General features: G+C 39.6%; 2 protein-coding genes across 3 annotated transcripts; one reads left to right on the top strand and one right to left on the bottom strand.

Moving 5' to 3' along the window:
- Window positions 1-3,715: 3,715 nt before the first annotated feature.
- Window positions 3,716-10,013, bottom strand: LOC140857895 (phosphoinositide phospholipase C 2-like). Of its 2 annotated transcripts, none has more exons than XM_073257248.1 (9): window positions 9,476-10,013; window positions 8,864-9,060; window positions 6,824-6,959; window positions 6,499-6,744; window positions 6,184-6,413; window positions 5,763-5,880; window positions 4,596-4,748; window positions 4,404-4,490; window positions 3,716-4,124 (listed from the first exon to the last, which is right to left on the bottom strand). In XM_073257248.1, exons 1-9 carry the CDS (start codon window positions 9,794-9,796, stop codon window positions 3,831-3,833), a joined length of 1,782 nt encoding a protein of 593 aa, XP_073113349.1. In that variant the 5' UTR covers window positions 9,797-10,013; the 3' UTR covers window positions 3,716-3,830. The 2 variants fall into 2 exon arrangements, with proteins under 2 accessions (XP_073113349.1, XP_073113350.1); XM_073257249.1 differs by having other exon boundaries at window positions 6,184-6,410; window positions 9,476-10,012.
- A 24,130-nt stretch (window positions 10,014-34,143) lies between these two features.
- Window positions 34,144-34,461, top strand: LOC140857908 (auxin-responsive protein SAUR72-like). Its single transcript, XM_073257320.1, has one exon. It carries the CDS (start codon window positions 34,144-34,146, stop codon window positions 34,459-34,461), a length of 318 nt encoding a protein of 105 aa, XP_073113421.1.
- Window positions 34,462-72,089: the final 37,628 nt, after the last annotated feature.

Raw genomic sequence — 72,089 nt, 5'->3', positions numbered from 1 at the left:
AGCACTTGGGCCATTCATTTTTAATTCTGTTGGTTGATTAATCATACTTTTATTTATTTTATAAACAGTGATGCTATTTAATAATCATCTTTTTTCATTATTATCTACTAATTAATTGTTATATATAATAGTTGAGCTAGGAGATAAAAAAGGTTCTTATTTTAGGAATCCGGTGGAGATCATAGTAAGCCTCTTCACCATGGTCTGTCCTACCATCCAGTACCGTTCTATATAAGATGTATATATCATACCAGAAAAAAAATTAGTATAAAACTCAATTTTGAACCAATATAAATTTCATACTATCCTGAAATGTATGGAACCTTGTATCGATCTGCATCGAAGTGTATCAATATGCATGGAGATATATCGAGATATGGAATGAGAAAAATGGTTAGACTACTAATTTTGGTATAAAATTTGTGCTGATCATATCTTATTGATAAGGTACATATATGATATCCGGTACCAAAAAAATGTACTAAATTAAAAAAATGTGTATAAAGATTTTTAAATAAACACTCTTTGTTGTTTAAAATATTCTAATTTTAAGAATCGAGCATAAGGTAGCATTGAGGTGCTTTGCTTTTTCTTTGGATCATTGTCATCCACAGCTTATTAACGAGTCAGTAATGGAATGAGAAAATTAAACATAGACAACAAATAACACATCCACACAAGAGTCAATCTTTTGTGACAGCATTATCTTTTAGTTGTACCTCTGACAACATTGGGAAATCATTCTTCATGTTTGTAATTTATCTATTTTGTTGTTGGAATGAAAATGTGTTTGACGGTGCGTAGGTGGTAAATGAAGGGCTCATAGAGAAACTTCCATGTGGGCCAATTAGAGTCAAGCTTTATCCCATACGATAGATTGGCTCGCACATTAGTACATACCCAAAAAGCTAGCAAAGCCTTTATTCTCTCATCTGACAGCCATAGGAGTGGTGGTCGTAAAAAGGAAGATGCCAAACTTGGATACTGGTGCTGGAGAATGTCACCATAAGTGGCTCTTGCTGTTTTGCATATACACAAGTTTGGAATTCCTCTCCAAAAAATGGTGCAGATCTAAAAACATCATGAAGCTTAATTTTGCATAAATTGACTAGTTTTTGTTTGAATGTTCAATTGTAAATGGAGTAAAGACCAAGAGTCAAGATACGCTTTCTTGGCATCCAGCTCCATATTGGTGCCAATCTATCATCATGTTGGTATGTTCGATATAAAAATCGGTTTGGCACATCGGATGTTGATATGCCCTCCATGCCATGTATTTGTACGGAATCAATATGGTATATCTCATACTAGATGTACCGTACTGATTCGTTAGGGTATAATGTATCAGCATCAACAGTTGCAGATGCTCCTAGCATGTATAATAAGGGTATGTATATTGTTTTCTCTGCCTTGCTTCAATCTACAGGCAATCCTACAGAGCATCTAACTTTTCTTATTTTCTTATTTTATGTCCACATTCCCATGGTGAAACAGAATCACTTTCTTTAGCTTGTTATGCATTGGATGATCGGTGAATGAAAGAAAAGAACAATAAGATATGGTAGCAAAAGACTGCATTACACTAGGCATAGTCCTGTAGGACATCATTTGATACTACAAATCCTTCTTTTCTTGATAAATAAAACAATGAAAAGTCTAAGCTTTAGAAAAGCAATTGGAACTAAACAATGTAGAAGGATCATATCAACTTATGCAATGTAAATCATGTCATGGTTACTTTGCTATCTGACTGACAACCTTTTCCTTTTTTGTGGTTGAGATGGTATCTTAATGAAGAACGGACTGTTCCTTCCTACACTTTAATCAACCCTATGAGTCACATTCACATCTTCAAAGTTAATATTCCTTTCAGAAATTCATAAGGATGCTTGGCTCAAGGAGCATAGCATGGTTTAAACCCTTCATAAACAATCCCATGCAAGAAAGCTGCTGAGAACTCAATAGCCTACAATTGATCTTGTTATGGATGCAAAATATGGACAATCCAGTGATTATAATACAAAAAGTTGCATCTGGCCGAAAAATGAGGGCAAGCTTTGGTACGACAATAAATTTATTTTAATATATGGAGGTCATGGATTTGAAACATGAAAGTAGTTAATTTCTCTGTATGCAGAGGTAAAACTACATGCATTTGGCCTTTTTTAGATCCTGTAATAGCGGGACCCTTTCACGCTGGTGGATCCATTTTTCTTAGTGGCATGTTACTCGCAAGTCCTATGGCTGTCACAGATCATTTGACAGGAATTAGACTTTCCTAGTTGCTGTGGACAATGGTGATTATAGGATGGTATGATTTGAATTGCTTCCTGCCATTCCTATATCCTCTTTGAGGTTAAGGAGGAAAGCCCTGTGCATCAGAATTGCAGTTCCTATGAAAAGGATGCTAAACTAACGAACCACTCTCACGGGAAAGCCTCTCAAAGATCAAGGTTGGTGCCATGGCAAGTCATTGCAAGTGATTAGAGAGATTGGTTAGTTGTACGTCGCACTCACCGTGCTATAAAATCTGGGATGCGGACGTGTGTGGATAGCGGGACAGCGCGCGGGGGCGCGACGAGGACATGAATTTAACGAGCGCTTTGTGCAGAAGAACCTCAATCCTTTCTCCATGGAATATCTCCGGATGTAAATGGCATCGGGAAGAAGAAGAGGACCCGCGGTATCATAATTTGCCGAGTTCGATCTTGGATTCATCATGGACTTGCTTTAGGATTCCGGGTACGACTTGCCATTTTTTATGTTGACAAGATTTGTCTGCCTCACTTCATCACAAAAAATAAAAAAAATAAAATAAAAAGGGGTCTCCCTCACTTATGTTGGTAGCATTGATAATGATGATAATTAGGATAGGATGAAATCACCTGTGTTGCTGTTACACATAAAAAAAAAAAAAAGAAGAAATAATCGAATGATGTCATCCTAGATCCATGGTAGCCTCCATCCATCTAATAATTTCTTCTGCAATGAGTATGGACTGTGCTTAGGTGGAGGCCTGTTATCAGACTCAGTTGATGTTAGGACCTTGTTTGTTTGATTGGAGAATAAGCATATAATGAGTCAGGTAAGATGGCACCTTGCTGTGCCAAACATCATCAGTCAATTTAAAATTATTTGGGGTTATACTTAAAATTAACTTTGCCATAAGGAGGGGTAGAAAAGGATTTGTTTCCTGAGATAAGCATAATTTGTTCCATCACATCTTTTATATTACATCTTATGCCATCTTCTTATTCAGGAATAGTAAGAATAGTTGTTTTATTATTTATTAGTAATAAGAATACTTGTAAACAGGAATAGCTATCTTAAATTTCCCTATTCTGAAGTATCAGTAGATGTTGGATCAATATGCTTAGTTGATTATGTTTAATGAATTCTATAATTATTAAAGTATCAAAATGCAAGTTTAAAACATGGTAATTAATTTTGATTTTAATATATTTGTTGATTTTCAAAATATAAGCGAATATCTTGAAACGTCTTGGTTGTTTCCACCTCCTCCCCTCCCCTGCCATCTCATCAGATATAAACCGATGTGCAGGTTCATCTCGATTGATCATGCAACGGAATGGCCCTACTCCATTTAGAAACCCTATATGGAGTCCAAAAAAAACTGGAGAGTCAAAGACTATCACAAACTTTTCGTAGAAATCGGCTATAAGCACAACAATGATAGAAGGATTCCACACCAACATGATAACAGGATTTTATGTTTACGTTGACTATAGAATCCATCTGCAAAATAGTATGCTATACAATGCAAAGGCCTCTCAAGGACGAAGCCAGATACCACACATTCAACAGCAACATCAAACAAACTCAAATCGCATGAGCAGCTTTACAGACTTAAACTTCATTCCCTTGCGGTCGAAAAGAGGGACAGCTCGGATCCCTGGTCTCAACTCTGATACTGGCAAGCAGGTCTGCCCACCAAAGTCATCCTTCTCAGACATATCATACTCATGCACTTCAATTCGAAGCAAAGCCAGTTCAGGCACAGTCAATGGGAAAGTAAACTCCTCATTCCAGACTGGTGTCCAATCGTCCTCTATTGCCCTTGTTTTCTTCATTACACTGTCTCTTGGAACCCCAGCTATGCCTACCTGTTAGTTAATCAATCAGTTGCCGCATAATTTTCAAGTGTTTCTTTTTTTTTTTTTTTGAACTATGCAACATGGACAGGTTCGGTTTGGATGTTTCTCTAAGATCAGTGGCAAAATGTGCTGCTGTTTATCTCTATTGGATCATGTATCTGACATCTCATTCAAAAAAAGATGCAACAGATTGCTAATCATACGCACAAAAAAAAGGACAAATGGAAGAAGAATAGAAGATGATGCAGCAAATACATGGAGCCAAAATAATAAATCTAGTTTTGTTACCCTTGTATAGAAGTCTGGAGGGGAATATGTGTCAAAATGGGTCTGACTGAAGTCCATGCGCCAACCATCTCCCATGTACACTTTGACCTGTTTGAACATAGAAATTCAATCAACTTACGGGTTCAGCAAAAAGGAAAACAACAGATGTAGATGCAAATTCAAAATTAGTTTGTAGGTCTAAATTATTTATACCTTCAAGGTTTTCTTCACTTGTAAATTTGCTTTATGATCGAAAACCTCATTTTTTGGACCAGTCTTCAGCAAGAAGTCGGGTTTCTTTACATAACCACAACCTCCATTGGCTTTATAAAATCCATGCATCAACCATAATGATCTTCCATTTCCCTTTCAGAAGAAATGATAGAAACAAATGTAATTTTTAAGAAAAGAATTATCCAGTCTTGCATAACTGAAACTTGAAAGTTTCTCCTATCAGGAAATGGTATGGATAATGAAAAGAATAATCTTGCAAAGTTGGTTAACTTATGCACAAAACTTGCCTATCTATAAGATCCTATTTCAGTAGCATGACTCTGTAATATGGCATAAGAGTTCATAGTCCAAAACTCGAATTTGTCAGTTTTAATGTGTTGAAAGGCTTATTTGACAAGATTTCAGTTAGAACAGGGCCACACCTCAAATTATCTCTGGAATTTCTGTGAATCTGTACTCCTGACAGCTGAAATATCAACTCGGATTTTTTAACTAGAAATATTCCAGATGGATCTTTGTGCAAATGCTTTCTTCATCCAAAGCAGTCTCCAAATGAATCATGCAATCACATTTTTTTCTACATTTTTCCTAGTTATGATGGAAAGCATGGAACCAAAACTAAGAAGCCTACTAAGATTTTGTTTTATTTTTCTATGTTAATCTACCCGCATGTTTGGAGCAACTCTATTAATACTATGAAGTTGTCAGGACCCAAAATTTGCTGTCAACAAACAACCCTGCTGTAGTTAGAAATTGTCAAATCTCACAATAAGTATTTCTTGCATTTACCAGTGCTAAATCATATACTTGCCATCTCATTTTGTGTGCATTTCTTCCTTAGCACCATCCATATAATATGTAGGGTATTTTACCATCTCTTGTTGCATAATGAAAATTATAAAACAAGTCTAGTAAAATAACTAATTTTGAACTAGACAAGAAAACATTTAGTGTGCATGTCTTCCTTAGCACCAACCATATGATATGTGGGGTATTTTACCATATCTTGTTGCATAATGAAAATTATAGAACAAGTCTAATAAAATAACTAATGTTGAACTAGACAAGAAAATGTTTATCATCTAATTAACATCAAAATGTTCAATGAAGTATTCTGTTTTCTATATCTCAAGCATAGAAGCCAACCTGCATATTAAATGCAACCATCTGAGCACCATGCATCCAACCAACAAATGGATTGTAGTTAGAAGAATTAAAGCGTGTACCCTTTGGGTATATCCTGAGTAGATTTTTCTGAGTAAACCTACAAATAAAAAGAGAAAAAGCCAAGCACATTAAGCAAGTAGAGAGATTTTCTAAATAGAAAAGGCATACATTGACATCCAGTCAAAGTCACAATCACTAAATCGTCTAAGATATTTTAAACAAACAGGACAACCATCTACCTCATATTGATATTAAAGATAACCTAAATGTCCTTTTTTTTCCTTAGAATTGTCTTGATATATGGTGACTTTATGTCCTGACAATCAAAGAAGCTCATCCATCTGAATAACCCAGACATTTTAATCTCCAATGAATGAATTATTATGAATAAAAAGAATACCTCACTATATCAGCCCCATGAGATATTGCTGCCTTTGCAAGTTCTTGTTCGCTCAAACTAAGACGTCTAACTATATCTGGATCCACTTTTAGTGAGTCACTTAAATGACCCTTAGGTTTTCCAGCCCTGATGGTGATCAGATGCTTGTACTCAGGTGGTGAATTTTGGTGCACTTTGCGGTCATCATCGTCATTTTCTTCCTCATCTTCAGTCTGATCATTCTCATTCTGCTACAAAGTGATCTCATAAGAACTAGATTTTTATGAAGCATAAATTTGGGGATTTAACAACTAAAGAAATGCATTGATGTAATACATTATCATCAGATTCGAGCTCATCTTGAAGATCAGGAACCTCCTTTCCCCATGCTTCTTCTTCATTTGAAACCTTCCCATTCTTAGGCATACCATCCTTGTCCTTATCATCCTTCGCTTCAAGGTACTCTTTTGGTGGTTTGGTTGAAAGAATAATTCTTCTCTTCAGAGATTCTGGTGAAGGGAATTCTTCAATAGAATCCTTGTCAGGGTAATATAGCAAGTCTCCAAATGTTTGTGTAACCATCTAGAAAAATTTTCAGTTATCTAATCAAATTCCAACTCAGAAAAAAAGGATTGCTAATTTCTAACCAAAAAAAATTTACCTCAGCTACTTTAGCCTGGAGATCAGGAGACAGGTGATCTTCTAGAGTTATGATCACAGGATATGGAGATGCAACAAAGGCATATTCTTTGATGGACCTCAAACATTTGATAAGTTCCACTGGAGTGGTCAATGTCCTGCAAAATTGAAATATGCAAATATAAACTACAACAGATGGAATACAAGAATAGTTTGTGACATGATTAGAGAGTAATAACAAGCACAATTTTAATACTTTGTATTATCACCAACTCGTATATAGTTGTTTTATCAATAAATATATACAACTAAAAAATAATGCCAAACAGACTTAAAATAATACAATAATAGTCTATGCCTCAATTCAAGCACAGTTCATCCAGTTAACAAAAACCTGGAGTAAACTACCAGAGGAAATTGAATTGTTTATATGTGCAGTGGTCATAAAAGCAGGTAAGAATTCGAAGCATTGGGATATCTATGCATGCAAATTGCTCAGTAATACATTTCTTTTTCTCTGCAACATTTTAATAAACTGTTTCTTTCAATCATTCATTCTAGGAAAAAGAATGTCGCATTTTAATCATTTTTTCATAAAAATATCTAAAAAAGTAAAACAAGAAACAATCAGATCAACGTGTAAATACAAAAGGAATCATTTTATCCATTTGCTCTGGCGAGAAATCAACCAAACAAAAAAAATGCAGAGGACAACTAAATATTATTGATCCATCTCACTAATTTTCAATAATACATATACGAAGAAACCCAGCAAGGGACTTTCTTTCCAGAAAAAATCCACATGGGCACTGATTCACATCTTAATCTCATATGGCTGGCTGATGCTTGATATAGAACTTTTATCTAATTTCCATGTGACAACTTTCTAAATGGCAGCTTTCCGAGTATTCCCACCATTCGGGAATAATTGATTTGTTATGGTCTAGAGTCTAGACAAATGATGACAGGAGAGCAGGCTTATCTTTTAAGAGATTAAGTGGCAAAGGACTTTACAAGAGACTGATCTTTATCTATGTCTAAACTACATGGGGATGAAATTTTATGACTGTGTCTCAATTGCACCATTCAGTGATTTAGTAATGCAATTTTAAGTGCAGAAACAAACTACATGAGGTTCCTCCTTACATCTATTAAAACAACAGAAAAAGGAAGAAAAAGAAAGAAAGAAAGAAATATTGGCTATCAGTACATATACCAGCACCACAAACTGTACTGGGTATCGATACAGTAGCACACCAGTGCTATATCAACCTGGGCCCCAAATTGTACCAGCACCGGTACTTTGATCATTCTTGGGTGCTTCAGATTCTCTATTATCAAGTATTTGGGACTGAAATTTGGATTCAAAAAATCAAAGGTCTCTCATATAGAGAGGAAAGGATATATATCTGTAAATATGTGGGCCTTGATCTAATAAAGATCGTACAAAAGGTTGTCTAGGACACTGCTAAAGTTAGGAACAAATTATATATCAGGCTATTGCTAGTAGAGACAGTTAGGATCTTTGAGTTCTCTTTTAAACAACAAAACAAATAGCTTCTGGGAGGTGAATAGTTGCCGTGGATTTGGTTGCATATCCTTTGTTGTTGAGCACACCGGCGACTGGAGCTAGCGTCAAGGCGATGCTTGTCCACAGACTCTGCTGGATATTTTATATTCTGACTTCTTGGGCTGTACTCACACTAGAATCGTGTGATCGTCTGCTTGTATCCAAAAAAAAAAAAAAAAATACAAAACAAATAGCAATCAGACAAGCTGTTTTATTGCATTGCAGTATTCACTTAATTCCAGTTCCAAGCTAAGAATAGTTTTCATATGAGTGTCTACTCAGATTGCATGGCTAGAATACATCTATATTTTTTGATCAAAGGAGGCGGCTGCAAGAGGCGCAGCCACCTGTCAGAATACATCTATATTGCCTTCATTAGTATTCACAGATTTCTTTAGATATATCCAAAGATCACACAAGAATGCATTGCTTAAGATGACAAATAAAGAAACATGGTTTTCGAATAGAAGGTAATGGACATTGCATAAATACCTCCCATGGAGAACATTAACATCATCTTTTGTAGAATTTGGCCAGATATCCAGTTCAATCACTCGAACACCTCTCTCCAATGCTTTTATAATAGGAACATCACTGCAATCACTGCTGAGCTGGTTCCCGGTCAAATATGAATTATGGCCTGTATATATGGAATAATGGGACAATGGAGAAGTCATATCTTGATGAACCTGGGATAAAAGATATGCTGTCAAACATTATCGGATATGAGACCAATCACTAATAGGCAATGGAATGCAATCATCTATTCACATATCAACATGCATTAAATACTGCAAATTTGTTCTTTGAATTCAATTTACTCGTCCGTTGGAGCTGCTTCCCTAAATGCAGAATACAGAAATTTAACTCTGCGAAAATTAAATCTAAGTTCTATGAATGAGCAATTGGATACTTAACACACGAATAGATAAGGAAAGAAATCAAATTGGCCAAAATATTTGAATTAATTTAAACCCGTCCGACTAGACGCGATCCAACATCGACACCACCTGATCCAAAGACGGATTTCGACGACAGATCGGAGGCATCAGGATAGTTCGTTCGTTAATAGGTTATGAATTAAGCGTAGGAAGTAAGAGGGACCTGGGATCGGAGGGGAGGGTTAAGGTCCCCGGAGAAGAGGAAGTGGTGGAAGTCTTCAAGGGCGAGGAGGGGCTTGGATAGCTTTCCGAGACTCTGGCGGTGGCGGAGCTGATGGACCTGCTCCATGACCCGGTCGGCGTCGGCGGCGGTGGCGCCGGCGTCGCCCTGGACGTCGGCGAGGAATCGCCGGAGCTGCTCTGCGTTCATGTGGGACCCACCCTCCGCGTACGCCGCGAACGCCTCCTTCACATCCGCCGGCGGCTGCGCCTCCACCCACCGGAACTTCCTCGTGAAACACAAGCAGTACTTGTAGCTCCCCATTCTCCTTCTCTCTCTTGATCCGTCTCTATCTTTTCTTCCTTCTCTTTTATCTCCTTCCTTCGATTCCTTTGGATTTCTCCTTTCTCCGATCTATTGTTTTGCAAGAATTTGGATCGATGTCGAAACGAAGCATTACAACTAACCGAAGAGCTTCCTCCCCTTCTTTTTTTTTCTGGTAAGAGACAGCAGGTTTCTCCAGCAGGCCAAGCGACCCCTCGCATTATTTCCAGAAAAAAACATATAAAAAAATCAAAATCGCTTTTTTATTGGAAAACAAAGAAAAGTTTGGAACACGCTGATGTAGACTGCTGCCCGGCACTGGACGCATGGTTACCCCAACTACTTCGCGCCATATGTCACCATTGGGCCCGGAAATAATTATTATATAATAAAGCTAAAGGATGACTTCGACCTGGTCTGAATATTTATAATAACGACGTGGTCGCTGTCACGTGGAAGTCCACGTGGTGTGAATGATGTGGTTGTACCGGTGGGTCTGGGGGACGTGGTGTTGGTAAATGTCATTCGTCGGGTGAGTGCTGGTCTGGACTGGAATTGGGGATTTGGGTCAGCTTTTGCCCTTCCGCCAGCTAAAAAGGCAATAGGGATCTGGGTCGCTAGCTGTGTGATAATATAAGGAAAACAAAACCAAGATACTCGAAGAAAAAAGGGGGAAAAAAAAATCTGCCGTAGGGCCCACGAGAACAGGTGGAGCCCATGACTGCGCCCAAATTATTGTAGCTTGTGGCCCGTGGGATACTGTCAGAAAGGAAAAATTATTGATTAGGATCATCCTATTATATAATTTTTGTATTATTTAATAAAAAATTATTATACTATTTATTATTGAAAAAAATATTATTATTCAAGTTTAATTTAAAAATTTTGGAGAAAAAAAATCTACTTTAATCATTAGCTGATAATTTTTTTAGTTTGAATAAAAAATTAATTTTTTTAAATTGATATGATCATTTTTTTATTGAATGATGTAAAATATATATGATAAAATAATTCTAATTAATAATTAAAAAAATGATTTCCGATATTACTTACAGAAAACTATTGCATATATGTTGGAGTAGCTTTCTATTTTGTATGATTAATCAAAATTTATTTATCCGGAGAAAGGAGACGTAAAAAATTATAACAATGTTTATCTGGATGCCCAAATTCGCCGGTGGACAAACTTATTGGGAAGACTAAACTTACATAGTTAACACCGTCATCAAAAGAAGGCACCAAAGAAGGTACCCAAATTTCTGTATTTACTAAATGGAAGCCTTTATCACATCTGCCTACCTAAGTTTTTTTTTTTTTAATTGTTGTTAGTGGGTAAGTAAGATAGGTCCATATTTTAGTGCATTAAAACTCGAAAAAAAAATTTTATAGTTGGATCGATCATGAAAAAATTATGATCAAACCGTCATTATCTACCACTTGCATATATTGAGACATCCATAAAAAAAAAATAGTTATATAATGTTTATTTAAACTGTTCAAATACCCCTAGATGCTGTTTGACAAGGGATGATATTTCATATCATCCCAGTGACGTGATCATCTTGTTTGGTATTATAAAATTTTATCCAATGATGAAGGATCCAGTGATAAATTTGGTGATAGCATCACTATATAATGCAGTGATGCTATCACTATACATACCTCAGATGATAGCACATCACCAGATACTGATGATGTGCTGAAATTATTTTGAGACAAAAATATCCTTAGTCAGTAAATTGAAAAGAAAATAAAAATTTTTCTTGTCTTTTTCTATAAATGCTTATCTATTAGATATGTTTTTTATTTTTATTGACAGATTTAGTTAAATGATATGGATATCTTTTATTTATTTATTAGATATCTATTTTATTTTTATAGGTAGATATGGTTAATTAGCATGGATGGATCAAGCTAAATCCTTCATACTTTTTTTTTCAATTTATTTTGATGGACTAAATCATTCCTAATAGGCAGCCCTGATATTGATGGTCAAAATTGGAAGAGTCTAGTCAAATCTGATTATATATAATATTATTATAATATCATTTTAAGATTCATCAAAATAAATATCTATAATAATAAATATATATATATATAAATAATATTATTATTACTACTGCTACATGTTTTTGTGAGGAGTTATAAATGAAAAATATTTAATCAAGTTGTAGAATAATTATTATGTACTAATGTATAAGGCTATTTATGGTATTTTATATATTATCACTATCACTATTTGGTGATATATCAAATATCGTAAAATTTTATTTTCAATAATATACCAAATATGGTGATTACATATCACTTCAGTATTTACACATCACTTCAGTGATTACATCACCGATGATATGCCAAACAGCATTTTAGGATTTATCTATTTCTCTTTTCTTAGTATTTTAATGCGTACATGGTCATTAATCTTTTGATGGACGTTCTCGAAGTAGATCCGATCATAATTCCTTTTATGGTCGGGCTCACTATAAAAGTTTTATCCTTGTAACCATTCTAAGCTTACAAACTAATAGTTTTTTCTTAGTTTTTTTTATATATTTTATGAGTTACTAACTTTTATAGCACAAAATGATTATAGCTTTAAAAGATATTGTTGTGTATTTATTTCCATAATGAGACATTATTGGAGTGGTGTACATGTGATGTAGAAGACAAACGGATACGTTCCGTGGTCCATCGTTGAGAATTGCATTGCAAAAGCCTACTCTCCAAAGGGAGAGAAAAAGAAAAAAACCGAAACATGTAATAAAGTGATCATTCAATAGTTATTTTTGATAGTAGAGTTACTTGAGAGTGTAGTCCCCATTTCAGGTCTTCAAATTGTAACAACTGAGATGTATTTTGGATGATATGTGATATTCCCTAGTTCCAAATGCTTGAGTCACGTCTTGGATGCGGTATGCCTGTAAGTCTTTTATATTTTTTGCCACGTTATAATTTTAGGATGCTGAAATCAGAGTGAAAACCGATTGAAATAGATATCGGATGGCTATATCTCTCTATGTATTTGGTTCGTAATCATTATCGAAATAGAATTTAAATATTATATGAGTATAAAAATTAGATTTTAAGAGATTAAGATAATTTTTATTTTTATTTTCGAATTAGAAAGAGAATGAGACTCCGATCAACCAAATGGCTAGAATGCAAGTTATTCTTTCTCATTTCTATTAGAGTCTAATTTCTTACAAGCAAATATGTTTTTAATTACTTTTTGTCAAGCATCATTGAAAGACATAGCTCCCACTACCCTTTCTTGTATTGTTCCAGCAGCACAAGCCAATATGGTTCGCACAAGTATTATGTTTGATTACAATCAAGACTCAATCTTCCTCCATCATAGTCCAGATTTATTAACTATTCTCCATTATATCAAAATGAAGTGATATGTGACCGGTTGTTATATATATGTAACTGCCATGTATCCACGCAAACAATAAAACTGGAAGAGTTTGCATTAAAAAATCACTTATTTCTTATTTGATCTGATGCCGTAGCTCCATATAAAGCTCCTTAAACATCTTTTCTTGAATAATGAACACAACATACAGCTCTGGCAAACATATCAGCAAATAAAACCCGACTCCTATGCGGTGCGTGTGAGGTACTGTAGCGTATGGTGCATCATGCTGATTGTCCATCACATGATCGATGGCCACCAAATAATATGCACTTTATATATACACTGCATATATTATCTGCTGGCCATCTATCGTGTAAGTATGATGCAGCGTAGAAGATCCATACTCCAGCAAATATAGTATTCCACTAATGAGGGATCAGTAAAAAATAATATCCATTTGTAGAAATGCCCGGTAGTATCAATATTCTGGTAGTGGTGGAGAAAGGTACCATCCGTGATAGGACGGAAGGATTGGTAACAATAAAAGGACTACTTCAAATTATGATCCTCCAAATGACTATATATGGAACGAACTTCAAAAGAGAAATCAATAACTGATGGTCTCGTCTTTTTAAGTCTTCGTTCCGCCGGCAGAATTTCGCATCGCCTGAACAGATGTTATCTTTATCAGACATTAGTTTCGTACAGAAATTTTTTTAAAAAAATAATTTTTTTATTATTATTTTATAAATACAGAGAGAACATAAATAACTTGAAGATCACCTATTTATCCGAAATATCTAAAGATGAATACTACAGCAAATTGGATGACAATTTTTATTGCTAAATATTCTGACGATTGATAATGGAGGTAGGATGACGACTATCCACTGATTTTGCAGAATTTTATGCATCTTGATCTTTTGGACTGCTCTCGTATAAGATTAATGTGACCATCCGTTTGTATTAAAAAAAAAAAATAAGCTTTGATTAGTTGCGGAGGAGAAAAGCTCAAAAAAGATTTAATAAACTTTGGTTGATTCAATCACAAGAAGAAAAAAAAAAAAAAAAAACAAACTTTGGTTGATTGTGGCTCTCTAACATCAAGACTTATTCTGAGGAGAAATCGTCTGGTTTATAATGCACTATAAACAGCATGCTTTAAGGCCACTTTGGAAGTCCTAAAAGTTCTTTCACATTGTTCAACTTATGACTTCATAAACATTGAAATAGGGCATTTAATTTTTAAATTTTATAGTTTATTCCTCTTAGCATGGTTCCACATTTTAGTTCTCCAGATTTTCGACAAAGGCAATACTCTTCCTAAAAGTTCTATAATCATATTTTTCCAGATCTTCTGGAGCAAAAAAAAAAAAAAAAAATCAGAGAATCCACTATTGGTGGTTAAAATATCAATATTGAAGTAGGCATTTATTTTTCTCATAGTCCATACGTAGATATTTCAATTGCGTAGTAGTATATTTCTGATTACTAAAGCAAATATAAATGGCCATTTCTATGTGAACAAGATGTTTTTTTTTCCTTTTTTGAATGGAATGTGAACAAGATGTATTTACAAGGAAAAAAGTAATGTTTGGCTGCATGAAATTTATTAGTCAGAAGAACACATTGAAGGAGAATTAGTATGCTAATACTTTCTTTGTTTATACTAAAGTCGCTAAATTATACCGTGTCGATGGATGTAGAATTAATCAGCTCACGGTTTCTTCATTGTTTGTTCTCCTAACACATCCACCAAACATCCTGCTGAATTTTCTGGATAAGCAAGACCCCATAAGCTCCTTTCCAGCACTTGCTACTCCCTTCACATTCATAGCAAACTTTGCAAAGAAACCATTGATGGAAATCTCAATCATTTAATAAATTACTAATCGTAGTCTCTAAGATCTCCCAAAAGATTTCTGTTGGGGGATACCCACCGACCGATCGACCGACTATCGGAGGGCCCGACCGGCTGGCGGCCCGACCGACCGTCTCCGACTGGCGGCCCGACTGACCGTCTCCGACTGGCCGACCGACCGACTGACGGGCATACCGACCGATTGGCGGTCGGAGCGCCCCGACTGAAAGCCGGGAGTGCCCGACTAACGGACGCTACCGACGGCTTTTCAATGGCCCAATTGCCGACTGGAGGTATGTCGGGCGTATCCCTCCCGACCGACCAAACCCAGAGGCCGACTCACATGAAACTCGCCGACTGACGGAGGAACCCGACGCCACTCTGCTGGCCACCGACCAAGGGTCGGCCGTCTCCTCCCATCGCCGTACAGCCGCCAGACCTTGTCAGCTCTGACACGGACATGCGGCACAGTTCCGCAGGGGCATTGTCCCGCCGAGAGCGAGGTCAACCCTGGTGATTAGACGGCCACACGGCGACATGACATTTTCACGGCGGCTCTGACAGTCTACAGTGAGTTGACAGTTCCTCACTTGTCCGCGCCATTAATGATGGCGCCATACCGCGCTCCATTATATATATCGGGGAAGGCAACAGTGCAAAAGAGGATCCGCTCGTCTCTCCCACATACGCAGGCTCGCTCCTCTCTCTTCCTCTCCCTCTCTCCTTCTCAGAGCTCTCTGTCTGCATTTCACTGTTGCCCAGTCACCTCTCTGACTTGACCGTCGGAGGGTCCCCGCCGGAGCCGCCTCCGGTCAGTGCGGACTTCCTTTTGCAGGTGCACGCTTCCCGGCGATCGGGCGACGAGGCGATTGGCCGCAACAGATTGGCGCGCCAGGTAGGGGGCAGCATGACAAAGACAAGAGCTCAACGATCGAGAGTCACTGGGTCGGCCAGGCGCTCTTCCCGCCGGGAAGAAGCCTCCCCGCCCCCACCGGCGGCGGAGCCTAGCTCTCCGCGCCCTGCAGTGACCACGGAGGCCCAGATTGCGGCCATCGTACGGCAGATGACCGTACTGACCGACGCAGTCAAAAGCCTCCAGCAACAACCGGCGGCCCGACCTATGCCTTCCAGGAGCAGCCGCCGACGGCCGCGCCGACCCCTGTCGCCTCCAAGCGAGCGCTCCTAACAGCGCTCCCACGGAGAAAAGGAGGGGCGACCACGACGCGCCGACCGACGATTTCAGCGGCCCTCTCCTTCCCCGTTGGAACGGGCGAGGAAGGAAAAGCGGCTGCGCACACCGTCGGCCTCTCTTTCAGAATCCTCCGGAGGCTCCACTCCCGGGGTCTCCCAGCATCGACGAGCGGACGACTACGAGCGACGGTTCGAGGAGATCGACCGCCGGCTCGCCCAACTGCAAATGGACGGCCAGAAGTCTTCGAACGACGTCGACTTCCAGACCGCCCAGCCTCTCTCTCGATTGGTCCTCGATGAGCCGATTCCCAGTCGGTTCAAAATGCCGAACGTGGAGCCATACGACGGCTCCACCGACCCAGTCGACCACCTCGAGAGCTATAAAGCTCTCATGACGATTCAAGGGGCAACCGACGCTCTTTTTTGCATCGGCTTCCCCGCCACACTTCGCAAGACTGCCAGGGCTTGGTACTCCGGTCTTCGATCGAGCAGTATCCATTCCTTCGCGCAGCTCGAGCACTCGTTCGTGGCCCATTTTAGCACCAGCCGAAAGCCGCCGCGAACGTCGGATAGCCTTTTCTCCCTCAAGCAGGGGGAAAACGAGACGCTCCGACACTTCATGGCGCGATTCAACGCGGCCACGCTCGAGGTCCGGGACCTCAACGAAGACATGGCGGTTTCAGCCATGAAGCGGGGCCTGAGGTCGTCCCGATTTACTTATTCTCTGGACAAGACCCTCCCCCGAACATACGCCGAGCTACTGGAGCGCGCATACAAGTATATGCGCGCAGACGAAGGAGCGTCCGACCGACGCCTGGTCGAGCCCAGGGGTCCGAAGGAGAAGCGAAGAAAAGGTCGGGAGCCCGCCGAACCAAGCAGGCCCCCGGCCGATAGTCGGCTTTCTCCACCCCGACAGATCCAAAAATCACCCCGCCGACAGACTCCGAGGTCGGTGCGTCCCAGGTATGACTCCTACACTCCTCTCTCCGCTCCCCGTGCGCAGATCTTGATGGAGATCGAAGGGGAGGAATACCTGCGACGGCCTCCGCCTCTGAAGGCAAAGGGCCTCGACCATCGGAAGTACTGCCGGTTCCATCGGAGCCACGGCCACGACACCGAGCGATGCATCCAGTTGAAGGATGAGATCGAAAATCTCATCCGCCGAGGGTATCTCGGCAAGTTTCGAAAGGGTCAGCCGACCCGACCGACTGCCGATCGACGCCCCCAGCCGACTGAAGAGGCACCGACTAACCAGCCGACGGCTGGAGTCATCAACATGATCTCCAAGCGGCTGGGATCGGGGACGTCTACAGGGGGGGAGCCGACGAAAAAGCCGCGCCCGGACGACGTGATTACCTTCTCAGAAGACGACGTTCGGGGCATTCAGACTCCCCACGACGACGCTGTTGTTGTGTCGGCGACAATAGCCAATTATGATGTAAAACAAATTTTTGTTGATAATGGAAGTTCGACAAATGTTTTGTTTTACTCGACCTTTTCCCGAATGCGACTACCGACTGATCGACTTAGTGGGGTCTCCACGCCCTTGATCGGCTTTGCCGGAGACACCGTCACGACAGAAGGAGAAATCATCCTGCCCGTGACGGTCGGTACCGAACCACGGCAAAGCACAGTCTTCCTCATTTTCGCGGTCGTCCAAGTTCCTTCGGCCTACAATGCCATACTCGGGCGACCCGGACTGAACGCCCTCAGGGCGATCGTCTCGATGTACCATCTCCTTGTTCGATTCCCGACCAAAAACGGAGTCGGGGAGATGCGCGGAGATCAACAGCTCGCCCGAAGATGCTTCCAAATCTCCGCCCAAAGCGACGAGACGAAGGATCCCCTGACAATCGACAAACTGGATCAACGGGAGGAGGAAGAGCGGGGTTCGCCGGCCGAGCAGCTTGAGGCGATCCCATAGGAGAAAATCCCGACAGAAAAGTTTGGATCGGGTCTCAATTGCCCGACACCGAACGCCACCGACTGGCGGAGCTGCTGACGGCCAATGCCGACGTATTCGCATGGTCGGCAGCGGATATGTCGGGCATCCCTCCAGAAATAATTACTCACCGACTCAACATCGACCCGACAATGAAGCCGGTGAGGCAGAAGAAAAGGTCCTTCGCCCCAGAAAGGCAGAAGGCCATTGACGAAGAAGTGGACAAGCTGCTCGAAGCAGGCTTCATTCGGGAATCCACGTATCCCGATTGGCTTGCCAATGTCGTCATGGTCAAGAAAGCCAGCGGAAAATGGAGGATCTGCATCGACTATACCGACCTCAACCGAGCATGCCCGAAGGATAGCTTTCCACTCCCGAAGATCGACCAGCTGGTGGATGCGACGTCCGGATTTCGGCTGCTTAGCTTCATGGACGCCTTCGCCGGGTACAATCAGATCCGGATGGCGCCTGAAGACGAGGAGCACACCGCGTTCGTGACCCCCAAGGGCCTCTACTGTTATCGGGTGATGCCCTTTGGATTGAAGAATGCCGGCGCCACCTACCAGCGACTCGTCAATAAGGTCTTCAAAGACCAGATCGGGCGTAACATGGAGGTGTACGTGGATGACATGCTGGTAAAGAGCACGCAGATCCCGGACCATGTTCAGGATCTCGAGGAGACCTTCCGCACCCTTCGACGACACCGAATGAAGCTCAACCCGACCAAATGCGCCTTCGGGGTGACCTCGGGGAAGTTCCTCGGATTCCTCGTTTCTCAGAGAGGGATCGAGGCCAACCCTGAGAAGATAAAGGCGATCCTCGACATGCGTCATCCGAACACCAAGAAGGAGGTCCAACAACTGAACGGGAGAATCGTCGCTCTTAGCCGATTCATTTCCCGATCAGCTGAAAGGTGCCTCCCGTTCTTCAAGACCCTGCGCCAGGCGAACGGTTTCTCTTGGTCGGATGAATGCGAACAGGCCTTTGAAGACCTGAAGAGGTATCTGGCTTCCCCGCCGCTGCTCGTAAAGCCGCAGGTCGGGGAGACCTTGTATCTCTACTTGGCCACATCCTCTGAGGCGATCAGTTCGGTGCTCGTTCGGGAAAATGAGTGCCGAACCCATCAGCCCATCTACTACACCAGCAAAGTGCTCCACGGTGCCGAAGCAAGATACTCGGAGACGAAAAAGATGGTTTTCGCCCTGACCGTCTCCGCGCAACGGCTCCGACCATACTCCAGGCCCACGCCATCGTGGTGCTCACCAACCAGCCCCTGAGGGCCGTACTGCGCCGACCCGACACATCCGGACGACTCGCTAAGTGGGCAATGAAGCTTAGCGAGTTCGACATTCAGTACCGACCAAGGCCTGCCTTGAAGGCTCAGGTCTTGGCCGACTTCATCGCTGAATGCCCGACGACCGACCGAAGGTCGGGAGCTGAAGGCCCGGGACGAGGTTCGGTCTCTGAGCCAGACCCGATCTCCACCTGGGTACTTCACATCGACGGAGCCTCCAACGCTCAGGGAAGCGGGGCCGGGCTCCTGCTCACGAACTCGGATGGGGTAGTCACCGAATACGCCCTCCGGTTCGACTTCAAGGCCTCCAACAATCAAGCCGAATACGAGGCACTCCTCGCGGGCTTGAGGATGGCGAAGGAACTGGACGTCGACAGCCTCCGAGCATTCTCCGACTCTCAGCTGATCGTGGGGCAGGTCAAGGGCGACTTCGAGGCGCGAGATCCGACCATGATCAAGTATCTTCAGAAGGTAAAGGATCTCGTGGCCCGCTTAGTGCATTTCGAGATCTCCCACATCCCCAGGACGGAGAACGCCCGTGCCGACGCTCTCTCCAGATTGGCAACGTCGGCCTATGATTCTTTGGGTCGGACGTTTGTCAAAAACCTCCAACAACCGAGCATCGATCGGGTCGAAGAAGTGCAGCAGCTAACGTCTGAACCAAGTTGGATGGACCCGATCGTCCGGTACCTGTCCGACGGGACCAGTCCCGAAGATCCCGCGGAGGCCAAGCGACTCCGATGGTCGGCGTCACAATATGTGATCATGGACGGCCGACTCTACAAGAGGTCGTTCTCCCTCCCTCTGCTCAGGTGCTTGGGACCGACCGACGCTGACTACGCCCTCCGAGAGGTTCACGAAGGAATTTGTGGGAATCACTTGGGGGCAAGTCCTTAGCCTTCAAGGTCCTACGACAGGGCTACTACTGGCCGACCATGAGGAAGGATGCGGCAGAGTTGGTCTGAAGGTGCGAGCCATGTCAGAAGTATGCCAATATTCAGCACCAACCGGCCAGCCAAATCACTCCCATTGTCGCTCCATGGCCCTTCGCTCAGTGGGGAGTCGATATTCTCGGCCCCTTCCCACCGGCGTCGGGCCAAAGGAAGTTCATCGTTGTCGCCATCGACTACTTCACGAAGTGGGTCGAGGCCGAGCCCTTGGCGCAGATCACCGAGCGGAAGATGGAGGACTTCGTCCAAAAGTCCATCATCTTCAGGTTCGGATTGCCGCACACCATCATCACCGACAACGGACGACAATTCGACAACTGAGACTTCAAGGACTTCTGCGCCAGGTTCCACATCCGTCATCGACTAACTTCAGTCGGGCACCCACAGTCCAACGGTGAGGTTGAGGTGACGAACCGAACCTTGCTCCATGGACTCAAGACCCGACTGAACGAAGCCAAAGGTCTCTGGGTCGACGAGCTGGGCTCCATCCTATGGGCTTACCGAACGACCCCCCGTGTCCCGACCGGAGAGTCGCCGTTCAGTTTGGCCTACGGGACAGAAGCTGTGATCCCGCTCGAGATTGGCCTGCCGTCTTCAAGGGTCGAGCAGTACCACGAGCCGGACAACTCCGAAAGTCGGAGGGCCGACCTAGACCTTCTCCCCGAACTGCGAAATGAGGCTCAAATCCGAATGGCCTCATACCGACAGAGGGTCGCCCGGTACTACAATGCCAAGGTCAGACCAAAGCTCTTCAGGCCTGGCGACCTAGTCTTGAGGAAGGCGGAGGTGTCGAAGCCCTTGGACCAAGGGAAGTTGGCTCCCAACTGGGAAGGACCCTACAGGGTTGCTGACACCTTCAGGCCGAGAGCCTATCGGCTGGAAACCCTTGAGGGAAAAACCATTCCCCGGACTTGGAACGCCGACAACTTGAAGCTGTATTGCCAGTGAATTCTGTAATTCAATTGTCGGAATACATGTCCAGTTTGAAAAATTGGAGTTCTAACTCTTCCACTACCGGTCGGCGTTCAGCCCCAACGCGCCGACGCGGATCTGGCACCGACGACACATCGGCCCCTTACACGGACCGATGCATCTACAACGACGGGAGTCAATACTCCTTCGATGACTTGTCGGACCTCCACAAAGGGCCGACGGACTCTTATGAACGGGAGTTCATGCTCCCTCTACGGTCGAATTTTCGGGCAGAATCCGTCGGCCGACAGGCCGATCGGGCTCCGACCGAAGAAAGGCAAAAAGCCCACGCGACTATTGTCGCGACTTCCGACCGAGCTACGGCCGGTCGAGGGATGTTCGGCTTACCACCGTCTATCGCACGACGCGACCTTTGTCGCATCTACGACTTGCCGACCGACCAACGGCCGGCTGAACGACATTCGGCTTACCACCGGACGTCGGAAAACATCGAACCCGACGCAGGGGTATGGGGACCCGACTTACTATCGTTTCCCCGACAATGCGCCGGACGCCGACTTCGACTGTCGGAACCCGACCTAAAGTCGGGACACATTTTACTCTCGGGGCTGAACAAGTTGCTGAAGCCCTACCGACTTATGCGAGTTGGTGACTTGACCAAGTCAGCGACTAACGTTCGACATTGCAGACATGTTCGGCATTGCAAACAGGGGGAGAAGGCAAAAGAAGAATTCATTCAAGACTTAAAGAAATTTTTTCCATAAACAAAGGAAAGTCTACAAGGTAAAGGCCGGAGCCCGATTACAATTCAAAGTAAAACAGAAGACAAAATAAAACCGACTAATCATCGGAGTCGACGTCTTCCATTGGACGACGATGCGAGTTGGTCGGAAGATCTGCTCCGACTCCAGCCATCGGAGCCGACTGGTCTTCGGCAACCGGCTCTGCGACGTCTTCGGCTTCCGCCCTGGTGGAGAGACCATCCGACGCTGGTCCGGCCGTCTCCTCCGCAGCTGGGGCCTCCGACCCTGGCAGAACCACGTTGCTGAGGTCAAGTTCGGGGTACAAGCTCCGAACGGCTTCCCGGGCATCCTCGTACCCGACTTGGTACGAGAGGTAGCCGCTCTCGAGGAGCTCTTCGCGGTACTCCTCTGAGTCCCGGAAGACCTCGACCGCCCGACCCAAAGCCACCTTCGCCGACTCTGATTCGGCTTTGGCAACGTCTGCGTCGGCCTGAGCGGCGGCATGGCCCTCTTCAGCCTTAGCGAGGTTCTCGAGACTCGCCCGAAGTTGCTCGCGCTCGCCCTCCAACTCTTTGCCGACACTGTCTCGCTCGTGTCGGAGCCGACGGATGGTCCGGGACTTCTTGGCCGCGTCATCCTTCGCCGACTTGAGCTCCGACTCCAGCGACGCCTTGGCCTCCTTGAGTCCGGAGATCTCCTCCAAAAATTGGGAGACCTCCCCCTCGAGTCGGTTCTCCCGGTCGACCGACTGTTGAAATTGGTCGAGAAGGATGGCCTTCTCGGCTTCGAGGCCCGTGACCTTATCTCTCCAGGCCGCGCGCATGTCCCCAAACTTCCGATATCCGGCCTCCAGCTCGGATATGTTGAAGACCAGCTGCACAAAAAAGAGCCGACTGTTAGTAAGCCGAACTTGCGATGCCGCGATTAAAAACAGAGGGAAGGAAAGCTTACCCGGATCATCATCGGATAAAAGGACGACAGCATGTCGGAGACACGCTGGTTCTTCATCGCTTCGATGTCGGCAGGAAGGAGGAGTGCTTGGCATAGTCTCCTGGCCAAGTCGTGGTTGGCCAGGCCCGACGCACCCTCGGGAAGCGGAAAGTCGGCCGACCCACCCGCCGACCGACCTTCGTCACCCGACGCCATTGGGGCCTTACCTCGGCTTGCCGTCCAGGCCCTGACGTCGGAGATAGACGGCAAGCTCGAGCCCGACCGAGTCTCGGCAGACGGCGCGGCGGTGGCATGCGTCGGCAGCTCAGGTTCGCGGACTTCCTCCCGAACCTCCGGAATCTGCTGGGCGGTCGGCGTGCCCCCGGCAGAGTCAGCCGCTCGACGGTCGGGCGAAGCAGCTCCCCCGACTGACGATCCCTCGGATGGGACATCAACAAGCACTGTCGGCACCGACAGTGCGATCACCGGCTCCGCCTCCGACCCGGCTGGTTCGCTCGGCGGAACCATGCGGGGCCTCTTGGAGGCTGCGACGGTCCGGCACCTGCCGTCGGCCTCTTCCTCACGGCGTGCTGACGTATGTCGGCTGCCGACAGTCGCATCCTCGGCGGCATATCTGAAAAAGACGACGAAAGGTTAGAGCTAAAGAAGAAGACAGAAAAGAAAATGAAGATGTCGGGAGAATGCAAACCGACCTAAATGGGGGACCGGGCTAAGGCCGGCGTCGTACAAGGCCTGCTCGGTGACGAGCTCGCTCTGCTTCGGCACCGAGATATCCTTTAGCCGATGGAAGTCCTCCCGATCATCGGCCTCCACCCGACTGTTCTCATTTGGATCGGTTCGGGGGTTCCCCCAACGGACTGGAAACCCCCAAGGGGCAGAGGACGACGTGAAGAAAAACTGGTTCTTCCATCCGTGAATGGATGTTGGAAGACCAGTAATGAAAGAGAGCCCTTTCCGAGGAATGAAGTACCACCACCCTCGGGCTTTAGGGTGAGGGCGGAGGACAAAGAAAACTCGGAAAAGAGAGATCCGAGGTTCGGTCGGCAAAAGCCGACACAGGAGGGCGAAGCGGGGCCCGGGCCTTTGACCCGGTAAACACCCCGCCCTCACGGTTTTGCCCCGCAAAAGGCGCCTCACGTGGGAGAGAGAGGCTGGCAATACTTAAGCAGTAGCCTCTTTTGTAAACTTCCGGTATGGGACTTTCGGGCTCGAAGCCCCCGATGCCCATCCACAACAGAAGCCCCCCTGCAAAGGAGGCTACTGCGCGGATAGGGGACGGGTTCCCACAGACGGCGCCACTGTTAGAGCACTACTACCCAAGTCGTACCAACCCATCGCCCCTCACCAATCGTGAGGTATTGTCCGCTCTGAAGCGGGGCCCGGGCCTTTGACCCGGTAAACACCCCGCCCCTCACGGTTTTGCCCCGCAAAAGGCGCCTCACGTGGGAGAGGGAGGCTGGCAATACTTAAGCAGTAGCCTCTTTTGTAAACTTCCGGTATGGGACTTTCGGGCTCGAAGCCCCTGATGCCCATCCACAACAATTCCTAATCACCCTTGTCGCAATGGCGTGCAGCATATACTTAAAGAACACGTAGGCCAAGGATCCAAGCTCCTACAAAATAAAAACTAGACAAAGGAATCAATCCACCAATCAACGTCGCCAAATAGAATAAGCAACATCACCAAATTTAGTGTATACCCCTTCTTTCTGTAGGAAAAAAGGACATCAATATGTACGGCCATATATACGCCTTCAAGTTTAAGCTTAGGGGCAGGGCTCATCATGGGAGCAGGAGGGAGTAAGTTGAATGGTTTCTTTAGCATTAGAGGGAGTAGGCATAAAAGAATAAGGGTTGTGGCTCCATTAACCCCCAAGGGTTACTTTCCAGTGTGTGTAGGCCTAGGCAATAAGTACAAGCGGTTTATGATCCACACTACCATGCTTGGAGATGCAGACTTGTTAGAGCTCCTCTGCATATCAGCAGAGGAATATGGATTCTCTAATCCAGGTGTGCTGAAAATTCCATATGATGTGAAGCGCTTCGAAGAGGTGTTGCGCATGAAGAACAAGCATCAAACACTAAGGATCATGATAGCCTAATCTTTGATGTCATGTTCGGTACTTACATGTAGATTTTGAAAGCTGATTAGTATTGTTTGTGTAACTCCATTTATGGTTTGTTGAGTTGTTTCATTATGTGAATTTATAGTGAAGTTACCGATCCTTTTGCAGATGAAGAATCTCCTTTTGTATAAACATAAATATGAATTTAGTCGATCCTAGAACGACAAAGCAAGCATTTCAAGACCAAAATCACTATAAAATCCATGTAAGAAACATTCAAATGCTCACATGTCGGAGATGGTGTTGAGTGAAACATTTGACCGAGCTTATCATTAACGAAATTTTTGGTAATTTCTATCATAATCAATGAAAAGTTTTTTTATAATAGTGGCGAGCTGCCTTTTTCTTATGTATTTAAGCAGGAGTTTAGTTGTGCAGTGGGATTTTTTCATATTATGTGGACACCCTATGGTTTTTCACTTGTAATCCATTTCATGGAATTTTTAGGATATGTTTGTTTCGCAACTGAAGTCTGAATCGAAATGGATATCAGGTGGCTATATCCCCAATGTTTGGTTCATGATCAAAATGAGAATGGAATTTGAATAGTATGTGAGGATTAGATTTTAGAGGATTGGTACAATTTCTGTCCTTTTTTAGAATCGGAATAGGAATGAGACTTTCTTCAACTAAATAGCTAGAATGCAAGTTACTTTTTCCTATTTCCATTCCCGAACCTAATTTCTCCCAATCAAATATATCCTTAATTACTATTTATCCAGCATTATTGAAAAACAGAGCTCACACTACCCTTTCTTGCATTGTTCCAGCAGCACAACCAATATGGTTGGCACAAGCCTTATGTTTGATTACAATCAAGACTCAATCTTCTTCCATCATAGTCAGGACATTAACTATTGTCCATCATAGTGAAATGAAGTGATATGTTACCGGTTATTCTAATATGTAACCAAGCCATGCATCCACGCAAAGAATAGAACTGGTAGAGTCTGTATTGAAAAATCATTTATTTCTTGTTTGATCTGATGCCGTAGCTCCATATAAAACTCCATTAATATTTTTTCTTGAACGATGAACACAGCATGCAACTTTGGCAGGTATATCAGCAAATAGAACTCGGCTCCTTTGCCGCGTGCGTGATGCATTTGTTGGAGAGAATTCAAAAAAAAAAAACTTAAAATTTTTTAAAAATTTATTTCAAATATTTTAATTTTATTTTTTCAATTTTATTATTTAAATATTTTAATTTTTTAATTATCATGATTTTAATTTTTGACTATTGGGTTCCTAATTATCAAACAGTCATGTGCATTTAATTATTTTTATTTTCTGATCATTGGGCTCTTTAATAAAGGTTATGACTATTGGGCTCCTTATTAAGACCTTAATAAGTCAATAAAAACACCAACGGTAACAAACGATTATATTGATTGGCTATAAAAAGATCCTCTCGGGATTTAATCCAGTAAACCATCTAAGAGTCTTTTCTTCTTCTTCTTTCTAAACTTTTTATTTTTTACTATAATATTTTTTCTACTTTTGTTAGCATTGAAAAAGTCTTTATCAACCTCTTTCACGGTTATGCTTGCAGGCGAAGGATACTGATCGTATCTTGGGATGATATTTTTGGATATTTTCTACATGAGATACAGAAATATGCCTTAGGACAGTGCCTCGCATTCTTCTGATTTGATAATTTTTTATTTCTTATTATTTTATAAGTTATTTATAATTTTTCTATAACAAAATTTTGTTATATTTTGTTTAGTCTTTTAAATTATATCAAAAATTCTTTAAGTTATGTTTCAACATTTTAAGGCAATTTCTAACTCTCTAGTGAGATTAGACTCGAGAACTTTGCCCCAAGATACAACCGGATACCTCTTTTGTGGGCATGACCTAGGAAAGGATGACAGAGCTTCAGTCTAATAGATGAAAGATCAGAAAAATGAATTAAGGAAAGGTTGAAAGAAGAGAGCTTTAGAGGAGAATAGGAAGAGATTAGATAAGAAGAGGAGAAGAGAGAATCTTCTTGCATATATTAACCCCTCTACTACGGTCCAATTTATAGGCTCAAAGACTAGCTATTTGGGCTCGTCTAATGTTAAAACACATTAAACATGGAATTAATCGGACCAAATAGGAAGAAAATAATGGGCAAATACCAACAAAAAAAAGAATTAATCAAGTGATTAACATTAAACAATGTTAATTGCATTTATCTAGAAATTAAATAAGGAAAAACGAGTAGAAATTAAATGAGGAAAATCAAATAATAAATAAAAAATAGAATAAATTAAAATACTTGGAGGGGTATTATAGAAAAATTATTATTTTTCCTGTTCCATTGATAATGGTGATCTATGTTTAACATTGATTTTTTTTTTTTTTTTGACATCAATAGTTTCTAAGGGTTGCTCATAGGTATATGATTTATATAATCACATGAGAGGTATGATATGTAATGTATTGAATATTCATTATTCGGATTAAGTTATACTGTATTTGTTGTTATCTCTTTATCCATTATCTTTGAGATGTATGGCCTAAAAAAGGTTTAGATAGAAATAAGATCCTAGAGTCATCGAAGGGAGTAGGATTTTGCTTATAATAGACCTTCCAATAGTGGGAACCTAATCTTTGTGATAGGAGATCTCTTGAAGGATGTTCAATGTGATAATAATAAGCTAATTGATTGGTTAGAAAGTATATGTGGTTTATTTGATATAAGTTATAGACTCCATTCTATTCCTATGGTGATTAGTACTTCTATATAGTGATTAGGAAGAGTTTATTTCTGAATAAGATTCGAGAGGTATTTCTCGAGATGTGATACTACACACATCTCTCGAAGAACTCACCTATATGAGAGTATCCGTACATAGCTGTGGATATGAGATTTGGACTATCTCTAGCAACTCTCATGAAAAATTAAGATACATGCGTAGAGTCACTAATGCACAGACTAGCGACGAAGAAACTTTGTACTATATATGTGGTACTTGAAGTTTGGAGTAAAGAAACGTTGTTCAAGACATAGTTCACTTCGTTTTCTTCAGATGAAAACTATTCACACTATATAAGTTAAGTCATCTTATCCATTGCATAGTATAAGCACATAAAAATTTATACTATTTTATTTTTTATTATTTTAAAAAAAAATTGAGTTTTGTAGGGGATTGTTGGAAAGAATCTAAAAAGAAAACTCATAATTTTCTTAAGATTTTCTTCAAATATTTTAATTTTATTTTTTAATTTTATTATTTAAATATTTTAATTTTTTTATTATCATAATTTTAATTTTTGATCATTGGTTTCCTAATTACTAAATGGTCATATGCATTTAATTATTTTTATTTTTTGACCGTTGGACTCCTTAATAAAGGTTGTGATTGTTGAGCTTCTTATTAAGACCTTAATAAGTCAATAAAAGCTCCAATGGTCATAAATGGTCATTGGTTGGCTATAAAAAAGATTTTCTTGGGACCTAATTTAGTAAGTCATTTAAGAGATATCTTTTTTTCTTCTTTCTAAACTTGTTATTTTCTACTATAATATTTTTTTTATTTTTTTTGGATGCTGAAAGATTTTTTATCAATTTTCTTCGTGATCGTACTTATAAGGTACTGATCGTATTTTGGGACAGTGTTTTTGAATATTTTCTATATGAGAGATGAAAATATGTCTGAGGATAGTGTCTTATACATTTTTGATTTGATAATTTTTTATTTTTTATTATATTGTAAGTTATTTATAATTTTTTTATAATATAATTTTATTATATTTTATTTAATTTTTTAAATTATATTAAAAAAATTTTAAGATACGTTCCAATGACACCGCAGTGTGTGGTTGTCCATCACCGGATAGGCAGCCAGCAAATGACACGTGCCATATATATATATATATATATATATATATTATATATATATATATATATATATATATATATATATATATGTGTGTGTTCCATATATTATTTTCTGGCCATCTATCATATAGCGGATGATAGTATGGTGCATCGCAGAAGATCCGTACTTCAGTAAATATAGTATTCCACCAATGAGAGATCAGTATAAAATAATATCCTGTTGTAGAAATGCCCGGTTGTATCCCGTTGACGAAACGAGGATCTCCCTCACGAGGTTCAATCGTCAACTAGATAGTTGACAGCAACTTCTTGGTGCCTGAGGTGGTGTTGATGTAACGGTTGATATGAGAACAACATTGTGGTGGTGGTGGAGAAAGGTATCGTCCGTGATGGGACTGAAGGATTAGTATAAAAAAAAAATAAATGAGCTCTGGTCAGCTGCGGATCAGAAAAATTATTGGAGGGATGTCTGATCAAAATATCATCATTCAAAATTTTTTCAATATCATGTGATATAATAAAAAAAAATAAAATATATAAATTAGCCACGAGAGAATTCATCTTTATGAAACATATAAATTTCACTATGAAAAAAATTTTTATAAGAGAATACCTCGTCCTCAATTCTTATACACTCAATTCTCTCTCATCTGAAGTTTTCCTCACAAAAACTCTCTTTCTTGGAAGACTCCTCCTGAATTCCTGAAGTGTCCGACGTCCGCTGTCCAGGAGCCCTAGTTCTTCTCTCTCAGCGGCCTCACGCCTCTCTCTTTCTCTTCTCGGGTTTCGCACGGCATCCTCAGCAAAAAACTGAATCACACTCCTTCTTCTTCATTGTTCAGGCCTTTTTATAGGGCTAAAACTCAATTAGATTAGGTTTAAGAGTCATAATCAAATCCAATTAAGGCCCCAAACTGTTGGATCGTCATCGAGAACTCCCTGGGCCATCCGATTGTGACCGATCCATGAAATAGTATCGTGGACCGTGAGAAACGCCCACGCGGTCCACTGGCCCAGTCGTGGACCGCCCGGTCCATGGTGGATCAGGGTACAGGCCCAGACAAGGCGTCTAGGCCTGGGCCGACCCGCGCCCGTGCGCGGGTTCGTGCACGGGCTGGGCCACACGCCTGGGTAGTGCATCCCGCACGTTGGCCCCACCTAGGCCGCACGTAGCCGCTGCTCCGCCGGCCCGCCGCCGGCCACCGGCGGTCCTCCGCCACCTCGGGTCTCATACCTACTTCAAAAGCTCGTATCTTCTCCGTCCGAGCTCCGTTTTGGGTGATCCTAGTCTCGTTGGACTCTATTTTTCATCGCGAACCTTGTTGTGGGCTCAATGTGGGCTGAATCTTGAGGCATTAAATCCTAACAATCTTCACCTCGACTCAATATTCGGCCTCCTCCAAACTTCGAGATCTTCTGGATCTCCTCGCGCCCATGCCCTGAGGCAATCGCCTGCTGATCATGAATGGGCAAACATGGGAGGCGAGCCAGGCCGCTCGATCCCATCTCTGTCGTATTCTGTGCTCCTCCTGACCTTAGACCTACTAGGGGTATCGTCCTGTGGCAATAGGAATCTCACCTTACGATGTCGTCTCTCGTCCTTCCGAGTCTCCTGTCTCGTGCCTGATCTGCCTCCACCTGGAGCTCCACCTCGCTCTAGGCTCCGTCTGGCTCCCGAAACTCCACCTTGCACTGGACTCCCTGTCAGGTAATAATGCCCTCTGCTCTCCTTCTTCCCCTCCAGCATAATCCTATCGCTGCATAGCACCCTCAGGATTCCTCCACCAGCTACTGTCCTGTAGCCTCTCGAATCCAGTCTGCTAAGTGAGATAAGATTCCACATGAAATTGGGTATCTATCAGACCTCCCCCAATCTCCTTACTGCACCATCATGTGTCCTCTAGCTGACCATCCCGATGCCTCTGATCGCACAGCTCGATCCATCCGGCAGATATACAGTGCCCTAACTGTTCTCTAGAGAGTCAAACAGCTCATCTCTGCAACATACATGATAGGGACATGCAGAATCTAATATCCACTACTGGAAAGAAGTAGATACCTCGTCAGATATCTCTAGGACATCTCCATCTAAATCGCTGTCGGCCGTCGCTACAGCAGCCACCGTCCGATTTTTGAGTTGAGGGCAATCTCTGGCTAGATGCCCCAACTCTTCACACCGGTAACATCTGGTTTTGCTCAAGTCCCTCCTGGACTTGGACCGCCCTCATTGCAATTTTCTGTCGCTCCGTCTACCGTCTCCTGCTCCTCCAGAAGCCACCAAAGTTGAGCTCCCGCTACCTGAGCTCGAAGTCGGGTTTTCACTCATGAGAATCTCATTCTGGAGTATTGCTGCGGTGACCTCATCCATCTTGATAGTGCTCTTCCCCACTAGAAGAGCAGTCACCAAGGACTCATACGAAGGGGGAAACGGCGCCAGCAAAACCAGCGCTCTGGTCTTCTCCTCAACATTCTCGCCAATGCTACGGAGATCGATGAGGATCTTCTGGAAGTGGCTGAGATGCTCCTGCATGCTTTATCCCTCAGACATCCGCAGTTGGTAGAACTGTCTCCAGAGGAAAAGAGTATTGGTGAGAGACTTCGCCATGAACAACTCCTCGAGCTTCGACCACAGCACTGTTGGAAAAGTCTTGCTCAGTATATGGATCACCACCTCATCTGTCAGGTACATGTGGATGGTGCTCACCGCCTGCATCTGTAGTCGTTTCCAATCCCGCACCTCCATGGTGGTCGGCTTCTCATCGCACAAGAGAGCATCGATCAATCCCTGTTGGATGAGCACGTCCTTCACCCTTGCCTGCCATAAGGAGAAATTACTCTTACCATCAAACTTATTGATCTCCATCTTGATTGATCCTGACTTCTCCATCTTCAGTCTTGCTCACCACCACTGCAATCTGCGTCCTTGTATCGCTTGCTCTGATACCACTTGTTGGGTGGATGTCTGGCCAGGACACCACTTTTCAGGACCTTTTCAGTACCATGCGATGCAGCAGGAAGAAAGAAGAAATAAAACAAAAAAAATAAAAATACGTGGATTAGCCACAAAAGGGCTAGCCTCCACGGGACATGGAAACTTCACTATGAAAAAGAAATTTTACAAGAGGAGACCTCACCCTCAACCCTTGTACACCCAATTCTCTCTCATCTGAAGTTCTATTCACAAAAGCTCTCTCTCTTGGAAGGCCCCCCTGAACCCCTGAAGTGCTCGACGTCCACTGTCCAGGAGTCCTGCTCCTCTCTCAGCGGCCTCATGCCTCTCTCTTTCTCTTCTCAGGTTTCGCGCGGTGTCTTCAGCAAAAAACTGAATCACACTCCTCCTTCACTGTTCAGACCCTTTTATAGGGCTAAAACTCAATTAGATTAGATTTAAGAGTCCTAATCAAACCTAATTAAGGCCCCAAACCGTTGGATCATCATCGGAAGCTTCCTGGGCCGTCCGATCGTGATCGATCTATAGAATAGTACCGTGGATCACGAGAAATACATGAAAAATGCCCATGCGATCCACAAGCCCAGCTGTGGACCGCCCGGTCCACGGTGGACCGCCCGATCCACGGTGGACCGGGTTATAGCCCAGGCAAGGCGCCTGGGCCTGGACCGACCCACGCGCGCGGGCTCGCGCACGGGCTGGGCCGCACGCCTGGCTGGGCTGCCCGCCCGCTTGGGCCACGCACCTGGGTCGTGCGTTTCGCGCGTTGGCCCTGCCTGGGCTGCACGCCGCCGCCTGTGACAGCACCGCCGCCGCTCCACTGGCCGCCTGCAGTCCTCCATCGCTTCGGATCTCGTGCCGACTTCAAAAGCTCGTATCTTCTCCGTCCGAGCTCCGTTTTGGGTGATCTTGGTCTTGTTGGACTCCGTTTTTTGTCTGAACCTCGCAGTGGGCTCAATGTGGGCTGAATCTCGAAGCGTCAAATCCTAACAAAAGCTCAGAAAAGATTTAATAAACTTTGATTAATTCAATAACAAAAAGGAAAAAAAAAAAACAAACTTTGGTTGATTGTGGCTCTTAAACATCAAGATTTTTGAGGAGAAATGATAGTCTAGTTTATTACAATGTAATATAAACAGCATGCTTTAAGGCCATTTTGGAGGTTCTAAAAGTTCTTTCACATTGTGAATATTTCTGACTTCATAAACATTGAAATAGAGCACTTAATTTTTAAATTTTATAGTTTCTTCCTCTTAGCATAGTTCTACATTTTAGTTCTCAGGATTTTCAACAAAGGCAGAGTACTATTCCTAAAAGATCCCAGATCTTCTGGAGGAAACAAAAAAAAAAAAAAAAAAAACAGAGAATCCAGTATTGGTGGTTAAAATATCAATATTGAAGTAGGCATTTATTTTTCTCATAGTCCTTGACTAGATATTTCGATTGTGCAGTATATTTCTGATTACTAAAGCAAATATAAATGGCCATTTCTATGGGAACAAGATGTTCTATCTCTCTCTCTTCTTCTTCTTCTTCTTCTTCTTTTTTTTTTTTTTTTTTTTTTTTTTGTGAATGTAACGTTAACAAGATGTATTTACAAGGAAAAAGTAATGTTTGGCTGCATGAAATTTCTTAGTCACTTCAAAAAAAGAAAAGAAAAGAAATTTATTAGTTATAAGAACACATTAAAAAAGAATTAGTATACTAATACTTTCTTTGTTTATGCTAAAGTAGCTAAATTATACCGTGTCGATGGATGTAGAATTAATCAGCGCACGGTTTCTTCATTGTTTATTCTCCTAACACATCCACCAAACATCCTGCTGAATTTTCTGGATAAGCAAGACCCCATAAGCTCCTTTCCAGCACTTGCTACTCCCTTCACATTCATAGCAAACTTTGCAAAGAAACCATTGATGGAAATCTCAATCATTTAATAAATTACTAATCGTAGTCTCTAAGATCTCCCAAAAGATTCCTAATCACCCTTGTCGCAATGGCGTGCAGCATATACTTAAAGAAGACGTAGGCCAAGGATCCAAGCTCCTACAAAATACAAACTAGACAAAGGAATCCAATCCACCAATCAACTTCTCCAAATAGAATAAGCAACATCACCAAATTTAGTGTATACCCCTTCTTTCCGTAGGAAAAAAGGACATCAATATGTACGGCCATATATACCCTTCAAGTTTAAGCTAGGGGCAGGGCTCATCATGGGAGCAGGAGGGAGTAAGTTGAATGGTTTCTTTAGCATTAGAGGGAGTAGGCATAAAAGAATAAGGGTTGTGGCTCCATTAACCCCCAAGGGTTACTTTCCAGTGTGTGTAGGCCTAGGCAATAAGTACAAGCGGTTTATGATCCACACTACCATGCTTGGAGATGCAGACTTGTTAGAGCTCCTCTGCATATCAGCAGAGGAATATGGATTCTCTAATCCAGGTGTGCTGAAAATTCCATATGATGTGAAGCGCTTCGAAGAGGTGATGCGCATGAAGAACAAGCATCAAACACTAAGGATCATGATAGCCTAATCTTTGATGTCATGTTCGGTACTTACATGTAGATTTTGAAAGCTGATTAGTATTGTTTGTGTAACTCCATTTATGGTTTGTTGAGTTGTTTCATTATGTGAATTTATAGTGAAGTTACCGATCCTTTTGCAGATGAAGAATCTCCTTTTGTATAAACATAAATATGAATGTAGTCGATCCTAGAACGACAAAGCAAGCATTTCAAGACCAAAATCACTATAAAATCCATGTAAGAAACATTCAAATGCTCACATGTCGGAGATGGTGTTGAGTGAAACATTTGGCCGAGCTTATCATTAACGAAATTTTTGGTAATTTCTATCATAATCAATGAAAAGTTTTTTTTATAATAGTGGCGAGCTGCCTTTTTCTTATGTATTTAAGCAGGAGTTTAGTTGTGCAGTGGGATTTTTTCATATTATGTGGACACCCTATGGTTTTTCACTTGTAATCCATTTCATGGAATTTTTAGGATATGTTTGTTTCGCAACTGAAGTCTGAATCGAAATGGATATCAGGTGGCTATATCCCCAATGTTTGGTTCATGATCAAAATGAGAATGGAATTTCAATAGTATATGAGGATTAGATTTTAGAGGATTGGTACAACTTCTGTTCCTTCTTAGAATTGGAATAGGAACGAAACTTTCTTCAACCAAATAGCTAGAATGCAAATTACTCTTTTTTATTTTCATTCCCGAGTCTAATTTCTCCCAACCAAACATATCCTTAATTACTATTTATCCAGTATTATTGAAAAACAGAGCTCACACTATCCTTTCTTGCATTGTTCCAGCAGCACAACCAATATGGTTGGCACAAGCCTTATGTTTGATTACAATCAAGACTCAATCTTCTTCCATCATAGTCAGGACATTAACTATTGTCCATCATAGTGAAATGAAGTGATATGTGACCGGTTATTCTAATATGAAACCAAGCCATGCATCCACGCAAAGAATAGAACTGGTAGGGTCTGTATTGAAAAATCATTTATTTCTTGTTTGATCTGATGCCGTAGCTCCATATAAATCTCCATTAATATTTTTTCTTGAATGATGAACACAGCATGCAACTTTGGCAGGTATATCAGCAAATAGAACTCGGCTCCTTTGCTGCATGATGCATTTGTTGGAGAGAATCCAAAAAAAAAAATTTAAAATTTTTTAAAATTTATTTCAAATATTTTAATTTTATTTTTTAAATTTTATTATTTAAATATTTTAATTCTTTAATTATCATGATTTTAATTTTTGACTATTGGGTTCCTAATTACCAAACAGTCATGTGCATTTAATTATTTTTATTTTCTGACCATTGGGCTCTTTAATAGAGGTTATGACTGTTGGGCTGTTTATTAAGACCTTAATAAGCCAATAAAAGCACCAATGGTAATAAACGATTATATTGGTTGGCTATAAAAAGATCCTCTTGGGACCTAATCCAGTAAACCATCTAAGAGTCTTTTCTTCTTTTTCTTTCTAAACTTTTTATTTTTTACTATAATATTTTTTCTACTTTTGTTAACATTGAAAAAATCTTTATCAACTTCCTCCACGGTTATGCTTGCAGGCGAAGGATACCGATCGTATCTTGGGATGATGTTTTCAGATATTTTCTATATGAGATACAGAAATATGCCTTAGGACAGTGCCTCGCATGCTTCTGATTTGATAATTTTTTATTTCTTATTATTTTATAAGTTATTTATAATTTTTTTATAACAAAATTTTGTTATATTTTGTTTAGTCTTTTAAATTATATCAGAAATTCTTTAAGCTATGTTTCAACATTTTAAGGTAATTTCCAACTCTCATGTGAGACTAGACTCGAGAACTCCACCTCAAGATACAACCGGATACCTCTCTTGTGGGCATGACCATGGAAAGGATGACAGAGCTTCAATCCAATAGATGAAAGATCAGAAAAATGAATTAAGGAAAGGTTGAAAGAAGAGAGCTTTAGAGGAGAATAGGAAGAGATTAGATAAAAAGAGGAGAGAAGCAAGAATCTTCTTGCATATATTAACCCCTTTACTACAGTCCAATTTATAGGCCCAAGGACTAGCTGTTTGGGCTCGTCCAATGTCAAAACACATTAAACATGGAATTAATCGGACCAAATAGGAAGAAAATAATGGGCAAATACCAACAAAAAAAAGAATTAATCAAGTGATTAACATTAAACAATGTTAATTGCATTTATCCCGAAATTAAATAAGGAAAAACGAGTAGAAATTAAATGAGGAAAATCAAATAAGAAATAAAAAATAGAATAAATTAAAATACTTGGAGGGGTATTATAGAAAAATTATTATTTTTCCTGTTCCATTGATAATGGTGATCTATGTTTAACACTGATTTTTTTTTTTTGACATCAATAGTTTCTAAGGGGTGCTCATAGGTATATGATTTTTATAATCACATGAGAGGTATGATATGTTATGTATTGAATATTCATTATTCGGATTAAGTTATACTGTATTTGTTGTTATCTCTTTATCCATTATCTTTGAGATGTATGGCCTAAAAAAGGTTTAGATAGAAATTAGATCCTAGAGTCATTGAAGGAGATCGGGTTTTGCTTATAATAGACCTTCCAATAGTGGGAACCTAACTTCTGTGATAGGAGATCTCTTGAAAGATGTTCAATGTGATAATAATAAGCTAATTGATTGGTCAGAAAGTACATGTGGTTTATATGATATAAGTTATAGACTCCATTCTATTCCTATGGTGATTAGTATTTCTATATAGTGGTTAGGAAGAGTTTATTTCTGAATAAGATTCGAGAGGTATTTCTCGAGATGTGATACTACACACATCTCTCGAAGGACTCACCTATATGAGAGTACCCGTACATAGCTGTGAATATAAGATTTGGGCTATCTCTAGCAACTTTCATGAAAAATTAAGAAACATGCGTAGAGTCACTAATGCATAGACTAGCGATGAAGAAACTCTGTACTATGTATGTGGTACTTGAAGTCTGGAGTAAAGAAATGTAGTTCAAGACATAGTTCACTTCGTTTTCTTCAGATAAAAACTATTCACACTATATAAGTTAAGTCGCCTTATCTATTGCATAGTATAAGCACCTAAAAATTTATACTATTTTATTTTTTATTATTTAAAAAAAAATTGAGTTTTGTAGGGGATTGTTGGAAAGAATCTAAAAAGAAAACTCAAAATTTTCTTAAGATTTTCTTCAAATATTTTAATTTTATTTTTTAATTTTATTATTTAAATATTTTAATTTTTTTATTATTATGATTTTAATTTTTGATTGTTGGTTTTCTAATTACTAAACGGTCATATGCATTTAATTATTTTTATTTTTTAACCGTTGGACTCCTTAATAAAGATTGTGACTGCTGAGCTTCTTATTAAGACCTTAATAAGTCAATAAAAGCTCCAATGATCATAAATGGTCATATTGGTTGGCTATAAAAAGATTTTCTTGAGACCTAATCCAGTAAGTCATTTAAGAGTCTTCTCTTTTTCTTCTTTCTAAGCATATTATTTTCTACTATAATATTTCTTCTATTTTTTTTGGATGCTGAAAGAGTTTTTATTAATTTTCTTCACGATCGTACTTACAAGATACCGATCGTATCTTGGATAGTGTTTTGAATATTTTCTATATGAGAGATAGAACTATGTTTGAGGACAGTATCTTGCATATTTCTGATTTGATAATCTTTTATTTCTTATTATGTTATAAGTTATTTATAATTTTTTAATAATATAATTTTATTATATTTTATTTAATTTTTTAAATTATATTAATTTTTTTTTGAGATATGTTTCAATGGCACTGCAGTGTGTGGTGCATCGTGCTGGTTGTCCTTCACCAGATAGGGAGCCACCAAATAACACGTGCCATATATATATATATATATATATATATATGTGTGTGTGTGTGTGTGTGTGTTTGTGTTCCATATATTATTTTCTGCCATCTATCATATAGCGGATGATAGTATGGCGCATCGCAGAAGATCCGTACTCCAGTAAATATAGTATTCCACCAATGAGAGATCAGTATAAAATAATATCCTGTTGTAGAAATGCCCGGTTGTATCCCGTTGACGAAACGAGGATCTCCCTCACGAGGTTCAATCGTCAACTAGATAGTTGACAGCAACTTCTTGGTGCCTGAGGTGGTGTTGATGTAACGGTTGATATGAGAACAACATTGTGGTGGTGGTGGAGAAAGGTACCATCCGTGATGGGACTGAAAGATTAGTATAAAAAAGAAATCGAGCTCTTTTTTAAAATAATTCAAAAAAAAAACTTAAATACTAAAATATATCAAAACGAAATTTATTTACCAAACTAATGCAAAAGGAAAAAACGACATTTTGAATGGTATTTTTTCCCTTCCACGTCACCCCCCATTTCCACGGTGGCATCGTCCCCAAAAAAAAAAAAAAAAAAAAAAGAAAGAAACGCCATTTGGAATGGCGTCTTTTTTTCCCACCAAAAAAAAGGGAAAAAATCGTGAAAAAATGGGAAAATTAGTTTTTTAAAATTTAAAATTAATTAATAAATTAAAATTATAATTTTGATTGAAATTAAAAATATAAAGATTTGAATTTGTAATTCATTAAAAAAATTAATTTAGAATTTTTATTAAAAATATATTTTAAAAGATGTCAAAAAAAATCTTAAGAAATAAAAAGAAAATTATCATAGAAAATAAAAAAAAAGAGAAAGAAATATGAAAGAAATAAAAATATAAAATTTAATTGAAAAACATCATTCGAAATACTTGTCCTAAAATTTTTTAAAAAAATTATAAATTTTAAAATTTTTAAAAAAATAAAAAAAAAAGAATTATAATGTAAAAATTTTAAAAAATAAAATTTTAAAGATTAATTGAAATTAAAATATTATTTCAAATTACTTTCTCAAATCAAAAATAATTAATTTAAAAAAGATTCAAAAAATTTTGAAGAATAGGCTAAAATTTTTTTATAAAAATATAAAGAATTGAAAAAAAATAGAAATTATAATTGTAACTGAATAACAAATTTTATAATTTTTAATTTTAAGAAATAAAAATTATAATTGTAAATGAAATTAAAAATTATATTTTAAATAATCAAATTAATTTAAATATAAATTTTTAAAAAATATTATAAATAAAAGAAAAAAAATACGTAATAGAATATCAAAAAGATAAAAATGAAAAAAAACTAAAATTAAAATTTAAAATTATAAAAATTATAAATTAGATTAGAAAAAATATATCATAAAAGAATAAAATAAAATTAAATTAATTATAATTTCTTTTTTAGGGTATTTTATAAATGTGACTTAAAAAAATTAAATTTGAATTAAATTTTGATAAAAGTGAAAATTTAAAAAGTTAAAATTTTTAAAAAGTGAAAAAGTTAAAAAGTTAAAAAGTGAAAATTTTTAAAAAGTCACAACAAATAAGGATTATAAATTAAAAATTAAAAAAAAATTTAAAGTTTAATTGAAATAAAAATATTTTTTAAATATAATTTATAAAATTAAATTTATTTAATTAAAAGAATTTTCAAATAAAATTTAAAAATATCTTAAAAAAATTTATAGAAAGATAAAGAATTGAAAAAAAATAGAAATTGTAATTGTAATTGAAGAATAAAGTTTATAATTTTTAATTTTAAGAAAGAAGAATTAAAATTGTAATTGAAAATTAAAATAATAATTTAAATAACTAAATTAATTTAAACATTATTATTTAAAAAATATTTTAAATAAAGAAAAAAAATGGGAGGAAAATTTAAAATTTAATTTGAATTAAATTTTGATCAAAAAATAAATACAATGTAAAGTTAAAAAATGAGGAAAAATGTGGAAAAAAATTTTGTAAATTGAACTTTAGAAAAAATAATATTTTTTTAATTAAAGGTAAAGAATACGTAATAGAATGCTAAAAAAAAAAGGAAAGAAAACTGAAATTATAATTTCAAATGATAACTATTTTAAAATAAATAAAAAAAGTATCATAAAAGAAATAATAAAATAATAATAAAATAGGAATTGTAATTATTAATTTTAAAGAAATTTAATTTTAATTTAAATTAAAATTATCATTTAAATTATTATTTTTTTTATTTAATTTAATTATTTATTAAAAGATTACAAATACATAATTAAAGAAATTAAAAAAAAAAAAGAGAGAACGCCATAGAGAATGACGTTTTTCCCTCCCCAAACCCTTCTTCTTCCTTCTCCCCTCCTTCTCCCTTCTCCCTCTTCTCCTTCTCCCTTCTCTCTTCTCCTTCTCGATCTTCTCCGGCGTCTCTCCGGTGGCACGGCGGCACGGCGGCGAGTCTCGGCGGCACGGCGGCGAGTTCTCGGCGGCGGTGAGCTCTTCCCCCTCTCTCTCCCTCTTCCTCTTTCTCTCTCCCTCTTCCCCTCTCTCTCTTTTCTCATGCCGGCGGCGGGCCGCGCGTCCCGGCGGCGGACCCGCATCCCGGGGTGGCCCCCGACCCCCTCCTCTCTCTCTTCCTCTCTCTCTCTCTCTTCCTCTCTCTCTCCCTTCTCCGTGGCCGCCGGCCACAGACCGCCGGCGGCGGGCCGCGCGCCCCGACGGCGGGTCCCGCATCCCGGCGGTGGTCCCCGGCCCCCTCCTCTCTCTTCCTCTCTCTCTCTCCCTTCTTCTTGGCCGCCGGCCACAGACTGCCGGCGGCGGGCCACGCGTCCCGGCGGTGGGTCCCGCATCCTGGTGGCGGGTCCCGCGTCCCGGCGGTGGCCCCCGACCCCCTCCTCTCTCTCTCTTCCTCTCTATCTCTCCCTTCTCCTTGGCCGCCGGCCACAGACGGCCGGCGGCGGGCCGCGCGTCCCGACGGCGGGTCCCGCGTCCCGGGGGCGGGTCCCGCATCCCGGCGGTGGCCCCCGGCCCCCTCCTCTCTCTCTTCCTCTCTCTCTCTCTTCCTCTCTCTCTCTCCCTTCTCCTTGGCCGCCGGCCACAGACGGCTGGCGGCGGGCCGCGCGTCCCGACGGCGGGTCCCGCGTCCTGGCGGCAGGTCCCGCGTCCTGGCGGCGGGTCCCGCATCCCGACGGTGGCCCCCGGCCCCCTCCTCTCTCTCTTCCTCTCTCTCTCTCTCTCTTCCTCTCTCTCTCCCTTCTCCTTGGCCGCCGCCCACAGTCGGCCGGCGGCGGGCCTCGCGTCTCGGCGGTGGCCCCCGGCCCCCTCCTCTCTCTCTCTTCCTCTCTCCCTCTCTTCTCCTTGGCCGCCGGCCGTCTGGGCTGCGCATCCCGGCGGTGGCCCCCGGCCCCCTCCTCTCTCTCTCTCTCTTCCTCTCTCTCTCCCTTCTCCTTGGCCGCCGGCCGTCTGTGGCCGGCGGCGGGCCGCGCGTCCCAGCGGCGGCCGGCGGCCCCCTCCTCTCTCCCTTCTCCTTGGCCGCCGGCCACAGACGGCCGGCGGCGGGCCGCGCGCCCCGACGGCGGTCCCGCATCCCGTCCTTGGCCCCCGGCCCCCTCCTCTCTCTCTTCCTCTCTCTCTCCCTTCTCCTTGGCCACCGGCCGTCTGTGGCCGGCGCGGGCCGCGAGTCCCGGCGGCGGGCCGAGGCCCCCTCCTCTCTCTCTTCCTCTCTTTCTCCCTTCTCCTTGGCCGCCGGCCACAGACGGTCGGCGGCGGGCCGCGCTTCCCGGCGGCGAGCCCCGCATCCCGATGGTGGGCCCGGCCCCAGCCCCGGCTGGTGGTGGGCCCGCGCCCCGGTGGCCAGGGCGGGCCCCGCGCCCCGACGGCGGTCCTCAGCCCCTCGCCTCTCCCGACGGTGGGCCCGCGTCTCGGCGGTGGGCCCAGACGGTTGGTGGGGCCGCATGCCCTGACGGTGGGCCCCGCGTGGCGATGGCTTCGATGCGATGGGCTGCGATGACGGTGGGGCCCACGGGTTCCGACGCTCGTTTTTTTTATCTCATTAATTTATTTTTATTTTTATCTTATCTAATTAGATCCAGTTGTATTTTAAATTTTTAAATATATTGCATTTCATGAAAACGTAGACCGTCAATTGATCAATGTATAATATTCTACGTTATCCGTATAAAATATATATGAAATATATATTTTATATGGATATCGTAAAATACATACATTGGTCAATTGATTGTCCAGTTTGGACAGTTTGGGAATTGCATTTAATTCTATAGATAATTACATTATTCGAATGATATGCGGAGGGTTCGAGAGAAATTTCGGACAGTATTTTTCTTTAGTTCTCCTCACACATTTTGAGTCGTGTGGGGAGAACTAAGGGGAAATGCTGCCGAAATTTCTTTCGGTCCTTTTGCGTATCGTTTGATTAATGTAATTAATCTATAGAATTAATGCAATTTCCGAATGGGATAGGATCTATCTGTACCTATTTGTTGATGATATGATGCATGTATCATGTAAATCTTTTGTAATGATAAAATAATTAATAATATTAAATATTTAATCTTGATTTATTGTAGGTTTTTTGAGAAAATGGCCGGTACTCAAGTTCGTGTTTTATTGTATTATGATGGCATGATACAGAATGATCAAACTGGTGTGCAGTATAGTCACCCTGCAAATCGGATGATTAGAATATCTTCATCATTATCACGTCAAGAATTATTGGATCATTTATACAGCAGTATTCCTGTAGACAAAGAAAAATATGAAATAAAATTGAAATGGAGATCTCCTAATCTGTCGGACAGTTAATGCAGAGTAAATATATCTTGGTTCCAATTGATGACGATGATGATGTCGAAGAAATGCTGACCTTTCCTTTGAAATATTCAGAATGTCGATTTTTAGAATTATATATTGAAAAAGAAGATGTACCAAGCTTTGGATATCATAGTCGGTTTTTAACTCAAGCGGATAATAATATTGGGCCTTCCTCACCTTTCGTAACTCCTATGATACAAACCGATAGTGTTGAGGCCGGTTTTGCAGAACAACATTCCACTACTGCCGGTCCTAGCTGTCCAATTATTCCAAGTGCTGTGGTGACTTCTCCTGTGTCTTCTGCTATGGTGACTTCTCCTTTGGTACAAGTAGTGGCAAGTGCGGGAGACGACACTCATATAGGAAATGATGATTGGGTAGTCGGTGGAATAAATTCTGATAGTCTGGGTTTTGAGTCAGATGAAAATGAAGATGAAGACAGTTGGATGGATGAGGACAGTAGCAGTAATGATGATGATGATGAAGATGAGAATGATGATGAAGATGTTCAAGTTAATATTAATGTGGAAGAATCTCAATCTCGTTTGCACGAACCTCCACAATATTTTAATGATATAAATTTAGATGATGGTGGTTGTGTTAGTACTGGTCGAAGATTGAATTCTGACAATCAATTTTGGGACTCTTCGATGACTGAATTTTCTAAAGGTTTAATGTTTGAGAGTAAAGATGATCTAAAGAGAGCTGTTGATCTTTATCACATTATGAAGCATCGGACATACAATGTAGTTCAGTCGCATTCGAAATTATGGTCCGTACGATGCGCATCATCAGATAATGTTCAGCATTGTAAATGGAGGCTTCGTGCTGCATTGTTGAAAAAACATGGATATTTTCAAATCACAAAATATGAGGGTCCTCATACTTGTTTGTTTACGGGATTGAGTCGAGACCACAAACATGTCAGTGGAAAGATGATTAGCACATTAGTCCGACATATTGTTGAGAAAGATCCCGGTGTTAAAGTTGAAGCTATAGTGGCAGCCGTTAATGATCAATTTCAATATACAGTATCATACAGAAAAGCATGGTGTGGAAAGCATAAGGCATTGGTTGATATTTATGGAGAATGGGAGCCATCTTATGCTAAATTACCTTATTATATGGCTGCACTTTAATATGCAAATCCTGGTACAGTTGTTTCATAGAATTTTTTTCAAGCTGTGAATTCCAATGTTCGTGTTTTAAATTATATTTTTTAGGCTTTCGAACCATCTATTCAGGGTTTTATGCACTGCCGTCCTGTAATTAGCATTGATGGCACGCACTTGTATGGAAAATTTAGAGGTAAGATGTTAATTGCAACAGGCATTGATGCAGAGAATGGGATATTTCATTAGCATATGCAATTATCGATGAGGAAACGACTGCAAGTTGGAGTTGGTTTCTTTTCCAGCTCAGAACATATATCGTTAAAGATAGAAATGGAATATGCTTAATTTCTGACAGGCATCCAGGTATATTAAATGCCATCGCAGATGAGTCTGTTGGATGGAGTCCACCACGTGCTTATCATCGATACTGTTTAAGACATATCTGCAGTAATTTCAACACTCATTTCAAAAATGTGCAGCTGAAAAGAGCAGTATGGCAAGCAGGAAGTGCTCATCAAGTTCGTAAATTCAATTTTATCATGGGTAGGATTAGAACAGTGAATGAAGAAGCTTGGAGCTGGTTGTCCGAGATAGAAAAGGAGAAGTGGACATTGGCACATGATGATGGCCTACGCTATGGTGTTTTAACTACAAATTTATCGAGTTTTTTAACAGTGTTTTACGAGGAGCTAGAAATGTGCCAATTACAGCTTGTGTTCAACTGACATTTTATCGTCTTGTCAAATATTTCAATACGAGGCATGCCCAAGCCTTGAGATATGTAGAGGAGAATCAAAATAATCTTTTTACTCCTCATGTTGCAATTAAAATTGCTGAAGATCAAGTTAAGGCTAACCAGCACCGAGTAACAGCATTCAACCTTCAAAGAGGTATATATGAAGTGCTTACGAGAAGAGCAAGCGGAGGATTACGAGGTGGAGAAATTCTCATACTGTTACATTAGCTGAAAGAAAATATTCTTGTGGAAAGTGGAGCACGTACAAATATCCATGTTCACATGTTTTAGCTGTGTGTCAAGAAATTGCTGTACATTTTAGTGCTTTTGTGGATGATGCATATACAATTACAGCATACATGAATGCTTGGAGCGGTAATTTCAATCCACTACCACATGAAGATTATTGGATGCATACACGTATGTTCAAATGTATGCCTGATCATCATCGTTTGAGACGAAGAAGAAAGGTAGACCAAAGTCAACGAGACACGAAATGAAATGGATGATAGGCAAATAAGAAATAAGAACCACTGTGGTATTTGTAGGGAACAGGGTCATGATCGTCGTCGCTGTCCTAGGATATTTCAACATACTTCAACTTCAAGCAGTGAAAGAAATTGAAAGCTTCGACAATTTATTGCTGTCATTGTTTTATGAATTACTGTGGGATTGTATTTGAATTTTCGTGTTTAATATGTTGGGATGAACTGAATTTTGTGTTTAAGTTGTATTGTGTGATAATATTATATTTAAAAAAAAATTAAAATATATTGTCTTTTTTTTTAATACATCTGTGATAATATTGCTTGAGACAGCGTATTATGGCTTACGATCCACGATATCCCGGTCCCGAGACAGCAGCATTCTTACATTGCAGGAGCACCATCGATCACAGACTATTTTAGATGGCGGCGTAAGCATTACAATCTTATTTACTTTTAAATTTTTATTTTAAAAATCATGTACGTTATCTAATTATTATATTTTATTGCAGAAGTCCAGACATCTTCGTCTACGACGATCCGATGCAGATTTCTGGAGGACAGAGGACATCCCAGATAGAGTGTTAGATTATTTACGATATCTGAGATTTTATGGAGTATATCGGATCGGTCGTATACAGATGGACGTTGGTCTTATTACTGCTTTGCTTGAGAGATGGCGTCCAGAGACACACACATTTCATCTTCCATTTGGTGAGGCGACCATCAGTTTACAGGATGTCAGCATCCTTACTGGACTACCAGTTGATGGAGATCCAGTTACCGGAGTTGATCCCACACTTACCATTCCGGAGTGGCAGGCTTTGTGCTTGCGGTTGTTAGGGTTTGAGCCCGATGCATATTTTTTTGATCATTCACGACTCAGGATTGAGTGTTTGGATGATCGTTATCGTCATTTTCATATTGCGGATGATGCACCAGAGGAGATGGTGCAGCAGTATGTTAGGGGTCAGGTGCTGCGATTGTTAGGTGGTGTCCTGTTACCTGATACTTCATCGAATAAGATGAAATTGATGTTTTTGCCATTATTAGAGGATTTAGACTTCGCTCGTCGACTCAGTTGGGAAAGTGCAGTACTAGCTTGTCTATACCGAGCTATGTGTCGGGGTTCCTATGCTGATCAGAGCGAGATTGGCGGTTATCTTGTATTATTACAGGTATATGAATTAAAATTTTTAATTTTAATATTTAATTATATTTTACATTCGATATATCATTTATTTAATTTTTAAATTTTGCAGATTTGGGTATGGGAGCGTATGCCGACTATCAGTCCATTACGACGACAGTTGCTCGAGATGCCATCAGAGCAGCAGGATCCTGATGTTCCATTCAGACTAGATGGACCATTAGGATACAGGTATCAAAATATTATTTTTTTATTTAAATTTATTATTTTAAATTTATTTAATATTAGTACATTGTGAAACAGATGGAACGTTGCATTCAACGTTCATCACGTATCGACAAGAGTGGCACGGGTTTATAGGTGCCAGTTGGATACATTAGTTGATACATCTAGACGGGTAAATTTTGAATTTTTTACAAATATCAATTTACAGTATTCATAATATATTATAATTTTATATTAATTTTTTTATTTTAACTATATTATATCAATTTTTATGGGAGCCATATACAGATGGGATATTGGCTATACTGCCGCAGATGTGTACAGTTGGACACGACATATGGACTGCTAGGGTGCCACTTATTTGTTTTGATGTGGTAGAGTGGCATCTTCCCGATCGTGTCCTGTGGCAGTTTGGTCAGACTCAGGGCATCCCAGAGCAGTTTGATACCAGCCAGGGACTTCATCGTATTGATCGACGAGGGAGAGCTCGTATCGACTGGCGTATCAGACATGCACAGTACATCGATATTTGGGATGCACGTCAAGATCACATTGTTCATGGTGATCCTATTTTGAGAGGCCATTCATATACTGATAACTACATGGCTTGGTTTTTTAGCATTACGGTGCGAGTCATTGGACAGTCTCAGTATGCAGTTTCTGGATACGAGGGCGAGAGTTCTACTGTACATCTTTTGGTAAGATTATCAAAATTACTTCATGTTATTTGTGTTATATTTTTATTTTATATTGTACACTATACTGATTGTTTTATACTAACTGTTCTATTTTTATTTTATAGACTGATTCTGTGTCGGATCTTGTGTTGGACACTCGTCGTGCTTTATCTACGACTGATGAGGACGAGCGGATTCAGATACTGCGAGAGATGGAGAGAACAGGTTCCGGAGCATTGGTGGTGATTGGTGTTGATCCACATACCTGTGCGCCTTGGTATGGAGCAGTTCGGGCGCCAGATATGAGTTATACGCCGTCACCATATGCTTCACATATGCCATCACCGCATATTCCGCATATGTCATCATTTGATGCTGCACAGATGCCACCGTCTTTTCATCCACAGATGGCAGCATCTTCTTCTTCCTACATCCCCCAGATGCCATCACCGGGTACCAGTTGGCCACATGAGTATGATACTTTTTTTCAGGTCCATCCGTGTATCCAGATGAGAGAGTTGAACGGGTCTCTCAGTCCGTAGATAATCCGACAGCATCAGTTATTCCTGAGCAGCATGATCAGCAGATCTCCTCCACTGATATAGGAGAGGAGCCATCACAGCAGGAGCAGCCGGTGAGGACCTTCCTGAGAAGGTCCAAGCGACCACGGGCGCCGCGACGTCCTTGTGGGACTTAGTCTTGTTGTATTTGTATTTAATATTTTTACATTTTTGTTGTACTATTTTTTTTTGTACGTTTGACATTTTATTCTATTGAATAATATTAAATATTGATTTCATTTTATATTATTTAATTTTAAATGATTGGATATTATGATCGGTGCATATGGATATACATACTCGAACATGTCTCAGAACATTAGGAGAGAAAATATTATGCTGAAAGGACTATAAAAATTATAACGTAAATAATAATATATCAAATATTGCTTTTTGAATTGAACTTTAGAAAAAATAAATATTTTTTAAGTAAAGGAAAGGAATACGTAATAGAATGCTAAAAAGATAAAAATGGAAGAAAACTGAAATTATAATTTTAAATGATAAAATTTTTAAAATAAATTTAAAAAAAATATCATAAAAAATAATAAAATAATAATAAAATAAGAATTATAATTATAAATTTTAAAAAAATTTAATTTTAATTTAAATTAAAAATTATCATTTAAATTATTATTTTTATTATTTAATTAAATTTATTTATTAAAGATTACAAATAGATAAGTAAAGAAATTAAAAAAAAAATAAATAAAAAGAGAAAACGCCATTCTCTCCCCTCCCCAAACCCTTTTTTCCCTCCTTCTCCCTTCTCCTTCTCCCTTCTCCCTTCTCGATCTTCTCCTTCTTCCTTTACAAATTTAAGTAAAGAAAAAGAATACGTAATATATCATAAAAATAGAAGAAAACTAAAATTATATTTTTAAATTATAAAAATTATAAATTAAATTAAATAAATTGTTGTCCAGCTATGCAACCCAAGAGGGAGGGTGAATTGGGTTTTAAAAATTTTAAGCTTAACTAATTACTTAAGGTTGAAAAGTTGGCTTGAGAAACCCTCTCTTTGAATGCTTTTGAATGCCCTCTTGAATGCTCTTACTTTTCTCTTTCAAAACTCTTGTATGTCTCTTGTGTATATTGTGTATGTCTTGTATTTCTCCCTTGTTTTTCACCTTTTGAAACCTTTTATAGCTTTAAGAAACAAAGAAAAACATTCTAGGCAGAAAAAGAGCCGTTAGAGCACTTAAAGTGAGCATTAAAAGCAACTAAAACGGGCTAAAAACTAGCCGTTGCGGACAATTCCCGTCGCAGAGATCGACTCATGAGTCGACTCATGCTTCAGGGGTCGACTCATGAGTCGACCTCTGTTGCAACAGCCAGAAATGTGAGTTTCTGGATTTTTTGGCCCAAACCAGCAGAGGTCGACTCATGAGTCGACTCATGCCTTATGGGTCGACTCATGAGTCGACTCACAGGTCGTGCCAAGCCAGAAAACCAACGTGTCAATAGGAATTTCAGCGTGCCAAGCAGCTCATTGTGCCATGAGTTGACTCATGAGTCGACTCATGCACTTAAAACATTCATAACTTCAAAAATATAAGTCCAAAAATAATGAAATTTTCACCAATAGATCACAAATCATTTGTTCTACCAAATGATACTATCAAATCAGGATTTTGATAAAATTACGTTTTTGCCCCTGAAGAGCATAAAGACTTTTTCAAATAAAAAATATTTGTATCCCTTCAATCTGCTTTGTAATCATCAAAATCAATCTAGGAGCAACATAAATATATCATAAAAATAGTAAATAAAAGAGAAAAAATGGTAATAAAATAGAAATTATAATTTAAAATAAAAAATTAACTTTAATTTAAATTAAAAATTATCATTCAAATTACTATCCTCATTAAAAAATTTAATAAATTAAAAAAAAATAATTAAACAAATTATGAAAAAAATTTAAAAAAATTTTAAGAAAAGAAAAAGAATAAAAAAACGTCGAAGGGAACAGCGTTTTCTCCTTTCCTCCCTTCTTCTCTCCTTCTCCCTCTTCTCCTTTCTCCCTCTTCTCCCTCTTCTCCCTTCTCCGGCGTCTCTCCTACAGCACCGCGGTGAGCTGCCTCCTCTCTCTCTCTTCCTCTTTTTAAAAAATTTTAAAAATAAAAATTACCAGAAAGAAAGTCAAGGGGTCGACTCACAGAGTGTGGCAGCCAAAAATTTTGCATGCCGTTAAACTTTTTTAGCCATGAGTCGATTCATGGGGTCGACAAAAAAATATAAATCTATTTTTCTTAGAAAATACGTTTCCAAAAATATTGAAATTGCCTCTAATAGATTACACATCTTTTGTTCTTGCTTTTGAGACTTCAGAATCATATCTGATAAAATTATGATTTTTTTTCTTCATTTTTTAACTTTTTAATGTATTTATTTTTTGATCAAAATTTAATTCAAATTAAAAATTTTTAAGTCACATTTATAAAATACCCGAAAAAACAAATTGTAATTAATTTAATTATTACATTTTATTCTTTTATGAAATATTTTTTTTTATAATTTTTATAATTTTTATTTTTATTTTTAATTTTCTTCCACTTTTATTTTTTTGACATTCTATTACGTATTTTTTTTATTTAAAATATTTTTTAAATATTAATATTTAAATTAATTTAGTTATTTAAAATATTATTTTTAATTTCAATTATAATTTTAATTCTTATTTCTTAAAATTAAAAATTATAAACTTTGTTCTTCAATTACAATTAGAATTTTTATTTTTTTCATTTCTTTATCTTTTTATGAAATTTTTTTAGGCGATTTTTATATTTTATTTAAATTTTTTTTAATTAAATTAATTTTAATTTAAGAAATTAATTTTAAAAAATATTTTTATTTCACTTAATCTTTAAAATTTTATTTTTTAAAAAAATTAAATTTAGAATTCTTATTTTTTATGACTTTTTAAAAATTTTAACTTTTTAACTTTTCATCATTTTTTAACTTATTAATGTATTTTTTTTAATCAAAATTTAATTCAAATTTAATTTTTTATGTCACATTTATAAAATACCCTAAAAAAGAAATTATAATTAATTTAATTTAATTTTATTCTTTTATGATATATTTTTTCTAATCTAATTTATAATTTTTATAAATTTAAATTTAAATTTTAGTTTTTTTTCATTTTTATCTTTTTGATATTCTATTACGTATTTTTTTCTTTTATTTATAATATTTTTTAAAAATTTATATTTAAATTAATTTAGTTATTTAAAATATAATTTTTAATTTCATTTACATTTATAATTCTTATTTCTTAAAATTAAAAATTATAAAGTTTGTTATTCAATTACAATTATAATTTCTATTTTTTTTCAATTCTTTATATTTTTATAAGATTTTTTTAGTCTATTTTTTAAATTTTTTTGAATATTTTTTAAATTAATTATTTTTAATTTGAGAAAGTAATTTGAAATAATATTTTGATTTCAATTAATCTTTAAAATTTTATTTTTTTAAATTCTTACATTATAATTTTTTTTTTTACAAATTTTTAAATTTATAATTTTTTAAAAATTTTTAGGACAAGTATTTCGAATTATGTTTTTCAATTAAATTTTAAATTTTTATTTCTTTCAAATTTCTTTCTCTTTTTTTTTTCCTATGATAATTTTTTTTATTTCTTAAGATTTTTTTTGACATCTTTTAAAAAATATTTTTAATAAAAATTCTAAATTAATTTTTTAATGAATTACAAATTCAAATCTTTATATTTTTAATTTCAATCAAAATTATAATTATAATTTATTAATTATTTTTAAATTTTAAAAAACTAATTTTCCCATTTTTTCATGATTTTTTTCCTTTTTTTTTTTGTGGGAAAATTTGAAAACGCCATTTTGAATGGCGTTTTTAAAAACGCCATTCAAAATGGTGTTTTTAGAGACGCCATTCCAAATGGCGTTTCTTCCTTTTTTTTTTTTTTTTGGGACGATGACACAGTGGAAAAGGGGGGTGACGTGGCAGGGTAAAAAACGCCATTCAAAATGGCGTTTTTTCCTTTTACATTAGTTTGGTAAATAAGTTTCCTTTTGATATATTTTGGTATTTAAGTTTTTTTTTTGAATTATTTTGGAAAAGAGCTCAAAGAAATCAATGAGCTCTGATCAGTCACGGAGGAGAAAAACTGTTGGATGGATGTCTGATCAGACCATCATCTTTCAGGATCTTTTCAGTACCACACAATGTAACAGAAAGAAAGAAGAAATAAAATAAAAAAATATTAAAATATATGAATCAGTCATAAAAAAATTGGTCTCCATGGGGTATGTAAACTTCACTATGAAAAAAAAATTTATAAGAGGAGACCTCACTCTCAACCCTTGTACACCTAATTCTTTCTCACTTGAAGTTCTCCTCACAAAAGCTCTCTCTCTTGGAAGACTCCCCTGAACCCCTGAAGTATCCGGCGTCTGCTGTCCAGGAGCCCTGCTCCTTCTCTCTCAGCGGCCTCATGTCTCTCTCTTTCTCTTCTCGGATTTCGCACGGCATCCTCAGCAAAAAACTGAATCACACTCCTCCTTCTTTACTGTTCAGGCCCTTTTATAGGGCTAAAACTCAATTAGATTAGATTTAAGAGTGATAATCAAATCCAATTAAGGCCTCAAATCGTTGGATCGTCATCGGAAACTTCCTGGGCCATCCAATCGCGATCGGTCCACGGAATAGTATCGTGGACCATGAGAAACGTGTGAAAAATGCCCATGCAGTCTACAGACCCAGCCGTGGACCGCACGGTCCATGGTAGACTGGGGTACAGGCCCAGACAGGGTGCCTGGGCTTGAGCCGGTCCACGTGCGCAGGCCTGGGCCGCACCCGTGCGCTGGCCCGTGCACGGGCTGGGCCGCCCATCCGCCTGGGCCGCGTGCCTGGGTAGCACGTCCTGTGTGTTGGTCCCGCCTGGGCCGCGCGCCGCCGCCTGCGGCTGCACCGCCGCCGCTCCGCCGGCCGCCACTAGTCTTCCGCCTCCTCGGATCTCGTGCTGACTTCAAAAGCTCGTATCTTCTCCGTCCGAGCTCCGTTTTGGGTGATCTTGGTCTCATTGGACTCCGTTTTTCATCGTAAACCGCACTGTGTGCTCAATGTGGGCTGAATCTCGAGGCGTCAAATCCTAACAAAAGCTCAGAAAAGATTTAATAAACTTTGGTTAATTCAATCACAAAAAGAAAAAAAAAAAACAAACTTTGGTTGATTGTGGCTCTTAAACGTCGAGATTTCTGAGGAGAAATGATAGTCTGGTTTATTACAATGCAATATAAACAGCATGCTTTAAGGCCATTTTGGAGGTTCTAAAAGTTCTTTCACATTGTGAATATTTCTGACTTCATAAACATTGAAAAAGAGCACTTAATTTTTAAATTTTATAGTTTCTTCCTCTTAGCATGGTTCTACATTTTAGTTCTCAGGATTTTCAACAAAGGCAGAGTACTCTTCCTAAAAGATCCCAGATCTTCTGGAGGAAACAAAAAAAAAAAAAAAAAAAAACAGAGAATCCAGTATTGGTGGTTAAAATATCAATATTGAAGTAGGCATTTATTTTTCTCATAGTCCTTGACTAGATATTTCGATTGTGTAGTATATTTCTGATTACTAAAGCAAATATAAATGGCCATTTCTATGGGAACAAGATGTTCTCTCTCTCTCTCTCTCTCTCTCTCTTTCATTTTTATTTTTATTTTTTTTTTTGGTGAATAGAACGTTAACAAGATGTATTTACAAGGAAAAAGTAATGTTTGGCTGCATGAAATTTATTAGTCACTTCAAAAAAAGAAAAGAAATTTATTAGTTATAAGAACACATTAAAGAAGAATTAGTATGCTAATACTTTCTTTGTTTATACTAAAGTCGCTAAATTATACCGTGTCAATGGATGTAGAATTAATCAGCTGACGGTTTCTTAATTGTTTATTCTCCTAACACATCCACCAAACATCCAGCTGAATTTTCTAGATAAGCAAGACCCCACAAGCTCCTTTCCAGCACTTGCTACTCCCTTCACATTCATAGCAAACTTTGCAGAGAAACTACTGATGGAAATCTCAATCATTTAATAAATTACTAATCGTAGTCTCTAAGATCTCCCAAAAGATTCCTAATCACCCTTGTCGCAATGGCGTGCAGCATATACTAAAAGAAGACGTAGGCCAAGGATCCAAGCTCCTACAAAATAAAAACTAGACAAAGGAATCCAATCCACCAATCAACGCCACCAAATAGAATAAGCAACATCACCAAATTTAGTGTATACCCCTTCTTTCCGTAGGAAAAAAGGACATCAATATGTACGGCCATATATACCCCTTCAAGTTTAAGCTAGGGGCAGGGCTCATCATGGGAGCAGGAGGGAGTAAATTGAATGGTTTCTTTAGCATTAGAGGGAGTAGGCATAAAAGAATAAGGGTTGTGGCTCCATTAACCCCCAAGGGTTACTTTCCAGTGTGTGTAGGCCTAGGCAATGAGTACAAGCGGTTTATGATCCACGCTACCATGCTTGGAGATGCAGACTTGTTAGAGCTCCTCTGCATATCAGCAGAGGAATATGGATTCTCTAATCCAGGTGTGCTGAAAATTCCATATGATGTGAAGCGCTTCGAAGAGGTGATGCGCATGAAGAACAAGCATCAAACACTAAGGATCATGATAGCCTAATCTTTGATGTCATGTTCGGTACTTACATGTAGATTTTGAAAGCTAATTAGTATTGTTTGTGTAACTCCATTTATGGTTTGTTGAGTTGTTTCATTATGTGAATTTATAGTGAAGTTACCGATCCTTTTGCAGATGAAGAATCTCTTTTTGTATAAACATAAATATGAATTTAGTCGGTCCTAGAGCGACAAAGCAAGCATTTCAAGACCAAAATCACTATAAAATCCATGTAAGAAACATTCAAATGCTCACATGTCGAAGATGGTGTTGAGTGAAACATTTGGCCAAGCTTATCATTAACAAATTTTTTGGTAATTTCTATCATAATTAATGAAAAGTTTTTTTTTATAATACTGGAGAGATCCACCGACTCAACCTCCTATTGATCGACGACCTCAGCCGCAAATGGAGGAAGCTATAAATAATCAGCCAACTGTAGGGATGATCAACATGATCTCCAGACGACCGAACTGGAGGGCAACCTTCGAAAAAGAGTCGACGAAAAGATGATGACTCAATAATGTAATAACTTTTTCGGAAGAGGATGTTCGAAAAATTCAGACTCCTCATGATGATGCTATTATTGTTTCAGCAACAATAGCTAATTATGATGTAAAAAGAATCATTGTAGATAATGAAAGTTCGACTGATGTTCTCTTTTACTTAACTTTCTTCTGAATGCGACTACTGACTGATCGACTCAGAAGAGTCTCGACGTCATTGGTCGGCTTCACAAGAGATACTGTCACAGTGGAAGAAAAATCTTCCTCCTCTTAATCGCTGGAACTGAACCACAATAAAGCACTGTCTCCATAATATTCACGGTAGTTCGAGTTCTTTTAGCTTATAATGCCATACTCGGACGATCTGGACTTAAGCTCTGAAAGCAGTGGTTTCAACATACCATCTACTAGTTCAATTTTTGATGAGAAATGGAGTCGGAGAGATGTATGGAGATCAACAACTTGTCCGACGCTACTTCTTTGTCTCCACCCAAAATAATAAATCGAAAGACTCTCTATCTGTCGATAAATTGAACCAAAGAGAGAATCAGGAGAGGGGTGAACCAGCTGAACAACTAGTCTTTATCCCATTAAAAAAAGAAGATCTTGAGAAAACGATCCAAATTGGATCACAACTGTCCGATTCAAAGTGGCAGCAGTTAGTAAATTTACTCAGAGCAAACATCGATATTTTTGCTTGGTCGGCCACCGACATGTCCGAAATTTTTTCGAAAGTAATAACTCATCGACTTAACATCAATCCGAACGTCAAGCCAGTGAGACAGAAGAAACGACCTTTTGCCCTTGAAAGACAGAAGGTCATTGATGAAGAAGTCGACAAGCTCCTTACGGTAGGTTTCATCCGAGAAGCCACATACCCCGATTGGCTTGTCAATATAGTAATGGTGAGAAAGGCCAATGAAAAGTGAAGAATCTGCATCGACTATACAGATTTGAATGAGGCCTGTTTGAAGGACAGTTTTTCATTGCCGAAGATTGATCAACTAGTTGATGGGACTTCAGGCCATCGACTTCTGAGTTTCATGGATGCCTTCACTGGGTATAATCAAATTTGGATGGCACTAGAAGATGAGGAGCACACAGTCTTCGTAACCGACAAAGGCATATACTGCTATAAAGTAATGCCTTTTGGTTTGAAAAACATCAGAGCTACCTACCAACAGCTCGTCAATAAGATCTTCAAGATGTAGATCAGACGAAATATAAAAATATTTGTGGATGACATGCTTGTAAAGAGTCTCCAAACTGCAAATCATATTTGGAACTTGGAGGAAGCCTTTGCCACACTTCGATGACATCAGATGAAGTTGAACCCGACTAAGTGTGCATTTGGGGTAACCTCCAAGAAATTTTTTAGATTTCTTGTCTCACAATGAGGAATCGAAACTAATCCCAAAAAGATAAAAGCCATCATCGACATGAAGCATCTGAACTCAAAGAAAGAGATACAGCAACTCAACGGAAGGATCGTCGCACTCAGTCGATTCATTTCTAAATCAATTGAGAGATATTTGTCATTCTTCAAAATCTTACGGCAGACGAAGAATTTCTCATGGTCGGATGAATGCCGATAGTCCTTCAAAGAGTTGAAAAAGTACTTTGCTTCTCCACCTTTGCTTACAAAATCGAAAGTTGGAGAGATACTGTATCTCTATTTGGCGACTTCCACAGAAGCAATTAGTTTGGTACTTATCCAGGAAGGTGAAAACTGAATCTATCGATCAATCTACTACACCAGTAAAGTGCTTCACAATGCTGAAGTATGATACTCAGGAGTGGAGAAAATGATCTACGCTCTAATCATATCGGCACAACAACTTCGTCCATACTTTCAAGCACATTCGATTGTAGTCTTAACAGATCAGCTGCTGAAGGCGATCTTACATTGACCTGATACGTCAGGTCAGATGGTGAAGTGGATAGTAAAGCTTGGCAAATTTGACATACAATATCATCCACGACCATCCATAAAGATATAAGTTTTAGCCGACTTCATCATCGAATGTACAATATCCGACAATAAATCAGTGGATATAGATAACAACATAATAAGACAGGCTATGACTATCGAACCCGACTAAAGGTTGGCATGGGTGCTGCACATCAACGGAGCATCAAATGCACAAGGTAGTAGAGCCGCCCTCATCCTCACAAATTTTGAGTGGGTAGTTACTGAATACGTCCTTTGGTTCAACTTCAAAGCCTCAAATAATCAAGTCGAATATGAAGCGCTCTTAGCTGGTTTGAAGATAGCCAAAGAATTCGAAATCGACAATCTGAAAGTCTTTACCGACTCACAACTGATCATTGAACAAGTCAAGGTGAATTTGAGATCCGAGACCCCATTATGATAAAGTACCTTTAGAAAGTGAAAGATTTTATATCAACCTTGAAATATTTTGAGATTTTTCACATTTCGAGAAACAAAAATGCTCAGGCCGATATATTCTCCCAACTGGCTACTACTACTTTCAACTCACTAGGTCGGACATTCATTGAATATCTTGAACAGCCGAGTATCGATAAAGTTGAGGAGGTGTTACAGCTCACTATTGAACCAAGCTGAATGGATCCGATCATCCAATACTTGACTGATGGGATTCTCCCTGAAGATTCTTCAGAAGCCAAACGACTCCAATGGATGGCTTCTCAATATGTAATAATGAATGGTCATCTCTACAAAAGATCGTTCTCTCTTCTCTTATTAAAATGCTTCAAACTAACAGATGCCAATTATGCACTTAGAGAAGTGCATGAAGGAATTTGTAGAAATCACTTGGGGGGCAAGTCTTTAGCTTATAAAGTCTTGCGACAAGGATATGGTCCACCGTGAAGAAAGGTACAGCTGAACTTGTCTGAAGGTATGAACCATATCAGAAATATGCAAATATACAATATCAACCGGCTAGTCAGCTGACATCAATTGTGGCACCATGGCCCTTCGCACAATGGAGAATTGACATACTTGATCTTTTCCCCCGACATCTGGTTAGAGAAAGTTCATAGTGATCGCCATCGACTATTTCATCGAAGGGTAGAAGCTGAACCTCTGGCACAAATCACTGAAAGTAAGATGGAAGACTTCATTCAAAAATTTATCATCTACAGTTTCGATTTATCACACACCATCATCACCGACAATGATCGATAATTCGATAATCAAAATTTCAGAGAGTTCTGTGCGAAATTTCATATTATACATAAACTCACTTCAGTTGGCCATTCACAATCAAATGAAGAGGTGGAGGTAACCAACTGAACAATCCTGCACAGGCTCAAAATCTGACTGAATGAAGCCAAAGACCTCTGGGTGAAAGAGCTATATCCGATCTTATGGGCATATCGAACAACTTCTCGTATACCGACTGGAGAATCTCCTTTTAATTTAGCTTATGAGATAGAAGTAATGATCCCACTTAAAATCAGACTACCATCAATAAGGATGGAACAATATAGTGAGCCGAGCAATTCTAAATATCAGAGAGCCGACTTAGATCTCCTTTCAAAACTCCGATAGCAAGCTCAAGTTTGGATGGCTGCATATCGGCAAAGGATAGTCCGATATTATAATATAAGAGTCAAACCGAAGGTTTTTCGACCAGGAGATTTGATCCTAAGAAAAACAAAAATCTCCAAATCTTTGGATCAAGGAAAGCTGTCTCTGAATTGGGAAGAACCTTACAGAATATCCAAAATACTTAGACCGGATGCATATCGGCTAGAAACTCTTGAAGGGTCGGCAATTCTTCGAACATGGAATGCCGACAATCTAAAGGTGTATTACCAATGAAGTTGCTCATGTATACATTGCTTGGAATGCAATACAAAATTTTAGAATCACAGGTCTTGATCAATTTCTATCAACTATCGACTATATGTCAGCTTTCACTGTAAAAGTCAGAGAATCAACTATCTCAATGTCGACTATATCATACAAACTATGATTTTTTACTGTAAAAATCGACATCAAGTATACAGACTTTCACTGCAAAAATCATAATACCGACTATATTTCGGTATTCAATATTGGCTTTCCATTGTAAAAGTTGATCATAGTCCAAAGACTAATATACCGACTTAATCCTAACTAAGCGAAAATATCAATACGATCAAGGTTGGATTAAAATTATACCGACTTGGCCACAGTCAGTCGAAGGATATTCGGCTTGCCATCGATTGTCAGATAATTTGACGTATAAATCCGACCTAAAATCGGGTACAGGATATTCGACTTACCATTAAGTACGTCCAAAAGACTATGTGACTAACGGATGATTCTACAAGTCCTACCAAATGTTCGGATCACCGATCAATATTTGGTGGCTGCTTTACATTGCAGACATTACAGACTTAACATTACAAATGAGCGAAACAAAAAGTTTGGGCTTAGAGAAATTTTTTTTTTCATTCATTGTCAAAAAGAGATTACAAAATTAGACCGAAGTCCGATTATAGATATTTGATTACAAAAAGAGACAACAAAATACATTGATCAAGGCTCGTCGCCGTCCCTATTCCTTTGCTCTAGTGTAGAGTCGATGACTTGAACAATTTCAGGCACGGTCAATGTTCCATCTTGAGTAGGCACAGCTTCTTCTTCAGCAATTCTGTCCTTCGATCTCGGAGGGACGATGCTGCTCAAGTCGAGGTTCGGATATAATTTTTTGACTGCATTCCGGCCATTTTAATATCCGACGCAGTACGAAGCGAAGTCACCTTCGAGGATCTTCTCCTTGAATTCTTCCGAACCTCTGAAGTCCTCGATTGTCCGACTCAATACCTCCCTTGCCGACTCTGCTTCCGCCTTCGCCAAGTCAGTATCGGTTCGTGCGGAAGACGACTCCTCTTTAGCCAGTGCCAACCTTTCCAGGCTAGTTCGATGTCGTTCACGTTCAGCTTTGAGTTCTATAATGCATCCGTCTTGCTTCCATCGAAGTTGGTGGATCGAGTGTTTCTTGCTCTTAACCCATGACTCAAGAGCCAAAATATTCTTGCGAGCCAACTCAAGTTCAGCTCCAGAAGATGTTAGGTCGTCAGTCAACCAAAAAATTTTTTCTTGAAGCTTGGCTTTTCGCTCAGCTACCGATCTGAGTTGTTCGAGAGCAGCCACCTTCTCAGCATCAGTGGCTGCCACCTTATCCATCCACGATTGATGAAAGTCGCCAAACTTCACATAGCTGACTTTCAAATCGAACATGTCGTGGATCAACTACAGATAGAAGATAAGTCGGGTTAAAAAAAGAAGAAGAAGAAGAAAAGAAACTTACCCCAAGTATCGTCGGGTAAAAGAACGAGAACATCTCGACCACCGTTCGGTTCCTCTGATTCTCCCGATCAACCGGAAGAAGGGCAGCTTGGAACAATCGCTTGGCCAATGTTGGATTGGCCGGGGCCGACTCATCTCCAGGTACTTGAATGTCGAAGTGAACTGTGTGGCCCTCCAACGCTACCTCTTCCATCGAAGTCATCGGAGCTTTCCCCCGATCCCTTATCAGCAGCCCCACACTCGACTGCACCAAAGAAGCCCAGCTGAAGGAGCAACTGGCACAGCTGCTGATTGTTTGGGTCTTTTGCCTCGACCCGAACCTCCTCAGTCAGTGGAACTACCGATGTTGCCTCGATAGTTCTCCTCACCATCCTTTCTTCAGATGGCACGATAGAAAGCACTGTCGGGGCCGACAGTGCCAGAATTGGCTCAGGAATCGACGCAGATGGTGCATCGGGTTTTTCAATCGGCATTGAAGTAATAGCTGGAGCTAGCGTTGAAGCAACAGCTCGAGTCTGCATCAAAGCAGCAACTTGATTCTTCTTCGATGGTTGGGAAGGCCCAGCCTCGGATGCCACCCTCTTCCTGATAGTGTGTTGATGAATGTCGGCACTCGACACTCTCACCCTCAGCTGCATGGCTGCAATTACAACAAAAGTCAGCATGACTTAACAAGCAAAAGAAGAATAAAGTAAGAAATGACCGACTACATTATACTTAAATGGGTGACCGAACTAAGATCGGTGTCGTAAAGGGCCTGTTCGATCACAAGCTCCTTCTATGATGGGACCACCATATCCTTCAATCGATGGAAGTCCTATTGATCGCTGATCTCTACTCGACTATTGTTGTTGGGACCGATTCTTGGATCGCTCCAACGGAAAGAAAAACCTCAAGAAAGATAGGAAGAAGCAAAAAAGAACTGGTTCTTCCATCCATGAATGGATGATGGAAGATCGATAATAAAAGAAAAATCTTTTCGAGGGTTGAAGAACCACCATCCTCTGGCCTTTGGATAAGGTCGGAGGATAAAGAAAGCATGGAAAGGGGAAGGACGAGGTTCAGTCGGCAACAACCAACATAGTAATTTATCAGCTGGACCGAGTTCGGTGCCAACTGAACAGGATAAAGACCATAATAATCCAAAATATTTTGGACAAACTTCAGAATCGAAAATCGAAGACCCACCCAAAGATCTTCGATATAAAAGGCCACCTGGCCGAAAGGAGGGGTATTCACTCGACCATCGATTTCAGGGGCGAAAAGCTGATATTGCTCCAGGATACAATACTGCTCCCGGAGCCGCCCGACATTCGGCTCTGAAAGTGAAGAAGCCTCCATCTCCGGATCCGACTGAGACTCATCTGTCGGATTCTCCGACCGACCATTCTGAGAAGGAGAGGTCCTAGCCATAAGAAACGAAGACTAAAGAAGAAAGAACTCAAGAAAAGACAAATTTGACCTGAAAAAGATGGGAATGACAAAGTTCTCAGATGCTGGGACGATCTTCCGACAGAGTCTCAGCACCAGAAAAGATAAAATGAAAAGTAAAATTTGATTGGGAGCGACCCTATGTATATAGGATCCCCTAACGGTCAAGATGAGGGTGATTGAATCGAAGACTTATCAGATGACAATGCATGGCAATATCTGGACTGACCATTGATCAGACGGTTCGATGCACTTGCTTCAGATTGAACCACGTCATCCTTATCTACGTGAACAGCTCCGACCCAATAACATTCGGATATGTGGCAAAAATCTACTTATCAGAATTATATCATCCAGCGCCGAATCGCCTTCCTGAAACAACGTCTGATATTGACATCTGATACTAAATCATCCTATCAATATGGTAGTTTAAAGATGACTCTATATCCGCCAAAACAACAAAGCGGCCGATCGCCTATAACCCAAAAAAAGTGGCTATAGAATTGGGGTTCGATATGACAAAAAATAACTTCCTTCGTCCAACATGACAAACCGTGTGGCAATATACACGTTGGTTCACCACATGACAAATCACATGGCAATATACACGTTGGTTCACTTTGGACTTGGGAGTGGGGGGCAACTGTTGGGGTAAACTAATCGACCTCCGACTTTGATCACCACGACTCTAACTATGCATCGACTGAATATGCGGTTCTGACTCTTCATCGATCGACTGAGCAAATCGCACCGACTTATGGTCGGCTAACGACTAATATTCGACTACTACCGATCAATAGCGGATGACTTGAACTGTCGGCATAACTGAACTACTAGCCGACGGTCGCTCGTAGATTCTACCGACATATGGTCGGTTAATCTGCTCAACATACCATAACCGTTGTGAATGGTTATTGACTACATGTTATGGCTATTCAGGAGAATTAACGACCCACTAACTCTACATTTATAGTCCGATAATTCAGCGCCATAAAAAGTGGGACCACGTGCTCGACGGTTACATCAGAATTATCTATAAAAGGGAGGGTAAGCGAACGAAACGGATAAGACACTTTTGAGCCAGAGCTCTGCTACTTTCAACTTTCGAATCTACTGTTCATCAATTTTTTCTCTGACTTAAGTATCGGAAGGTTTTCACTGGACACAACTCTGATCTGTGAGGATGCTGTTTTTACAGGTGCTTATCACCAACGACAGACGATAGGGAGTTGGCCGCAATAAGTCTATATTGAAAAATCATTCATTTCTTGTTTGATCTGATGCTGTAGCTCCATATTAAGCTCCATTAATATTTTTTCTTGAATAATGAACACAGCATACAACTTTGGCAGGTATATCAGCAAATAGAACTCGGCTCCTCTGCAGCGTGTGTGATGCACCTGTTAGAGAGAATCCAAAAAGAAAAACTCAAAATTTTTTTAAGATTTGCTCCAAATATTTTAATTTTATTTTTTAATTTTATTATTTAAATATTTTAATTTTTTATTATCATGATTTTAATTTTTGACTGTTGGGTTTCTAATTACCAAACCATCATATGCATTTAATTATTTTTTTTTCTGACCGTTGTGCTCCTTAATAAAGGTTGTAACTGTTGGGCTCCTTATTAAGATTTTAATAAGTCAATAAAAGCCTCAACGATAATAAATGATCATATTGGTTGGCTATAAAAAAATTTTCTAGGGATCTAATCCAGTAAGCCATCTAAGAGTCTTTTCTTCTTCTTATTTCTAAACTTTCTATTTTTTACTACAATATTTCTTTTACTTTTTTTGGTGCTAAAAAAGTTTTTATCAACCTCCTCCACAGTTGTGCTTGTAGGTGAAGGATACTGATCATATCTTGGGATGGTGTTTTCGGATATTTAATACACGAGATACGAAAATATGCCTTAGGACAGTGCCTCATATGCTTCCGACTTGATAATTTTTTATTTCTTATTATTTTGTAAGTTATTTATAATTTTTCTGTAACAAAATTTTATTATATTTTACTTAGTTTTTTAATTATATTAGAAATTCTTTAAGCTATGTTCTAACATTTTAAGGCAATTTTCAACTCTCGTATGGGATTAGACTCGAGAACTCCATCTCAAGATACAACCAGATACCTCTCTTGCAGGCATAACTGTGGAAAGATTGATAGAGCTTTAATCCAGTAGATGAAAGACCACAGAAATGGATTAAGGAAAGGTTGAAAGAAGAGAACTTTAGAGGAGAACAAGAAGAGATTAGATAAAAAGAGAAGAGGAGCAAGAATCTTCTTGCATATATCAACCCCTCCACTACAATCCAATTTATAGGTCCAAGGACTAGCTAATTAGGCTAGTCCAACGTTAAAAACACATTAAACATGGAATTAATCAGACCAAATGGGAAGAAAATAATGGGTAAATACCAACAAAAAAAAGAATTAGTGATTAACATTAAACAATGTTAATTGCATTTATCTCGAAATTAAATAAGGAAAAATAGGTAGAAATTAAATGAAGAAATCGAGTAATAAATAAAAAATAGAAAAAATTAAAATACTTGGAGGGGTATTATAGGAAAATTATTATTTTTCCTATTCCATTGATAATTGTGATCTATGTTTAACACTGATTTTTTTTTATATCAATATTTTCTAAAGGTTGCTTACAGGTATATGATTTATCTAATCACATGATAGGTATGATATGTTATGTATTGGATATTCATTATTCGGATTAAGTTATACTATATTTATTGTTATCTCTTTGTCCATTATCTTTGAGATGTATGGCCTAAAAAAGGTTTAGATAGGACTAAGGTCCGAGAGTCATCGAGGGGGATAGGGTTTTGCTCATAATGAACTTTTCAATAGTGGGAACCCAACCTCTGTGATAGGAGATCTCTTGAAAGAGGTTCAATATGATAATAACAAGCTAATTGATTGGTCAGAGAGTACATATGATTTATTTGATATAGGGAGTAATAGACTCTATTCCATCTTTATGGTGTTAGTACTTCTATATAGTGGTTAGGAAGAGTTTATCTCTGAATAAGATTCGAGAGATATTTTTCGAAATATGATACTACACACATCTCTGAAAGGATTCACCTATATGAGAGTATCCATATGTAGCTGTGGATATAGGATTTGGACTATCTCTAGCAACTGTCATGAAAAATCAAGATACATGTATAGGATCACTAATGCACAGAGTAGCGATGAAGAAACTTTGTACTACGTATGTGGTAGTTGAAATCTGGATCAAAAAAATATAGTTCAAGATCTGGTTCACTTCGTTTTCTTTAGATAGAAACTATTCACACTATATAAGATTAAGTTACCTTATTTATTGCATAGTATAAGTACCCAGATATTTATATTATTTTATTTTTATTTTTTAAAAAATTAAGTTTTGTAGGAGATTTTTGGAAAGAATCCAAAAAAAAACTCAAAATTTTCTTAAGTTTTTCTTCAAGTATTTTAATTTTAATTTTTTAATTTTATTGTTTAAATATTTTAATTCTTTTATTATTATGATTTTAATTTTTGACTGTTGGTTTCCTAATTACGAAACGGTTATGTGTATTTAATTTTTTTTTATTTTTTGACCGTTGGGCTTCTTAATAAAGGTTGTGACTGTTGGGCTCCTTATTAAAATCTTAATAAGTCAATAAAAGCCCCAGCGGTCATAAATGGTCATATTGGTTGGCTATAAAAAGATCTTCTTGAGATCTAATTTAGTAAACTATCTAAAAGTCTTCTCTTCTTCTTCTTTCTAAACTTTTTATTTTTTACTACAATATTTCTTTTATTTTTTTTGGGTGCTGGAAGAGTTGTGATCAACTTTCTCCACGGTCGTACTCGCAACCAGAAGATACTGATCTTATCTTGGGGTAGTATTTTCGGATATTTCCTATATGAGACGGAAATATGCCTTAGGATAGTGTCTCGCATGCTTCTAATTTGATAATCTTTTATTTCTTATTATTTTGTAAGTTATTCATAGTTTTTCTATAACAAAATTTTATTATATTTTGTTTAGTCTTTTAAATTGTATTAGGAATTCTTTAAGCTATGTTCTAACAGCACCGCAGCGTATGGTGCATCGTGCTGGTTGTCCATCACTTGATGGGCAGCCAGCAAATAACACGTGCCGTATATATGTATTGCATATATTATTTGCTGGCCATCTATCATTAGGGATGGAATTAGATCGGGTTTGATCGGGCCCTACCTTTGCTTGAGCCTGGTCCGAAAATTTTTTTCGGGCTTTGGGTCGGGCTTAAGCCTGATAAATACATAAAAACCTTAGCTCGAGCCCGGCCCGAGCCTAAGCCCGAACTCAGCTCGAAGCCATTTGGGCCAGCCCGAACATAGCTTGGCTCGAGCCCATGCCCACTCGCTCCCTCTCCTTTGTTGCTGCCATCGAGACTGCCTTCAAGACCATCTTTGACGCCTCTGTCTCTGCCAACTCCTCCACCCCTCCTAGTCCATGATGACTCCGCTGTCGTCGCTATGCGAGGCCGGCCTCCTTTGCGACGAGGACCACCAAGAGGTGAAGACTAATGATATCATCGGTAATAGGATCGTCGGGATCCTCCATAAATGGGTCAATTACGGCAAGGGGTGGCGGCCCCGATGGTTCGTCCTCCAGGATGGCATCCTGTCCTATTACAAGATCCATAGGCCCGATTGAATCAAGGTCAACTGTGAAACCGAGAAGGATCCAAGGTCATCGGGGAAGAGTTGATGCACCGCTTGTATCGCAGTATGAACGGCCAATCTCATCTGCCTTGATACTCCGATGAAGTCCACCTCAAGGCAAGCAAGAAACCAATCCCTTCTCTCCCTACCCACCCTTCGGATCCAATCCTATCTTGGTTCCCCGTTCTTCTTGATTTTTTACTCCCCTCTTTTGGTGAAGTCTCATGGAGAAAAATTGCTGCCCATGAGTGCCTTTCTTCCGACCTGTCGTGCCTTTCTTGGTCCTCCTACGAAGATTTATTGCGCGAAGCAAATTTGACGATGCGCCTCCTCCAGAAAAATAAAGAATGGAAGAATTGTACTTTATAGTCGGGCTGCAGTCGGGCTCAAGTTCGGATTGGGCCAGTAGTGAACCCGAGTCTGATCCGAAAATGAAATGGGCTATGATAGCAAGGTGCATCGTCGAAGGTCCGTGCTCCAATAAATATAGTATTCCACCAATGAGAGATCAGTATAAAATAATATCCTGTTGTAGAAATGCCCGGTTGTATCCCGTTGACGAAACGAGGATCTTCCTCTCGAGGATCAATCCTCAACTAGATAGTCGACAAACTCTTTTTTTTTTTTTCTGTTAACAGACAAACTAATAATTATTAGGCAACTTCTTGGCGTCTGAGGTGGCGTTGATGTAACGGATGGTATTCATTGCGGTGGTGGTGGAGAAAGGTACCATCCATGATAGGCCGGGAGGATTGGTACAATAAAAGGACTCCTTCAAATTATAATCCTCCAAATGACTTTATATAGAACAAACTTCAAAAGAGAGACCAATGAGCTTTGATCAGCTGCGGAGGAGAAGAGCTCAGAAAAGATTTAATAAACTTTGGTTGATTCAATCAAAAAAGAAAAAAAAGACGAACTTTGGTTGATTGTGGCTCTTTAACATCAAGATTTCTGAGGAGAAATGATAGTCTAGTTTATTACAATGCAATATAAACAGCATGCTTTAAGGCCACTTTGGAGGTCCTAAAAGTTCTTTCACATTGTGAATATTTCTGACTTCATAAACATTGAAAAAGAGCATTTAACTTTTAAATTTTATAGTTTCTTCCTCTTAGCATAGTTCCACATTTTAGTTCTCCGGATTTTCAACAAAGGCAGAACTCTTCCTAAAAGATACCAGATCTTCTGGGAAAAAAAAAACAGAGAATCCGGTATTGGTAGTTGAAATATCATATTGAAGTAGGCATTTATTTTTCTCATAGTCCTTGACCTAGATATTTCAATTGTGTAGGATATTTCTGATTACTAAAGCAAATATAAATGGCCATTTCTATGTGAACAAGATGTTTTTTTTTTTCCTTTTTCGAATGGAACGTGAACAAGATGTATTTACGAGGAAAAAGTAATGTTTGGCTGCATGAAATTTATTAGTCACTTTTCAAAAAAAAAAAAAAGAAATTAATTAGTCATAAGAACACATGAAAGAAGAATTAGTATACTAATACACTCTTTGTTTATACTAAAATAGCTAAATACACCGTGTCGATGGATGTAGAATTAATCAGCTCATGGTCTCTTCATTGTTTATTCTCCTAACACATCCACGAAGCATCCTGCTGAATTTTCTGGATAAGCATGACCCCATAATCTCCTTTCCAGCACTTGCTACTCCCTTCACATTCACAGCAAACTTTGCAGAGAAACCATTGATGGAAATCTCAATCATTTAATAAATTACTAATCGTAGTCTCTAAGATCTCCCAAAAGATTCCTAATCACCCTTGTCGCAACGGCATGCAGCATATACTCAAAGAACACGTAGGCCAAGGATCCAAGCTCCTACAAAATAAAAACTAGACAAAGGAATCCAATCCACCAATCAACGTCACCAAATAGAATAAGCAACATCATCAAATTTAGTGTATACCCCTTCTTTCCGTAGGAAAAAAGGACATCAATATGTACGGCCATATATACCCCTTCAAGTTTAAGCTAGGGGCAGGGCTCATCATGGGAGCAGGAGGGAGTAAGTTGAATGGTTTCTTTAGCATTAGAGGGAGTAGGCATAAAAGAATAAGGGTTGTGGCTCCATTAACCCCCAAGGGTTACTTTCCGGTGTGTGTAGGCCTAGGCAATAAGTACAAGCGGTTTATGATCCACACTACCATGCTTGGAGATGCAGACTTGTTAGAGCTCCTCTGCATATCAGCAGAGGAATATGGATTCTCTAATCCAGGTGTGCTGAAAATTCCATATGATGTGAAGTGCTTCGAAGAGGTGATGCGCATGAAGAACAAGCATCGACCGCTAAAGATCATAATAGCCTAATCTTTGATGTCATGTTGGGTACTTACATGTAGATTTTGAAAGCTAAGAATTGCTTGTGTAACTCCATTTATGGTTTCTTGAATTGTTTCATTAAGTGAATTTATAGTGAAGTTACCATTCTTTTTACAGATGAAGAATTTCTTTTTTTGGGGGTGTTTGGTTCGCAAGTAGAATCAGAATGAGAATGGAAATTAGAATGGCTTGGAATCGGAATAGCCAAATCCCCTGAAGCATTTAGTTCGTGACCGGAATCGAAATTGGAATTGAAATTAGAATAGAAAATTAAATGTATAGAGGAGAGCAGGAATTGAGTTCTATATATATTGAGCCATTCCCATTCCATCTGAAAATTGGAATCGAAATGGGATTCCTCCCAACCAAATGGGTAGAATGGAAGTCACCCATTCCGATTCCGATTCCAGACCTCCACTCCCCCCAACTAAACACCCTTTTTGTATAAACATAAATATGAATTTAGTAAATCCTTGTTAAATTTTTTCAATCAATTTCATCTAGCTCTGTGGTTAGATTCTTTTCCGCTGTCAGAAGATGTGAAGTTTGACTTGCTATATAACGAAACTAGCAACTTCCCTGGAGACTAGTTAAACAATCTAACAATTAGCATGCTTTTTGAAAAGTTACCATGGCTCGTTAAGGAGATACAAGATAACAAGGCCTGCTTAAATGGTGGTTCTCACTTGGAATCAGAAGTTTGAAGGGCCCAGCTCGCACAATAGTTTCAAATAGGAACAATAGTTTTTACTAACTGAACTGAATAAGTGAAACTAAGTGGATTGGGACAATATGGTGTCCATATAATATGAAATAGGCATATGTGGTTTACTAATATCAAGACATCTAATAATTGCTGATAGCTTATAATTTTGATATGCTGCATTTTATCCACATAAGTCGGTTGGATATATTTGGCATATATAAATACTTTATGTCAGATGTTTACTTATGAAAGTTACAGAATAAGCATTGTTTTCCAATCACCATTATAATATTGTAAATGACATATTAAATGATCAAGGTACTTGTAAAGCATTCAAAATATGATAAATCTCAAAGAAGAAATGCTTCCTGTACCTGAAAAAGGGGAAAAATGGATCTTAGGTTTCTTGAAAGCCCTGATTTCAGAGTACACTTCTGCATCTTTCTCGGCTTTTAATTGCCTTAATTTGTACTCAGAAACATGACAAGATTGAAAACCAGATTCTACAAAGATACATGAGAAAAATCCTAGATGTGGTTGATAGTGACTTTTCCTTCCATCAGAATGTGAGTAACAAATCAGACCTCTTGGAACATTTTTTTTTTTTAAAAAAAAGTTCTATATTGACCTTATTCATGAGAAAATTTTTAGTCAAAACAATGATCTACTTGAAAAAAGGTGTGAGGAACGTAGTCGTCCATTTTTATCCTGTCAATCCCCTTTCCAAGAAGATGAAGAATACACCATGTTGCGGCCAATCGCCTCGTCGTCCGATCGCCGGGGAGCGTGCACCTGCAAAATGAAGTCCGCACTGACCGGAGGCGGCTCCGACGGGGACCCTCCGACGGTCAAGTCAGAGAGGTGACTGGGCAACAGTGAAATGTAGACAGAGAGCTCTTATCGAGAGAGAGAGAGAGGGAGAGGAGCGAGCCTGCATTTTTGGGAGTCGAGAGGTGGGAGAGACGGAGCGGATCGATCCCTTGCACTGTTGCCTTCCCCAGTTTATGTAGTGGAGCACGATATGGCGCCGTCATTAATGGCGCAGACAAGTGAGGAACTGTCAACTCACTGTAGGCTGTCAGAGTCGCCGTGAAAGTGTCATGTCGCCGTGTGGCCGTCAAATCACCAGGGTTGACAATGCCCCCGGTGGGACAATGCCCCTGGATAGTCGTGCCGCATGTTGCTGTCAGAACTGACAAGGTCTGGCGGCTGTACGGCGATTGGAGGAGTCGACCGATCCTAAGTCGGTGGCCAGCCGAGTGGCGTCGGGCTCCTCCGCCGGTCGGCGAGTTTTACGTGAGTCGGTCATCAGACCTCTGGGTTCAGTCGGTTGGGAAAGGTGCGCCCGACATATCCTCAGTCGGTCGTGGGCCGATAACTAGCCGGTGATGGCGTCCGTCAGTCGGTCGCTCCGGCCGTCAGTCGGTCGGTCCGGCCGTCAGTCGGTCGGTCCGCTCGACCGTTGGTCGGTTGGTCGGTCCTTCCGATAGTCGGTCGGTCGGTCCCTTCGACCGTAAGTCGGTCGGTCGGGGGGTATTCCCCAACACACCCTGATACTGGTTGTCAAGTTACTAGCATCAATAGTGATGAACTGCTTCTAGAAGCCTTCAAGCTTATGAAGGATGATAAGATAGGTGGCCTTCCTGCTGGAGAGGGACCCAGACAGAAACTGTTGGTAGCTTGAGCACGCACGACATCGGCACTTGTTGTTAAAGCCTGACATATTTTTCCAGTTTCAGGTATCAAATTTTGCGACTGAATTAATCTCTCCCCTACCAGTCTGAGTCTCCCTGTATCTCCTCTTTGATTTACTTTTATATTGTACATCCGCTCGATTGTTCTGATCTTTCAGGCAGACTGTTTTGCCTTCTGGTGATTCTTTTTCTATACGTGGATATTCCCTTTCATCATGAATAATATTTCAGGTGAATAGTAGGTTCATCCTGCTACTTTTCTTTTCATCAAAAAAAATTAATGTTGAATGATAGATGTTTATGCTTCTAGAACGACAAAGCAAGCATTTCAAGATCAAAATCACTATAAAATCCATGTAAGAAACATTCAAATGCTCACATGTTGGAGATGTTGTGGAGTCAAAACATTTGGCTAAGCTTATCATTGATGAAATTTATTGTAATGTCTATCATAATCAATGAAAAGTTTTTTTTATAATAGTGGCGAGCTGCCTTTTTCTTATTTACTTAAGCAGGAGTTTAGTTGTACAGCGGGATTTTTTCATATTATGTGGACACCATATGGTTTTTCACTTATTATTTCCCTCATGGAATTTTTAGAATATGTTTGTTTCACAACTGAAGTCAGAATCGAAATAAATTGAAAT

This window comes from Elaeis guineensis, chromosome 5 (assembly GCF_000442705.2).
Source record: "Elaeis guineensis isolate ETL-2024a chromosome 5, EG11, whole genome shotgun sequence".
Classification (NCBI taxonomy): domain Eukaryota; kingdom Viridiplantae; phylum Streptophyta; class Magnoliopsida; order Arecales; family Arecaceae; genus Elaeis; species Elaeis guineensis.
The sequence above is the reverse complement of the archived record's forward strand: the minus strand, read 5'-3'. Positions and strand labels throughout refer to the sequence as shown.

Coding starts and splice junctions, on each gene's coding strand:
- LOC140857895 (XM_073257248.1), bottom strand. CDS start 9,796: ATGGGGAGCTACAAGTACTGCTTGTGTTTCACGAGGAAGTTCCGGTGG. Junction 5,881..6,183: donor CATGGGGCTGATATAGTGAG/GTATTCTTTTTA, acceptor TTTTATTTGTAG/GTTTACTCAGAAAAATCTAC. Junction 4,125..4,403: donor CTCCAGACTTCTATACAAGG/GTAACAAAACTA, acceptor ATTAACTAACAG/GTAGGCATAGCTGGGGTTCC.
- LOC140857908 (XM_073257320.1), top strand. CDS start 34,144: ATGGGAGCAGGAGGGAGTAAGTTGAATGGTTTCTTTAGCATTAGAGGG.